General features: G+C 40.4%; 1 protein-coding gene across 7 annotated transcripts; it reads left to right on the top strand.

Annotated features, from left to right (window-relative positions):
• Positions 1-3,155: 3,155 nt before the first annotated feature.
• On the top strand, positions 3,156-47,991 carry GOSR1 (golgi SNAP receptor complex member 1). Of its 7 annotated transcripts, none has more exons than XM_511386.8 (9): positions 3,156-3,621; positions 7,309-7,429; positions 10,381-10,468; positions 10,825-10,932; positions 15,802-15,893; positions 18,362-18,436; positions 36,252-36,281; positions 45,319-45,401; positions 47,633-47,991. In XM_511386.8, the coding sequence occupies exons 1-9, from the start codon at positions 3,591-3,593 to the stop codon at positions 47,755-47,757; spliced, it is 753 nt and encodes a 250-aa protein (XP_511386.3). In that variant the 5' UTR covers positions 3,156-3,590; the 3' UTR covers positions 47,758-47,991. The 7 variants fall into 7 exon arrangements, with proteins under 7 accessions (XP_511386.3, XP_063655746.1, XP_009430740.1 ...); XM_009432465.4 differs by having other exon boundaries at positions 3,512-3,621; positions 7,309-7,423; XM_016932082.4 differs by having other exon boundaries at positions 3,584-4,150; positions 7,309-7,423.
• Positions 47,992-60,948: the final 12,957 nt, after the last annotated feature.

The following is a 60,948-nucleotide window of genomic DNA, read 5'->3' as shown; positions in this document are numbered from 1 at the left end:
TCTCAGTTATCAGAAATTTTTAAAGAATGATGATGGGCCGGGTGCGGTGGCTCACGCCTTTGTAATCCTAGCACTTTGGGAGGCCGAGGTGGGTGGATCATCTGAGGTTGGGAGTTTGAGACCAGTCTGGCCAACATGGAGAAACCTCATCTCTAATAAAAATACAAAATTAGCTGGGCGTGGTGGTGCATGCCTGTAATCCCAGCTACTCGGGAGGCTGAGGCAGGAGAATCACTTGAACTCAGGAGGCGGAGGTTGCAGTGAGCTGAGATCACGCCATTGCACTCCAGCCTGGGTGACAAGAGCGAAACTCCGTCTCAAAAAAAAAAAAAAAAAAAAAGCCGGGCGCAGTGTCTCACACCTGTAATCCCAGCACTTTTGGGAGGCTGAGGTGGGAGGATCACAAGGTCAGGAGTTCGAGACCAGCCCGGCTAATATGGTGAAAGCCCATCTCTACTAAAAATACAAAACTTAGCCAGTGTGGTGGCAGGCACCTGTAATCCCAGCTACTTGAGAGGCTGAGGCAGGAGAATCCTTGAACTCAGGAGGTGGAGGTTGCAGTGAGCCGAGATCGTGCCACTGCACTCCAGCCTGGGCGACAGAGCAAGACTCTGTCTCAAAAAAAAAAAAAAAAAAAAAAAAAAAAAAAAGAATGATGAATGAATTCAAGAAAGTAGAAGACAAGATGAAGAATTTTAGCAGGTTTTTTTTTTTTTTTTAAGACAGGGTCTTACTCTGTCACCCAGGCTGGAGTGCGGTGGTGTGGTGATGGCTCACTGCAGCCTTGACCTCCAGGGCTCAAGCAATCCTCCCACTTCAGCCTCCTGAGTAGCGGGACTATAGGGCGCATCACCACGCCTGGCTAATGTTTTAATTTTTTGTAGAGATGAGGTCCTACTATGTTGCCCAGGCTGGCCTCAAACTCCTGGACTCAAGCAATCCTACCACCTCAGCCTCCCAAAGTGCTGGGATTAGAGGCATGAACCACTACATCCAGCCCGATAATTAAAACATTTAAAAATTAAATCAACAATTTCACTTCTGGACAAAATGGATTAGCTGTATTTCTTTCTATTTTTCCCACTAAGCACAGCAAAAAAAAAAAATTATATATATATTTTTAAAAAGACTCAAAAAGGTGGAAAGAAGAAGGCAGACCAGCTAGGGACCTCAGAATGTAAAGAACATGAAGGTGAGTTCCCTGGGTTTCCTTTTTGTTTCGTATGTCCTATACTGGGTGCTGGAGAAACTGGCAACCTAGAAATGCCAAAGGGTGCAGACAAGAAAAGTCCAAAGGAAAATGGAAAGCCTTCTCTCTCCAGACAAGGGATGAGGAAACAGGTATCCTAACAAGACAGAATACTTTTGGACAATAATTTCACCACTCTGGACAAATGCCACAGAAAAAACTGAGGCCCATCTTCACTCCTTGCCATCAAAGGCTGAGTGAGGAGGCTAGGCTTCCACACTCACCTGGCCCTAATGAAGCACTCCACCCACCCCCCACTTGGACTTCTCGTCCATTGCACAGCAGCAATGAGGCTCCCTGCCATGGTGGCAGTGGGGACCACATGTGGAGCAGTAACAAGGCACCCCCTCCCTGGGGAATCAGTGAAGGCCAAGGGAGAGCCTGAACTTCCACTGCCACCTGGAAGTAGCAAGCATTTCCCTATGTCCCCCAGCAGCATAGTGTCAGAGGAAGTCTGCTTAAACAGAAGACATAAATAAGATCAGAATCTCATAACAAATACCTGAAACATCAGGATACAATTTATAAAAATTGTCATTCCAATAGCCCAGAGAACTTCGACTTGAGTGAAAAAAAGACAACAGACCCCAACATCAAGATGACACAGATGTTGGAATTATCTGATGAGGACTTTAAAGCAGCTCTAATAAAAATACTTTAGTGAGCAATTACAAACAAACTTAGAACAAATGATAAAACGAGTCTCAGCAAAGAAACAGATGATATAATGAGGAACTGAACAGAAGTTTTAGATATGAAAAATGCAGTAATTGACATGAACTCAACGAATAGGCTCAACAGCAGAATGGAGGGAACAGAGGAAAGACATACTTTCTGTCAGCAAATCTGAAGACAGAATAGTAGATAGTACCAAATCCGAATGATGGAAAATAGACTGAAAAAAAATTAGCATAACTTCAGAGCTATGTGGGACATTAACACAAGATCTAGCATTCACGTCATCAGACTCCCAGAAAAAGAAGAGAAACAGTATGAGACAGAAAAAGTACTGGAAGAAACAATGGTTGAGAATCCCCCAAATTTGGCAGAAGACATAAATGTCAGAATCAAGAAGCTGAGGATATCCCAAACAGGATAAATCCAAAGAAATCTACACCAAGGCACATCATAACTTCTGAAAACTAAAGAACAGTTCTTGAAAGCAGTGAGAGAGAAAATGTATTTTAGCTACAGTGGAAAAACAATTCCAATTTTAGCCAATTTCTTATCTGAAACTATGGAGGCCAGAAGGAATTGGCACATTTTTCAAGTGCTGAAGAAAGAAATTGTCAACTTCAGATTGTATATCTGGCAACAATATCCGATCCCCCAAAAATGAAGGGAAATCAAGACATTCTCAGATGAAGAAAAACTAATAGAATTTGTCACCAGCTGATCTACTCTTTAAAAAAAATGGCTGAGGGAAATTCTTGAAACAGAAAGGAAACGATTAGAAAAAGGAATCTTGGGACACTAGGAACGAAGAAGAGTAAAATATGCATAAATCAAGTAAGCTTTCCTCTTCTCTTGAATTCTCTAACTTATGCCTGACACTTGAAGCAAATATTGTAACACTGACGTGGTTCTCCTCAATGAATGCAGAGGAAATACTTAAAAACAACTATATTATAAATGAGTGGGGGAAAGAACTTTACAGGAATTAAGGTTTCTACACTTCAGTAGAATTAAGTCAGCACCGGTAGACTGTGATAATTTATGTATCTATAAAGTGTGGGTTTGGACAGCAGATTTTATCAGGTTGAGGGCTCAGGCCGAGAGCATGTAGAAGCAGTTAGCTCACTCTTTCTAGATGTGGCGGCTGACAAGGACAAAGAGGGCTGGGACTAGAACTGCTGTAGACAAGGATAGCAGCCAGTGGAGAAGAGCGCATACGCCAAAGAACGTGGATGATGGAGCACAGGCGGGGAGGTAGGATGAAGGAAATGGCTCTGGGAAGAAAGGGTCTCTATGTCTGAGAAAGGAAGAAATTGGCTGAAGATACAAATTAGAGACAAGGTGAGGGAAATTGAGGGAGTTGCCTGAGGATGATTCTCCTCCCAGTCAAGTAGGCACCTGCTGAGAGAAAGGATAAGCCGAGATGAGGGAGATGATGATGGTTTGGGGCGCAGAAAGCGGGAATGAAAGACAGGAGCTAAAGCCGAAGTTTTTTATCTCTCGCTACTTAAAAGCTGTAAGATAACGAATTGATCAGCAGGTGGCAGTGTCCGCGGAGGCTCGCATCCCGTCGGCCCTGGCTCTCAAGGCGGAAACACGCACCATGGTGACTTTCCGGCCTGCATCGCCTCCGCTCCCCTATCCCGGCTGACGTTGGACAACAAAGATGGCGGCAGGGAGCAGCAGTTACTGGGAAGGTGAGGGCGAGAAGGGCTCCGGGTGCGTCCTACGAGGATGAGAGGGGCTGAGTGAGGACAGATCTTGGGAGAAGCAGCAGAGGAAAGAACCAGACCCCCGGAGCGGCCGAGCTGAGCAGCGGGGCTTGTCTAAGTGGGATCCCCGGGGCCTTGGGGATACCGAACGGTCTGGGGCAGGGGTCTGGCCTGGCCGGGGCGTGTGAGCGGGACGTGGGGCAGGGGTTGGGCAGAGTGGACAGAGCGGGGATGTAGAGGAAGAGGGCTCTCAATCGCCTGGGTAGAATTGTGTTGAGGGAGTAATGGAACTCGGACGAAGGGGCTTGGGGTACGAACTCTGAGAGGAAACGAATGTTGAGGGAGAAGATCCAGAGCCCCGGAGACTGGAGGAGTCAGCGCATTGGAGCTGAGGTCACTATTGGAAAACTGAGTGGGAAAAGAGGAGGAGGAACTTGCATTCCGGTCCGTCGGAGGAAATATGAAGAGAATAGGAGACAGAATGTCTCTTATTGGGTCCCCATGACAACTACAGGTTGGGGACTTCCAGGACTGGGTGTTTGAAGGAGGAGAAAATAACTTACCCTTCTGCTCTAGAGTCTAGAATCGGTTTTATTGAAAAAGTTGAGAGAACCTGTGTGAATTGCAGTTACATTTGCTATACTTCTCCCACCAAAAAAACCTTCTCGTGATTTGACAAATGCATTTGTTTAATTCCTGAAAATATAGTCGGATAAAGTGAGCTTACATAAAACTCATTCCTGGATCATGATGATCAACAAGAGCAGAGAAAGCTCACCTTTTTCTCCCAACTGTCTCTTTGCTTTACAGCCGCATAGAAACTACTTTCCAAATTCCTTTGACCTGTTTTTATTGCTATACACTGAAGCCTCTAGAAACCACAGTATTGTCACTATCAGCCCCTTGGTCTAAGAAACTCAATTCTAAATTTATCCAGATTTGCCTATCATACTTTCAAAATGCTTTTACTTATGTTTCCTACTAGAGAAGACAATTATTCCAATCACAGAAAAGCGTGCTTATAGTTTAAAACATGTATTACAATGCCCATTTGAAATGTGTGTACCAGCTAGAAAACTTTTTTTTTTTTTTTGGAGACTCGCTATGTCGCCCAGGCTGGAGTGCAGTGGCGCTATCGATCTCGGCTCACTGCAGCCTCCGCCTCCTGCGTTCAAGCGATTCTCCTGTCTCAGCCTCCTGAGTAGCTGGGACTACAGATGCATGCCACCACGCCTGGCTAATTTTTGTATTTTTAGTAGAGACGGGGTTTCACCATGTTGGCCAGGATGTTCTTGATCTCCTGACCTCGTGATCCGCCTGCCTCTGCCTCCCAAAGTGCTGGGATTACAGGTGTGACCCACCGCGCCCGGCCGCTAGAAAACATTTTAAAATTATGTAGAAGAGGCTACTGATATCTTTATTACTAGTCATTAGCCTGTGGTTTTTTGAAGCAGCATGCTATAATATTACAGCGGCTCATTACTGACAACCTACTCTGTGCCAGCTGCTATAAGCATATGATTACCAATACATAAGCAAACCCTGAAGGTAGGGGTTTAAAAAACAAGAAGCTGAAGTTCATAGGTTAAGTAGATTGTTGATAAATCATAGAGTCAGTAAGTGGCTGTGCCGAGATTCGAACTGGCATTTGGTCTCTGGGCAAATATGCTCCACTATGTTAACTACGCTTTCTATTTCTGGTTGAAAAGCATATTGAAATAATGTTTTGTATTCTTTTTGAAAGAGAGATTCTTATACCATTACCTCTGGTACTTCTGCCCTTTTATTTTAACCTTCACTTCACCATGAATGAGAATACTCGTATCTGTGTGTGGGTGTCCAGACTGTGGCTTCTGTCACGCAACCCTTAGATGCCAGACTGCTAAACCAATTTCTCTACTTGCCTGTTTGCTTCTGCTATTAAAACTTATGTACTTATTTCTATCATACTCATATTCGACCTTGTTAGTAGCACATTGTTTATTGTTAGTTTTAGCCCTCCAAATTACTTTCAGTAAGTTTTTTTTTTTTTTTTAGATGGAGTCTCGCACTGTCGCCCAGGCTGGAGTGCAGTGGCTCAATCTCCACTCACTGCAAACTCTGCCTTCCAGTGCCTTCCAGGTTCACGCCATTCTCCTGCCTCAGCCTCTTGAGTAGCTGGGATTACAGGCGCCCACCACCACGCCTGGCTAATTTTTTGTATTTTTAGTAGAGACAGGGTTTCACCGTGTTAGCTAGGATGGTCTTGATCTCCTGACCTCATGATCCGCCTGCCTCGGCCTCCCAAAGTGCTGGGATTACAGGCGTGAGCCACTGCGCCTGGCCTCAGTAAGTTTTTTAAAGGCGGTTTTTGGCCAGGTGCGATGTCTCATGCCTGTAATTCTAGCACTTTGGGAGGCCCAGGCAGGAGGGTCACTGGAGCTTAGGAGTTCGAGAGCAGCCTGGGCAACATTGTGAGAAAAAACAGAAAAGAAAAAAAGAAAGAAAAAGGCAATTTTTGTGGTAACTTTTTTTCTTTATGTTCAATTGAGAAGTCATTTTGGTCCGGGCGTGGTGGCTCACACCTGTAATCCTAGCACTTTGGGAGGCCAAGGTGTGGGTGGATCACTTGAGGTCAGGAGTTAAAGACCACCCTGGCCAACATGGTGAAACCCCGTCTTTACTAAAAATACAAAAATTAGCCTGGCGTGGTGGTGTGTGCCTGTAGTCCCAGCTACTTGGGAGGTAGTTGAGGCATGAGAGTTGCTTGAACCCAGGAGGTGGAGTATGCAGTGAGCCAAGGTCATGCCACTGCACTCCAGCCTGGGTGACAGAACGAGACTCCATCTCAAAAAAAAAAAAAAAAAAAGATAAGTCATTTTGCTATTATGAAAAGAAGTTCATAAGCCTAATAAAGCTTTGGAACATAAAAAGCAAAATCCCTTTCAAAAGAATAATGGCTTCTTTCTTATAACATTAACTGGTAAGTTGATAATGCTGGTCATAAACCATATTTTTAGTTCCTTTGTGATTTGTATTATCTTCTTGTTTTTCTCTGAATTGCAGAATTTTAGTTATTGCTATACAAATAGTTTCAGGAAGGATAGAACAACATTTGTTTTCTAGCCATCTTTGGAGTAAAGCTGCGAAGTTGCATCTACCATTACTATTTCCCTTCTTGCCCCCTCTGAAGTTTATAAGTGACTAATCTGCTTTGCTGGGCAAGTCCTTGGTTTCCTTCTTTGAAGACTTTTATTTTCCTTTTTTTTTTTTTTTTTTTGAGACATAGTTTTGTTCTTGTTACCCAGGCTGGAGTACGATGGCGCAATCTTGGCTCACCGCAACCTCTCCCTCCTGCGTTCAAGCGATTCTCCTGCCTCAGCCTTCCGAGTAGCTGGGATTACAGGCGTGCGCCACCACACCTGGCTAATTTTCTATTTTTAGTAGAGATAGGGTTTCTCCATGTTGATCAGGCTGGTCTCAAACTCCCGACCTCAGGTGATCCGCCCACCTTGGCCTCCCAAAGTGGTGGGATTACAGGCGTGCGCCACCGTGCCCAGCCAACACTTTTCTTTATGGGGGTAACAAGATCAGTATATGATCATTTTCATAGTTTGTTTTCTTTAGAATGGTGCTGTGATTTTTGTGTCTACTTTTTATGTCTAATTATTTGTTGTTATAATTTTGTTAAAGATCTCAGGAAACAGGCTCGACAGCTGGAAAATGAACTTGACCTGAAACTAGTTTCCTTCAGCAAACTATGTACAAGTTACAGTCATAGCAGTACCCGAGATGGAAGACGCGACAGGTATAGGTACTACCAGATTCTGTCTCCTATGCCTTAACTGTGTTTTTAAAGCATTAAAAAATAAACTAAAATATATAACTTCTGTAAGTTGGTCTATTGGTGAATTTTTGGTGTTTTGTTTTGCCATTCATTGTTTTATTTTTTAGTGACTTATTAAAATTCTTCTGAATTCTCGAGACTAGCATTTATTTGGAATCCTTAGACAAAGATTGTTACAGTGTCAGAAGAAACCTGCTAGAACTTCAGAATAAGTTTGTATCAAAAATATAAGTGTCTAATTCAGCCAGTGTAGGGAAAAGGTGGCTGATTTGCCCGTGTGGCATGTATTTCTTGTGTTTTTCAATTGCTAAATGGACCTGTGGATCTACCCAGGTGCCAGGTATACATACTGCTTTTCTGGTGTTTATTGTATTAGAGGGTATCTAATGCACTGTGTATCCTTGTTATTAATTATCAAAGCTATCTTTAATTTTGGTACTTTTTTGAGAAACTAGTGTATTACCATATTAAATGTATGGAAAATATATTCTTATCTTTGAAGCTTATGCTCTCTGTAAGTCATCCACTTGTTTCAAGAAAATATTGGGAGTAGCCAGGCACAGTGGATCACGCGTGTAATCCCGGGACTTTAGGAGGTTGAGGCAGATGGATCACTTGAGCCCAGGAGTTCAAGACTAGCCTGGGCAACATGGTGAAACCCTGTCTCTAAAAAAAATAGAAATAAAAAAAATTTTTTTAATTAGGCAATATTTAAGACAGTTACAAAGAATAATATCATGAACCCCCATGACCCTATCTCCCATTTTTAAAAAATGATAATTACTCATTCCACTGAAGCCCCTTATGGCACCCCACTTTCTCCCACCCCATAATCAACATATATTCTTACTGCATGTTTATATTCCTGAGCAATTCATAGTATTCTATTATGTTATATAGTATATATATAATATAGTTATTCTACAACTTTTTCTTTAACATTTTTGAGATTCAGCTATGGATTCATGTAACTCTGGTATATTCATTTGTAATTCATATGTAGTATTTTATGACTGTATCACAGTTTAACCATTTGATGATGGCCATTGTTTCTAATTTTTGCTAATTAATAATAATTTTGATAGCTGACATAAGAGTGTTCATTATATGTTAGGTAAGAGCTTTCTATAAATGCTGCTGGGAACATTTTTACGCAGAATGTTTCTATATACCTAGCGGTGAAATTGCTGGTAGCAGAGTTGTTGTTAATCCACACTTATTTTACATACTTTTTCAAAGATTAGAAGTGAGTAGGATATTTGTCAGCTAATAAAAACAATGAAATCTGAGCTTGGATTTGAATCTAGGTCTATCTCCAGAGCCCACACTCTAAACCCTACTATAGTGTATACATTTGAACAAAAAGCTAATTTCAACACTATAGCCAAATTACTATTTCTTTTTCATAAGGACTCCTTGGTTGTAAAGGCAGCAAGGCCAACATTGACTCTAGGATCTAAAAATAAATTACTAACACATCAAATAGATTGCATTGCTTTGGGCTTGGCTTTATTTAGCAAGTAAAGAGAATGAAGAATGTTCTTTCTATGCATTTTCTATGTTCTGTGTGCTTCATGAACTAATACTTTTGTTATTCCTCTAAAGGAAAAACTATCTTGAAAACATTTCCCAAGAAATTCTACCACAAACTGAAACTGGCTTTGTAAAATTACTTCAGCCTAACTCCCCTTCTAAATAAAAACCTAAGGCCATGAGGATCAGGATTTGATGTCTATTCTAAAGTGTCTTGTTTGATGCCCAGGTTGGAAGCATGTCACTATGAGTCAACTAAGCAATAACTAGAATATTATTTATTCCAGGCATCTTTCTTTCTTTCTTTCTTTTTTTAACTTTCTGTATTTTGAGAACTTCAAGGTCTATGAATCATTACCCACCTATAAGATGAATTAAATTTAACTGAATCCCAGTATTGTGAAGAATTAGTTTTTGGCCATTTCCCTTTACTCTTACACTGTCCTGATGAATATATGAATACAATGAGCATAGAATAACCAGTAGTAGAGATTGCTCTCGTGTTCATTCATTTATTCAACAGAAGTTTAATGAGCATCTACTATGTGCCAGGCTGTATACTAGGTGCTAGGCATATATCTATGAATAAGACAGAGCAGTTTTTTCCTTCCTTCATGAAGCTTTAATTCTATTGGCATATTGTTCTTTTTCATATATCTGGTAGAGGAGGATTTATATTAGTAGTCTACAGAGCATTTATTTAATATTTTTCATTTGCCACACCCAGGCACTGTCACAGGGTAGCACAAAGTCTTCAGTAAGATTGGAGAGCATAGTCATTGCCTGGGCATTTATCTGTGTCCAGTATAACTCTGATCTGTATTGAGCTGCTCATCAGATGCTAATACATACCTAACCTGATGAAGGTTAGTGGTGTTTTGGAAAAGGCAAAAGAAACACTGAGGACAGGTGGGTTTAGAATTTGAATCTGTCAAACATAAGTTTCACTTGTAAAAAGATAGATTTTTGACTATTCAGATTTGAAAAGGCAATTTAACACAATTCTACAAAACAAAAGGATGATTGCATACTGTAAGTGAAAATGGAGAAGATTAGTACCAAAGCATGCAGGACATGGCTGTATATATTGGATTTAAAGCCAGTTCCTGAGTATTCGTTAGCTGGTTATCCAATCTGTGGATCATTTAAACCTCAATCTTATTTCCTCTTGGTAAGAGTCAAGGAAAGAAGAGAGAACGTAATGTTGAGGTTGAAGGAACCATAATTCCTTTGGGGTAAAAATGTAAAAGATCGTTTCTCACAGACCCTATATAACATAATCCGTAATTCATTTTATGGCTCCTATTAATTACCTTATTATTTTAAGTATGTTTTAAAGGACTGCATTTGAGTAATGGATCCTCTTTAACTGAACTTCTTTTTAGTTCTGATACAACACCCCTTTTAAATGGATCAAGCCAAGACAGAATGTTTGAGACAATGGCGATTGAGATTGAACAACTTTTGGCAAGGGTAAGTGCTTTCTGTTAAATGGCTATTTTGCAAATAACTGTATACTTGTTAGGTAGGATCCTGGATTATATTGAGACAGACATGTTTATTGAAATTATCCATTCCATTCAATATGTGTACCTCCCCACACCACTTGAATTTTGATGACAGCCATTCTCAGGTGATATGATGTTATTTTGGTCTTTATGGATTATGTGGGGGAATGCTGAATTCTTACTTGCTCTCTTGTTTGTTTTTTGTTTTGTTTTGTTTTGTTTTGCTGTCAACCAAAAGGGCATATAGGCAAATAATTTGCTTTTAGCTGTTTATAGTGCTTAGTAAAATATTTTGATTGTTTTTTTTTTCTTTATTTCTAGCTTACAGGGGTAAATGATAAAATGGCAGAATATACCAACAGTGCAGGTGTCCCCTCCTTGAATGCAGCCCTGATGCATACATTACAGCGGCATAGAGACATATTGCAGGTAATATATTGGGCTCGAGATGTTTTCATTATCACAGGAGTTTGGGTTTTTTTTTTTTAATCCCTGCATTGGATATGTGCACATATATTTAAAAGGACAAAGAGAAAAATCTGAGAAAATAAATGCCGTGCTAAAGGGACTTGTTTTACTTTTTTTTTGGGTCACCATTATAAAATTCTGAAAATATCTAATAGCTCTTGCTATTTCCTGGCGAAGTTGAGTAATATTCATCACTGGGTACATATACTTCCACTATGGGAGACCTAGCTAGCTAGCTGTAACAGTGAAATAGCCAATGGTCATGTATAGACAATAACATGGTGGGTAAGCGTGTACTTTCAGCTGGCTTTGAAGATAATATGGAGGGGGAATGATTTACTATACTTAGTATATTGTTTAAGAAAACAGTAAATGTGTATGCACCAATAAAACTAAATAAACTTTTAAAGATTTAAATGGAGGATATGTTAAAAATATGGTAGTACAAATAGGAAGGCAATTTTTTTTTTTTTTTTTTTTGAGATAGGGTTTCTCTGTCACTCAGGCTGGAGTGCAGTAGTACAATCACAGCTCACTGCAGCCTCAACCTCCCAAGCTCAAACAAGCCTCCTACCTCAAACAAGCCTCCTACCTCAGCGTCCTGAGCATCTGGGACCACAAGCACATGCCACCACGCCTGGCTAATTTTTTAAAAGCTTTTGCAGAGACAGGTCCTTGCCATGTTGCCCAGGCTGGTCTCTAACTCCTGTGTTCACGAGGTTTTGCTATATTGCCCAGGCTGGTCTCTTAACTCCTGTGTTCACAGGTTTTTGCTATGTTGCCCAGGCTGTTCTCTTAACTCCTGTGTATGGGCAATCCACCCCCTCAGCCTTCCAAAGTGCTAGAATTATAGGCATGAGCCGCTGTACCCAGCCACAAATATTTTTAATATTGAGAAAAGTCAGCAACTATTTCTAATTTTAAAAACTGTTTTTAAAAGTAGGAATAGATGGCCGGGCGCAGTGGCTCATGCCTGTAATCCCAGCACTTTGGGAGGCCGAGGCAGGTGGATCACCTGAGGTCAGGAGTTGGAGACCAGCCTGGCCAACATGGCGAAACCCTGTCTCTACTAAAAGTATAAAAATAAGCTGGGCATAGTGGTGGGCGCCTGTAATCCCAGCTACTTCTGAGGCTGAGGCAGGAGAAGCTTGAACCCAGGAGGTGGAGGTTGCAGTGAGCCGAGATTGCACCACTGCACCCAGCCTGGGCAACAGAGTGACTGTCTCAAAACAAAAAAAAAAGATGTAAATATTGGAAAAGAAGAGGCAAAATTTCTGTGAGGTAGCAGGATAAAATTATATGTCTAGTACACGCAAGAAAATTACCTGATAAAAAGTTAGAAACAATTAAATTCAGTAAGATGGTAGATCACAAAATGAATACATAAAAGCAAATAGTTTTCCTATTATGATAGGAAATAAATGATAACCTGTTAGAAAATACAATGGAAGAAACTATAAAGCATTTATATATGAATTAAATAAGAAATGTGTAGGACTTGTATGTGCAGAATTCTACTGAGGGACATAGAACAAGATTTAAGTAAAGGAAAGAATCATTCTGTTTTTGGATAGGAAGACTTTCGTCTAAATTGCATGACATCCCAGTGGAAACAGCAGGGTTGTATCGTTGTTTGTTTAATTAAAAACAAATGACATAATGACACCAAAGTTCATTTGGAATCATAGACATACAAGAACAACCAAGAAAAACAACCTGAAAATGAAGATAAGTGGTAGAGGGTTCCTAGTTCTACCAGATCTTAAAACCTGTTAAAAAGCTGGAATAGTTAAGACAGTTTGATACTAGAGAAAATAAATAAATAAATAAAAACAATTAAACAGAGTTTATATGTAGACCCAATTATGTTTGGAAATTTTTAGTTTCTGATAAAGATGTTGTTTAAAATCAGTGGGGCAAAGAGAAATTATAAAATAAATGGAACTATAACCATTGCCTAATTATTCAGAGATTTTAAAAAAACAATTCTATCTCAATCCTCACATCCAGAACAAATTCCAAATGGATCCAAGAAGTATAGAAAAAGAAACCATAAAGCAGAGGTGAAATTTGTAAACTTTGGAGCAGAAAGGACTTTCTAAATAAGACTTGATACTGGAAACCATAACGAATGGCTAATTTGCTTACTACACAGAGATATAATAGAAATAAGAAAAAGACAGTAGGAAAATGGACAAAGGATATAAAATTGCTTACAAAAAAATGAATGGCCAAAACTATAAAAACATTTTCAGCAGTATTTCCAAATAAAAATACAGAAATCTAAAAGAGGTGATTTTTCACATGTCAGATTAGCAAATGTTGAAACATTTGTAACCCATTATTGGCAAGAGTAAAAATTTAAAAAGGGCACTCATATATTGCTGGTGGGAACATAAATTGATGTAATGTTTATAGAAGGCAGTTTAGCACTACCAGAATTTAAATGAATGTAAGATTCTTTGATCCAGTTATTCTTTTTTTTTTTTTTTTGAGACGGAGTCTCACTCTGTTGTCCAGGCTGGAGTATTGGAGTGCAATGGTGCGATCTCGGCTCACTGCAGCCTCCACCTCCTGGGTTCAAGCGATTCTTCTGCCTCGGCCTCCCGAGTAGCAGGAACTACAGGCGTGCGCCACCACGCCCAGCTAATTTTTGTATTTTTAGTAGAGATGGGGTTTCATCATATTGATCAAGCTGGTCTTGAACTCCTGATGTCATGATCCACCCACCTCGGCCTCCCAAAGTGCTGGGATTACAGGCATGAGCCACCGTACCCAGCCCTGATCCAATTATTCTATTGCTAGGCATTTACTCCTTTTTTTTTTTAAGCTCTGTTGAACTTAATAGACATTTACTCTTTAAATATACTTTTTTTTTTTTTTTTGAGACAGAGTCTCACTCTGTCACCCAGGCTGGAGTGCAGTGGCGTGGTCTTGGCTCACTGCAACCTCTGCCTCCCGGGTTCACACCATTCTCCTGCCTCAGCCTCCCGAGTAGCTGGGACTCCAGGCACTCGCCACCATGCCCGGCTATTTTTTTGTATTTTTAGTAGAGATGGGGTTTCACCATGTTAGTCAGGATGGTCTCGATCTCCTGACCTCATGATCCGCCCGCCTTGGCCTCCCAAAGTGTTGGGATTACAGGCGTGAGCCACTGCGCCCAGCCTAAATATAGTTTTTTTAAAATAAAAGAGTTCAGTTAAAAAAATATATGTAAGAATGTTTATTGGCAGTATTTTTTTTTTTTTTTTTTTGAAACAGAGTCTCGCTCTGTTGCCTAGGCTGGAGTGCTGTGGTATGATCTCAACTCACTGTAACCTCTGCCTCCCAAGTTCAAGTGATTCTCCTGCCTCAAACTCCTGAGCAAAGTAGCTGGGACTACAGGTGCGTTCCACCACACTGGCTAAGTTTTGTGTTTTTAGTAGAGACGGGGTTTCGCCATGTTGGCCAGGCTGGTCTCGAACTCCTGACCTCTAGTGATCCGCCCACCTCAGCCTCCCAAAGTGCTGGGATTACAGGCATGAGCCACCCTGCCTAGTCTGGCAGTATTTTTAATAGCAAACAAAATGAAAACAACTAATGTGTTTATCAGTAGGGAATTTATTAAATTGTGATAGTCATAAGATAATATTCTATGCAGCTATTAAAAAGAATGATGTAGATTTCTTTTTCCTAATATGGAAAGATTGCTTGATACTTTATGAAGTACAAAAAGCAAGGTGTACATCAGAATGTATATTATGACTTACTTGGCAAAGTGAAAGAAATAATAGATAAGCTTGTATATGTAAAAACATATTTCCTGGCCAGGTGCAGTGGCTCACGCCTGTAATCCCAGCATTTTGGGAGGCCAGTGTGGGTGGAACTGTTGAGGTCATGAGTTCAAGACCAGCCTGGCCAACATGGTGAAACTCCATCTCTACTAAAAATACAAAAATTAGCTGGATGTAGTGGCACGCTCCTATAGTCCCAGTACTAGGGAGGCCAAGGCACTAGAATCGCTTGAACCCAGGAAGTGGAGTTTGCAGTGAGCTGAGATGGCACCACTATACTCCAGCCTGAGCGACAGAGCAAGACTCTTGTCTCCAAAAAAAAAGAAAATAATAATTTCCTGGAAGAAAATACAAAATGATGGTAACAGTTATGAGGTATGGAGCAGAATGTTTTGTTTTCCTTTGTTTCACCTTTATTTCTTTTGGTGCTCTTTTAATATTCTCCTCCATGTTTATGTGTTACTTTTGTTTTTTAAAAGGTCAACAGGGACTCTGTGGGAGACAAGATTTTGATTTTCTTCTTTATCTACATCTCTGAATTTATGAAAAGTAATGAAATACTTTTAACAGTGGTACGAAAATAGTAGAAAATGTTTAAAGATTATTTTGTTCCTTATAATTCTCTTGATTCTGTTCTTTTTTGTTTAGGAATTAAATTTTTTGTGAGAGCTCCAAAATGATGAAATTTGAAAATAAGCTCTATTAAGTATACTACTAAGTAAAAAGAGCCTCTCAAGTTTTCTCCTAGACTATTTGAAGTTATTTTATCTCAGAATTTTTTTCTTCTTAATTCTGCCTCGTAAGACAAAGTACTAGGAGGTACAAAGGATAGTGATTTAATGTCACTGTTTCCCTAGCACTGAATTATTTTCACTTGAAAGAAGTTGGTCACTCTTCAGGAAAGTAATTTTAAAGTTATTTTTACCTTTGGTTAATTTGATTTCTTAAATAGCAGTTTTCTTGACAAATTTACAGTGTGATGATGATACATAACTGGTTCAGTGAGATGAAAATCCATAATTAGCTTCTGTTGAGACTGGATGTTGATTTATTACAGGATTATACACATGAATTCCATAAAACCAAAGCAAACTTTATGGCAATACGGGAAAGGGAGAATCTCATGGGATCAGTACGAAAAGATATTGAGTAAGTTACTTTTTATATTATTTTGTAGAATATTTATTCAGATTTGGCTTTAGGATATGTTCACGGTTAATTGCAAATTGAGTGGCAGAACCGTGGTTGAGATTTTAGGGTTTCCAATTCCCATTTCACTGTCTTTTTAACATTGCTGCTACAATGTCATCCTAATCTACTTTTCCATTTTTATCTCATGCTTCCTCTTACTTTATCATTGGCTCCTGCCAACCTTGACTTTCCTGTCTTAATTCAAAGTCCAGCTTAGGTGGTTCTTCATGGTTCTCTGATCTCTTACCTCCCACCCTAAGAATTGTAATGTTACTTTTATGATCCTCTGCAGATGTGTCAAAGAAAAAAAAATTCTTTAATTGTAACATTATCGGTAACTGAAGCTCCCCATGTTTCTCTTCCTGATTATCACCTATCCCCTGGCCCTCTCCCTTGTCCCAACAGTTACATATTACAAACAGTAATATGTACAAACTCACTCATAGCCTTATGTTAAATTATTTAAGGACTCCCAACATTCTCATACTGATCTCAATCTATAATTTTAAATATTTGGTTTTTTCTTCTGTCCCTTCACCTCACCTTTAATGATCTATTCTACCATTTCATATGCATTTTTGGAAATTTTTTTACAACTGAACACTACTGACAAAGTTAAGTCCCATGGGCGTCTCATTGAAGCTGAAGATGTTCCAATTTGGAGCCATCTAATGATACCTGTCATCATCTCATTTGTGATAAATGTGATAAATTATGTGATACATTTTATAAACTATGATACACATTTATGGTAAACTGTATATTATGTGTACTCTCGAAAACACTTTCCTAGAGATCCTTTATTTTATTGTAACAGTTTCAACAGTAAGATTGTTGTAATATTTTTAGTCCTTCAGGACATTTAAGTCTTTTGTTTAATTGCCATGTAGTCCATTTATATATATGTTTTGAGGAATGCATTGGGAACCCATATAGGGGATGGTCTTTAATGTATAGACACTGAGCCCCCCCCATAATTTGTGGGAATCACTAGAATGCAACCCATTGTAATAACTTGCTTTTTGAAAAATGGCCATAAAAGATATGTTCATCTATTCATTAAACTGTCTCCTGAGTATCAACTCTGAGTTAGTCACAGCAGAAGGTAGAAATGAAAAGACCGGCCAGGCGTGGTGGCTCCCGCCTGTAATCCCAGCACTTTGGGAGGCTGAGGCAGGCGGATCACTTGGGGCCAGGAGTTCAAGACCAGCCTGGCCAACATGGTGAAACCCCGTCTCTACTAAAAATAAAAAAATTAGCTGGGCGTAGTTGTAGGCATCTGTAATCCCAGCCACTCGGGAGGCTGAGGCAGGAGAATTGGTTTAACCTGGGATGTGGAGGTTGCAGTGAGCTGTGATCATGCCACTGCACTCTAGCCTGGGTGACAGAGCAAGACTCTGTCTAAAAAAAAAAAAAAAGGAAAAGACCAATGTGGCCCTGTAGGAGTTTAGAATCTAAGTGCTAGAGGAAAGTATATGTAGTAGTTTACACAGTATTTTTTAATGTATTATATTTTTTGGCCTCATAGCAATCTTTTGGTTAAGATAGAAATGATCAGTCTCATTTTACAAAACTAGGTATTGAGACACTTGTCTGAGGTGAAGTGGCTATGAAATGATTCAGTATAGATTTAAATCCAAGTCATCAGTCTCCTGAGTCCAATGTGTTCTTGGTTATATTATTCTGCTTTCCTTGGTGGTGGTTTCTCCTGTAGCACTGCCTTTCAGCCAGTATTTCAGTTTTAACAGCATGTTGGCTGCAGTGAGCCAACATTGTGCCACTGCATGCCAGTCTGGGTAACAAAGTAAGACTCTGTCTCCAAAAAAAAAAATTGTTCCTGATACTTTATTATTAGTGGAAAACAGAAAAATTAAATTTTTGATAGTAGTGATAAGAGTAATTTTTTTGTCAACTTGAATACACTAAAGACCAAAATGGTTATCCTTAAGTGTGCCAAAATGAGCAAATCTTTAGCTTGATTTCAGTGTTCCTTAGGCTTCAGTTGGTGGACCGCATATATTATTGTGAAAGAAAACATTTCATTTCAACAGCTTTCCCACCCTGTGTGCTGTGTACTAAATCAGTCCTAAGTTTTACTTCTACTTGGAGAAAAATGAAGATATCAAAGATAGGAGGTAAAGGAAAAGTAAGATTGTTTTGGTTGTTTGTTTCAGAATGTTGAGTTATTTTGGTGAAAAACAGTAAACTGTTGGGCCTAAATTAGAGATGCAGAGGCATTAATATTTATCTACCTAAAATAGATAACATTTTTCAGAGGGAAATGCAAAGGATTATGTACTTTCATTGTTCATTCAAAACTCTGGAGAGGCTCAATTTTTCTACTTACAAGATCACTAGGGTCAGTCACTTAATCTGATTTTGTATTCTCTGCCAAAAATGTTTTTAAATTTTCTCTTTTGTCCCAGGTCATATAAAAGTGGGTCTGGAGTAAACAACAGAAGAACTGAGCTATTTTTGAAAGAACATGACCACCTTCGAAAGTAGGTATTGAATGTATGTGCATTATGTGGTTTTCCACATTTATTAATTCATTTACTTATGTAACCAACATTTTATGATGTTTATTATACTGAGTGCCTTGTCCATGCTAATTCATTTTATTCTCCTAATGACTCTTTTCAATAGAAAAGGAATTGCAACTGTTCCAACCATAATTAGGAAAGATCCTATGCTGTTGAATATTTCACATCACTTAATTGTTACCTTAATATGGTTGTTTTTTTTTTTTTTTTTTTTTTTTTTTGAGATGGAGTCTCGCTCTGTCACCCAGGCTAGTGCAGTGACTCAATCTCAGCTCACTGCAGCCGCTTGCCTCCCGGGTTCAAGCGATTCTCCTGCCTCAGCCTCCCAAGTAGCTGGGACTACAGGCGTGTGCCACCATGCCTGGCTAATTTTTTTGTATTTTTGGTAAAGATGGAGTTTCACCAAGTAGCCAGGATGGTCTCCATCTCCTGACCTCGTGATCCACCCACCTTGGCCTCCCAAATTGCTGGGATTACAGGCGTGAGCCACCACCGCACCCGGCCAGTGCATGTGCTAATTCTCTACAGAGTGAGACTGAGACAGGATGAAACTGAATGGAATAAGAGCTCCTGATGAATTAGATGAGTCGTAGAGACTGAAAAGATGGGCTTAGTCATTGCCCTCAGTATGATAATACAAGCTTCTAAATACTTCTCTTAAATCAATTTTTTTTTGTAATTACAAATACTTGCTAGGTAGTAAAATAACATTAAAATTATCAGTAAAATATGTTTACAAAATAATGTGAAAAACTTTAGTTTTTCAGTGTTTTTGTATTTCATTTGCCAAGTGCTTTGAGGAAGAAGTGGCAAGATTTTTTTGAAATAACTTTAAATAACAAAAGCTATAAATGCCTTTCATAGTGCTCATTTTAGAAAGTATGGATAGTTCAACAACACAAAAAGAAAATTGAAATGACACATTACTACAAATTCTGTAACATTTTTTACTCTTCAGTAGATTGCAAGCTTTTTCCCATATAATTTGATTGTTTTTTTAAAATAAATGGTGCATATATTCCATAATAAAGATAAACCATAAATTATGTAACCATTTCCCTAATGTTGGCCTTTTGGGTTATGTTCTGTTTTTACTGTTATACACAGTAAAGCCTTTGTGTGTATCCGTCATGATTTCCTCATTCTAAATTCCTAAATCAGAATTGCAGGATTAAAGAACACACTCATTTGCAAAGTTTTTCTATAATATTGGCAAATTTCCAAGTTTGATATTTTGCAGTAGGGTCAGACCTTTTATGGCTAGAACTATGTTTAAGCTTTTGCTTCTTCATAAATATTGTTTTTTAATGTTAATGTAATTTTTTACTTGCTCCAAAAGCACATATTTTTGCCTGGAAAAAGAGTAAATCAGTTTTTGTAAATGAATGCCAGACTTAACACACACACACACACACACACACACACACACACACACACAACTTTGTAATGAATTGTTTTTACCAGCTCTCCTTAATACTCTTTTTATCTAAAAATAAATGCTGTTAGGTTTTAGCAATTTGTGTTATGGATGACAAATTTCTTTTGCTATATGGTGGATAAAGTAACTTTCATTTTTGGCTTCTCTTTCCCTGAGTCTGTCAGTCAGAAGAAAATACTGACTTTGAATTAGTGTCAAGCTTGTAACTACTTGTTTTTTGCTGGACTGTTGATACATTCTCATAGGGTTTTTAGTTGCTATTTAGATAATTTCTCTTTCTTTATGTAATTGTTCTTTTTCAGTACTCCCTGATATTTTTCTTCTTGAAAAAGTATCTAGTTAATTTTGTATAGTTCTTCTCCCCACCCCAAGAATTTCTGCCTTTATAATCTTTTCTTTCTTTTTTCTTTAAGACAGAGTCTCACTCTGTTGCCCAGGCTGGAGTGTCACGGTGTGATTTCAGCTCACTGTGCCCTCTGCCTCCTGGGTTCCAGCAGTTCTCCTGCCTCAGCCTCCTAGGTAGCTGGGACTACAGGCACCTGCCACTACACCCAGCTAACTTTTGTATTTTTAGTAGAGATGGGGTTTCACTATGTTGGCCAGGCTGATCTTGAACTCCTGACTTCAAGAGATCCACCCACCTCAGCCTCTGAAAGTGCTGGGATTACAGGCGTGAGGCAATGTGCCCAGACTTTTTTTTTTTTTTGACTTGAGGGTCTCACTCTGTCACCCATTGTTTCTCTCTTTGTATTTATTTTATATAAGATATATGGCTTTTTCTGGCCAACATGGTGAAAACCCATCTCTACTAAAAATACAAAAATTAGCCGGGTGGTGGGCACCTATAATCCCAACTACTTGGGAGGCTGAGGCAGGAGAATTGCTTGAACCTGGGAGGCGGAGGTTGCAGTGAGCCAAGATCACGCTACTGCACTTCAGCCTGTGTGACAGAGCGAGACTCCAGCTCAAAAAAAAAAAAAAAAAAGACATATGGCTGATTATATTCTTGCTGTCTTTATAGATGGAGAATTAAGGAGTAGAGACAGACAGACTATATTACCTCAAACATTGAAATGCCATAATTTATCCAGAATCATACATTCATTACTTGACCAGGCATATGATGCTTTTTCTCTAGAAGCATTTTGTCATTTTGAATAAAATACGTCTTCTGTATTTACCTTAATGAAGTTGACAACTTTCAGAGGTTTTCAGTGGTGAAGATAAACTTGAATAAGGAGATAACTTACACAAGCAGAAAAAGCCTCGTCTCTTCTGGATTCCTTTAATGCCAGTGGTCATCACCAGGTGTAGATCAGTCACCTTTTACCCAGGCTGGGACCGCCACCTTCTCAGGTGTGTCACCTTAGCAATCTTCTGCATCTCACTGTCAGCCAACACATTTTCTCCTTCCAAGCCTCTGCAGTCTCATGAGTTTGTCTGTATTTTTCTTCTTATAACCTACCTTGCTACCTTAGCCAGCCTGGATCTCATAGGAGATTAACTGAAATACTCCCAATGTTGGGCCTTTCCTGTGCCCCTGTCTTCCTGCTGTACCCTGGCAAAATGCCAGCCCAATCCACAGTCTGTTGTTCTACTTCTGTATGAGAGGGCTAAAGAAAAAGCAACTAGTCATACAGATTAACTCTGTTTTAAATTAACTATTAAATATTTTCAACCTCATCTGAGTACTCTGCCTTGCCTGATGCCTTTTGCTTGCCTAGCCCTGTTTAGTTCTCATTCTTTTCAAGAACTTTACCAAATCTTCTCCTTCCCCCTCTTGACCTTCCTGTCTCTTCACCTAATACAGAGGTTCTTAGCTTCCACTTCATTGAGATTTTTAAGGTTTTGATCTTTTCTATAAATTGACCTATAGGAGTATCCCTCTTTGCCCCTTTCCTATAGTTGTTAGGGGATGGAATATTTGTCCTGAGAAGGCCAATACGTGCATTGGACACTTGTCTCTATCCCCATTTGCTGTGTAAGTATTTGACTCTTCAGCCATCCGGTACACTGTCTGTCTCTGGTTTACACCTGCTGTCTCTGTGTCAGCACTCATTCCCGCTTTAGCCCATTGACTTCTTCCCTCACAACACTACTGAACTTGCTGTCAATAGGCACATCAGTGATCTCCTGCATGCCAAGTCTCATGGACATTTTTCTTCATGTTGTTTGGCTGCTGCTCTGCCTGACTTGATATTATAGTCTCCTTTCCTTGAAACCCTAGGCTACTGTGGCACTACACTTTACTGATTCTCCACTTACCTTTCTTACTTCTCTTTTGTTTTTTTCCTGAGTCCCTCCAGATGTGGCCTAGGAATCCTTTTAAACACAGCGCTCCAGGCAGAAATTAGTTGGAGTTAGTTCACAAGATGCAATTTATTTGCCATCCACCCTTGCATTTCAGCTCCATTATTTGTCCTTGACATGCTTGTCTATAAAAACACTTTCTCCTTCCCAGAGATGGCAGCTAACAATACCTAGCAAAGAGAAATGGGAATTTCATTCACAATGTCATAGGGAAAGCAATTGGTAAAATTATTTTACTGCCAAGGATAATAAGATTAGAGAGTTGAAGAAAGAGGCATGAATTCTGAAATTGTATAGAACCATCTAAAAGGTAAAGCTGAGGAGATTTATCCATACTTACAGGCTGTGACTGTTTTCATAGAAGTACTCTCTGATTTATGGGCATGTCATTGATTACAACTAGAATTGCAGATTGTGCACATTAAACACATCAGCTTAAAAATCCTTGACATTTTAAAAATACCTTTGGCAGAGTTTTAGAGTAGTCATGATATTTAAAATATTATCCTAATTTGTTGGTTTCCTAGAGTATATTTTCATTTAATCATATGTATGATAAGAACATACAGACTTCTTGCTGGGGGCATTGGCTCATGCCTGTAAAGCCTGTAATCTCCGCTACTCAGGAGGCTGAGTTGGGAGGATTGCTTGAGGCCAAGACTTTGAGATTGGCCTGGGCAACATAGCAAGACTCTGTCTCTGAAATAATAATAATAATAAAAATACTAAGTATATTTCTTGGTTTCTAGGGTTAATTTTTTTTCATCTTCCTCTCATTAATTTACCACTTTTATCTGACTAAGATACCTTAAGTTTCTTTATTCCTTGGATTGGTAGTATAGTGAAATGATTAGGGCAGGGTTTTGAAGCCAGAGAGTCCTGGGTTCAAATCCTGGTGTGGACTCTATCTTTTTGGGGTAAGGACCTTTTTCTCTGACTTTCCAGTGTCTTTTAAATGGGTGAAATAACCCTTACTTTATGGAATGTTGCAAAGATGAGAGAGGATGTATGTAAAATGTTAACCTATTACAGAGCTTGATATGGAGTAGACGAATTCTAAAATTACATTGAGCCATTTTGCCTATAGTGGTGTTAGAATAGAAAAGTATACTCATACATTAGAATTGTGCACCTAGAGCTAAGTGATTCCAGCCCTGTGGAACCCGTCAATGCCAGAATGGCATGTAGGACTAGATAGATGAATGTCACCTCACCCTGATTGTCTATTAAAACTCAATGTATGGCCAGATGCAGTGGCTCACGCCTGTACTTCCCGCGCTTTAGGAGGCCGAGGCAGGCGGATCACTTGAAGTCAGGAGTTCAAGACCACCTGGCCAACATGGTGAAACCCCATCTCTACCAAAAATACAAAAATAAGCCAGGTGTGGTGGCAGGCGCCTATAATCCCAGCTACACAGGAGGCTGAGGCAGGAGAATTGCTTGAACCTGGCAGGCAGAAGTTGCAGTGAGCTGAGATCGCGTTACTCCATGCCAGCATGGGTGACAGAGCAATACTCCATCTCCAAAAAAAAAAAAATCAATTTATTTTTAAATTACTCTTATTAGTCATTAGTCTTATTATATATCAGTATAATGAACATTTTATTTATTCAAATCCTTTTTTTTTTTAGATGGAGATAATAAAATTTCAGTTGCATTCCACCTGTTTCTTCATGTGCATATCCGGATGCACATGTAATTTGTTGGTACCAGTTTTGGTTGTTTTAACGAGCATTTGTTGAGCATCTATGATGTGGAAAGTATTGTGCTGGGTGCTGGAGATAGAGAAGTTGAGTAAAGCATAGTGGCATCATCCCTGTCCTCGGTGAGCTCAGCCAGGTGGGGTGGGGAGCAGAAAAGAAATGTGAATCGGTAGTTCCAGTGCAAAGTAATAAGTGCTTTATTATGATATGCAAAGGTTTGTGCGTACCCTAGAGGAGCACATGAAAGGGAGTCATTACTCTGCTGAAGCTTCTGAAAGGGCTTTAGAGAAGTCGAACATATGATCTGGTTCTTGAGGAATGAGTAGGTGTTCTCCAAGTAGAGATAGAAAAAGATTGAAAAGTTGAAACTCAGACCTCATGACCATGCCATTGTCTTCTCTTCTTAAATCCGTATCATTCCTCATACATTATTAAATGGATCTATTTTGAAACGTCACGCATTTACTCATAGTCCAAACCCTCTCCCAGGTTATAGGCCTCACTCTGGCACCTGAAGAGGACACACTGGGCAAAAGAAAGTGAGCAGTGGGGGGGCTCTGAGGGTCACCGGGGTCAGCCGAGGCTGCCATTCTTTTTCCTCATAAATCAGATTTACTGAGGTAGAATTTACTTACAGTAAAAATGTATCCATTTTAAGTTTACAGTTTGGTACGTTTTAACAAATATATAGACTCTTTTAACCGCCACCACAGTAAGACAGAGAACATTTCTATCACCCCAAAAAAGTTCCTTATGCCCCTTTGGAGTCCGTCCCCGTCCCTCAGTCCCGGGCAGCTGCTTACTGGCTTTCTGTCACTATAGATTAGTTTTACCTTTTCCAGAATTTTATACAAATGAATTCATACAGTCTGCACTTATTTCACCTAGCATAGTGTTTCTGAGACTTAATTCTTTTTCTTAAATGTCAGTAATTGATTTCTTTCAATAGCGGGATAACTTCCATTGTATGATATACCATGATTTCTTTATCCATTCAACCATTGTTGCACAGTTGGGTTATTTTCAGTTTTTGGCTATTAAAAACAAAATTATTATGAACATTCATAAACAAAACTTTGTGTGGTCACATGTTCTCATTCCTCTTTTTTTTTTTTTTTTTGAGACGGAGTCTCATTCTGTTACCCAGGCTGGAGTGCAGTGGCGCAATCTAGGCTCACTGCAACCTCCACCTCCTGGGTTCATGACATTCTCCTGCCTCAGCCTCCCAAGTAGCTGGGACTACAGGCGCATGCCACCACGCCCAGCTAATTTTTTGTATTTTTAGTACAGACGGGGTTTCACCGTGTTAGCCAGGATGGTCTTGATCTCCTGACCTCGTGATCCACCCGCCTTGGCCTCCCAAAGTGCTGCGATTACAGGCGTGAGCCACTGTACCCGGCCGTTCTCATTCCTCTTGAGTAAATACTAGGAGTTGTATTGTTGAGTTGTATGGTAAGGATGTGTTCCAATTTATAAGAAAGTGTCAAACTTTTCCAAAGTGGTTATACCATTTTTGCATTCCTGTCAGTGCTGTGTGAGAGTTCAAATTGCTTTAAGCCCTTGCCAACACGCCTTTCTATTGTAACCATTTTAGTAGAAGTGTAATGGTTTTTATTGTGGTTTTGATTTGTATTTCTCTAAGGACTGGTGATGTTAAGCCTTCCTTCAAATGCTTATTAACCATTCACGTATCTTCTTTTTTATTATTCACAACTCACAGGTTATTGTGACATTTGTATATCTTCTTTAGTAAGAGGGTCTGTTCAAGTCTTTTTGCCTTTTGTTTTGGGCTTTTTTCTATTGTGTTATAAGGGTTCTTTGTGTACTCTGGATGTAAGTCGTTTGTCAGATAAAGGTTTTGCAAGTATTTTCTCTCAGCCTGTGACTTCCTTTTCTTTTCATCTGGTGACTTTCAAAAGAGCTGAGGTTTTTAATTTTGATGAAATCTGGTTGATCAGTTTTTTCTTTCTGATTCATGTATTTTGGGCCTATTTAAGAAATCTTGGCTGTCCTAAGGTTACAGATTTTTTTCTTTTGTTTTCTTTCAGGAGTTTTAGTTTTAGCTTTTTTGTTTGTTTGTTTGTTTTTAAACCTGCAGCCAGCATCACACAGTTTTAGCTTTAACATTAGGTTTATAATCCACTTTGGCTTCACTTTTGTGTGTGGTGTAAGTTAAGGGTCAGGATTCATTTTTTTTTAAACACATGTATATTCCATTGTTTCAGTACCATTTGTTGAAAAGACTCTTTTCCTCTGTTTAATCTTTTCAAAGATGTTGACATCTTTCTAGAGAATTAATTGGACACTTGCTAGTTTATTTCTGAACTTTGTTCTGTTCTGTTGACCTACAGATCCATCCTTAGGCTAGTTGTACTCTGGTTACTGTAGCTTCATAAGTTTTGAAATGAGGTGGTGTGTAAGTCTCCTAACTTTATCATGTATCTTCAAAGTTATTTTGACTCCTCTGGGTCCTATGCACTTCCATATAAATTTTAATATCAGATTGTTTAAAAGCCTGCTGAAATTTCAAATAAGATTATATTGAATCTAGAGATCCATTTGGAGAGAATTGACATCTTAACAACTGTAAATCTTCCAATCCAGGAACAAGGTCTTATATGAAAATATACAAAGAACTCTTAAAATTCAACAATTTTAAAGTGGAAAAAAGATCTGAACAGGCATCTTAACCAAGGAAGATATACAGACAATAAATTAAGCATGTGAAAAGATACTTAATGTAATTAAGTATCATTAGGGTACTGCAAAGTAAAACAACAGTAAGATACCACTGCACAACTGTTAGAATGGCTAAAATCCAAAACACTGACAACATTAGAAGGAACACTGAAGGAAGTGGAGTAACAGGAACTCTCACTCATTGCTGGTGTGAATGCAAAATGGTACAGCAACATTGGAAGACACTTAGGCAGTTTTGTTTTCTTTTTCTTTTTTTTTTTCCGAGACAGAGTCTAGCTGTGTCACCCAGGCTGGAGTGCGGTGGCGCGATCTCGGCTCACTGCATCCTCCGCCTCCCGGGTTTAAGCAGTTTTCTGCCTCAGCCTCCCAAGTAGCTGGGATTACAGGTGCGTGCCACCACACCCGACTAATTTTTGTATTTTTAGTAGAGACGGGGTTTCACCATCTTGGCCAGGCTGGTCTTGAACTCCTGACCTCATGATCCACCCGCCTTGGCCTCCCAAAGTTCTGGGATTATAGGCATGAGCCACCATGCCGAGCCTGGCAGTTTTCTTAAAAAGCTAAATATGGTCTTACCATACATTCTAGCAGTCATGCTCCTAGTGATTTACCTAAATGAGTTGAAAACTTACATTTACACAAAAACCTGTGCATGAATGTTTTACAGCAGCTTTATTCATAATTGCCAAAAAGTTGGAAGCAGTCAAGATGTCCTTAAATAAGTGAATGGATAAACAAATGGTGGTACATCCATGCAATGGAATATTATTCAGTCATACAAAGTAATAAGCCTTTAAGCCTGGAAAAGACATGGGGGAACTTTAAATGCATAAAAGCAGCCAGTCTGTGAAGGCTACATACTGTATAATTTTAACTATATAACATTTTGGACAAAGAAAACTATAGAGACAGTAAAAAGATCAGCAATTCTCAGGGGTTGAGGATGGGAAATGGAGGAAAAATGAATAGGTGAAGCACAGGATACTTAGGGCAGTAAAACTCTTCTGTATGATACTGCAAGGATGGATCCATGACAAAACCCCTACCACCGTGCAATGCAAAGAGTCAACTCTAAAGCATGGTGTTTAGTTAGTAATTTATCAGTACTGGGTGATCAGTTGTAACACATGTGGCACACTAAGGCAAGAGGTAATCACAGGTGGAGGAGAACGGGTGTATAGTGTGTACTTTCTACTGAATATTTCTATATGTCTAAAATTGTTCTAGCAATAATTCTATTCATTTTTTAAAAAGGAAAAAGTGATTTTCTAGGATCTCACTGCTAATGACTCAGCTTTTATTTTTTTATTTTCTCCTTGAACTGAGCAGGAATCTGTCAGGTGCTTCACTTTCTGTCTCCCGGTAACTTGCTGTGATTATGAAAATGTTTGTGCTAAACAACCCATGAACAAAGCAAATAAAGATATTCCTTCATCTACCCAGACTGAAAGGAATTATGCCACCATATCAGTGTTAATGGAAGAGAGGTTACAGCTGGTTTCCACTTTCATCTTTGTTTTCCTGTATTTTCCAAATGTGCTCTGTAAAATAAAAAGCTCTTAGCACTGAAACAGTATATATGTATTCTACTGCAGCTTAATTGTATTCAGTTAACATAATTGAAGAGATTAAATAAGAAATGTAGAAATAATTAAGACGTAGATCTTAAGGATCTCTCTGGTTAACTGTAAGTGAAAGACTATCTCACCACAATGCTTAATGTAAATGGTCTGATTGGTTAGTGACAACCTCATCAATTATTGCAGCATGCAAAGGGATTGATTTTTAAATTTTTATTTATTATTCATTATTTAGTATGTACTTGCTTATTTGCTTTCTCATTTAGTTGCTTATTTATTTGCTTATTACTTTCCTACCATTTTAAAAGAGGAAGAAGATACTATCTAAGTGATTTTGCCAAGTTCTTACATTTTGTTGGTTTATATTGCTTTAAGATACATGCTTGAAATCACATGTTTGCTCTTGAAATGTGTGCCTTTTGTAGTGTGTGTGTTGGGGGAAATAAGTTATTTTTTAAAAAGAGAATTATTTAAATATGGCTTTAGTGATTCCTCAGCACGATAACTGGTGATGAAATGTAGCTTATTGTTTTCAGCTAGTTTAAATTGGTCTTGAGACAAATGGAAATTTGTTTCTTAATTACAGGCTCTAGATGACTTTATAGAACATCTCTGGGCTATTATCAAGTGCTTGCTTAAGAAGGACAATTCCACTTGAATTATATATTTTATACCCCAAAGGAAAATAAGTTTAAATTTAATTTTAACCAGATGATGCCATCTGCATGGAGTCACTCTGTTGTTGTGTCCACACGTCCAGGATATGTTTAATGAATGGTGTTTGGTTACTTTATTTGGTCTTAGCCAAATGAGTAAAGACCTGGAGACTGGGCAATTTGAGAAGACATTTAGGAATCACTGGCTTTTCTCTGTTGATGCCACCATATAAGCTAAGGATGACAGTGGGTAGGGAATGTGTGTGGAATTCCTGTGTGATTCACTGTAACTGTGGTGTGCTAAATGCATGGTTAAGCTAGTGTCAGCATCGTCTTCCTGTAAGTTAAAGATCCCTTCTGTGAGCAGGACTCCTGCGTACTCATGTATATTTTGAAATATGCTTTACAGGATATTTTAGGACTTAATAAAAGAAAGATGACTGATGTGTAAGGGGACTTAAAAGGAAGAAAAACCCCTTCTTCTGTAGGGTAGCATATTTGGGATTATAATTTTCGTTTTCTTTAGGTTGGTTTCATTTAACTTTTTTTTTTTTTTTTTGAGTCGGGGTCGTGCTCTGTCGCCCAGGCTGGAGTGCAATGGCACGATCTCGGCTCACTGCAACTTCCGCCTCCCGGGTTCAAGGAATTCTCCTGCCTCGGCCTCCTGAGTAGCTGGGATTACAGGCGCCCGCCACCACGCCCGTCTAATTTTTGTATTTTTAGTAGGGACAAGGTTTCACTATGTTGGCCAGGTTGGTCTCGAGCTCCTGACCTCAGGTGATCCACCTGCCTCAACCTCGCAAAGTGCGAGCCACCACACCTGGCCAGTTGGTTTCATTTTCAAGTGAATCCAGCAAACACTCTTTTTCTTTGACTTGTAGTTCCAGTATTGCTGTAAAATTACTGTAATTTGAGGATAGTTGTCAATCTCAAATATATAAAATGACCAATTTCAGTGACCATTTATCCTTTTACGAAAACCTATTCTATGAAAATACAATTTTGTGCAAAAAGTGGGAAATAAGTGGGGGGCGTAAGTGTTTGCTTTATGAGACTTTATTTGATTCATGTAAATAGAAAATGGTTTCATTACATGTAAAATGTGATTTAAATTGGTCAAAATGTCATTTTCGGAAAGTATACCTAAGATGTATGTACTCATTACGTAATGGGTACTAAAATTGGGTCTTATTACACAGAACAAGGATTCTATCTGTGTGCCACAAACAACTTCAAAGAATTTTCTTTATATGTAATGACACAGAAAGTTGTTCCTTAGCGTCCATTTCAACTCCAGTTCCTCAGGAACATTGAATACAAATTATAATGAGTTTATTTTCCAACTAAAGTGTAGTAGTTAGGCTAGTTTATTAGCTAGTTTAGTTCTGACCTCTATGGTTGAGAACAGATACAAGAGAATTATAGAAAGCAGATAGTGGAAATGATAAAGTGTACCTGGCTGGCTTTCTGACGATTTGTGTGAAGTGCTTGGCTTTGTAATTTTATATTTCTTTCTAGGCTGATACATTGAGTTTATTTAGTTAGAAGTGTATTTCCACAGACTGATTATCTGTTTTTTTAAATGCTTCTTCACAGTTGTATACCACTTAAGGTATGTAGCTTTGTAGCCAATCTAAATTGGAATTGGGTTTTTGTTATTGTCGTTTGGTACATTGGTCACTTTATAAATGTTTAACTTTTTGTTTTGAGTTAATTATAGATTTGCATGCAGTTTTAAGAAATAATAGAGAGAGGCCGGGTGTGGTGGCTTATGCCTGTGATTCCAGTTACTTGGGAGGCTGAGGCAGGAGGATTGCTTGAAGCCCAGAGTTCAAAGATGTAGTGAGCTGTGATGGTGCCACGGCACTCCAGCCTGGGTGACAGTGAGACCCCATCTCTACAAAGAAAAATAATAATAATAATACAAAGAAATCTCATGTACAGGCCTACCAAATTTTGTGTTTTGCTTTATTGCACTTTGCAGATACTATTTTTTACAAACTGAAGGTTGGTGGCAACCCTGTGTCGAGGAAGTCTTGCAGTGCCGTTTTTCTAACAGCATATGCTCACTTCGTGTCTCTGTGTTACATTTCGGTAACAGTATTTTAGATGTTTTCATTATTATCATATCTGTTATAGCGATCAGTGATCTTTGATGTTACTCTTGTAATTGCTTACAACCTCACTGATAGAAGAGGGTGAACTTAATAAATGTTGTGTATGTGTGGGGGTTTTTTTGTTTTGTTTTGAGACAGGGTCTTTCTCAGTTGCCCCCAGGCTGGAGTGCCGTGGCATGATCCCAGCCCACTGCAACCTCCACCTTGTGGGCTCAAGCAATCCTTCTACCTCAGCCTCCTGAGTAGATGGGACTACAGGTGCACACCACTGTACTCGGATATCTTAAAATTGTTTGTATAGACGAGGTCTCATTATATTGGCCAAGCTAGTCTCAAACACCTGGGGACTCAAGTAATCCTCCCACCTCGGCCTCCCAAAATGCTAGGATTACAGGCATGAGCCACCGTGCCGGCCAGTTGTGTGTGTTCTGACTGTGTCATCCACCATCCATTCCCAACTCACTCCTTCTCCTCAGGCCCCTCTCTATTACCTGACACAGAACAGTATTGAAATTAGGCTAATTAATGACTTTGCAGTGGCTTGTAAATATTCAAGTGAAAGGAAGAGTTGCACAACTCTTTCAATCAGAAGGCAGAAACCACTACCTTTAGTGAAGAAAGCATACCGAAAGCCAATCTAAGCTGAAAACTAGGCCTCTTGTGCCCGTTAGCCAAGTTGTGAAAGCAAAGGAAAAGTTCTTGAAGGAAATTAAAAGTGCCACTCCAGTGAATACACAAATGATAAGAAAGCAAAACAGCCCTATTGCTGATATGGAGAAAATTTTAATGGTCTGGTTAGAAGATCAAACCACCCACAACATTCCCTTAGCCTAAGCCTAATCCAGAGCAAGGCTCTCTTCAGCTTTATGAAGGTTGAGAGAGGTGAGGAAGCTGCTGAAGAAAGGTTTGAAGTTAACAGAGGTTGGTTCATGGGGTTTAAGGAAAGAAGCCATCTCTATAATATAGAAGTGCAAGGTTGAAGCAGGAAGTGCTGGTGTAGAAGCCGCAGCAAGTTACCCAGAAGATCTAGCTAAGATCATTGATAAAGGTGGCTCCACTAAGCAACAGATGTTTAGTGTAGAATAAACGGCCTTTTGTTAGAAGAAGATGCCATTTAGGACTTTCCTCCTAGAGACGAGAAGTCAGTGCCTGGCTTCAAAGCTTCAAAGGACAGCTGACTGTCTTTTTAGGTGCTGATACAGCTGGTGACTTTAAATTGAAGCCATTGTGTATTTACCATTCCAGAAATTCTAGAGCCCTTAACAGTTATGCTCAATCTACCCTGCCTGTGCTCTCTAAATTGAATAACAAAGCCTGGAAGACAGCACATCTGTTTACCACATGGTTTGCTGACTATTTTAAGCCCACTCTGGAGACCTACTGCTCAGAAAAAAAAGAATTATTTCAAAATATTACTACTCTTTGACAGTGCACCTCTGATGGAGATGTACAAGGAGAGGAGTGCTGTTTTCATGCCAGCCGACACAGCATTCATTCTGAAGCCTGTGGTTCAAGGAGTGATTTTGACTTTTAAGTCTTATTATTTAAGAAATACATTTTGCAAGGCTAAAGCTGCCATAGATAGTTATTCTTCTGATGGATCTGTGCAAAGTAAATTGAAAGCCTTCTGGAAAGGAGTCACCATTCTAGATGCCATTAAGAACATTCATGAGGAGGTCAAAATATCAACATTAACAGGAATTTGGAAGAAATTGATTTCAACCGTCATGAATAACTTTGAGGGGTTCAAGCCTTCAGTGGAGAAAATAACTGCAGATGTGGCAGAACTAGCAAGAGAACTAGAATTAGAAGTGGAGCCTGAGCCGGGCGTGGTGGCTCATGCCTGTAATCCTGTAATCCCAGCGCTTTGGAAAGCCAAGAGGAGCGGATCACCCGAGATGAGGAGTTTGAGACCAGCCCGGCCAACATAGTGAAACCCCAACTCTACTAAAAATACAAAAATTAGCTGGGTGTGGTGGTGCACACTTGTAATCCCCGCTACTCGGGAGGTTGAGGCAGAAGAATCACTTGAACCCAGGAGGCGAAGGCTGCAGTGAGCCAAGATTGTGCCATTGCACTCCAGCCAGGGCGACACAGCAAGACTCTGTCTCAAAAAAAAAAAAAAAAAAAAAGTTAGAAAGCGGAGCCTGAAGATGTGACTGAATTGTACGGCAATCTTATCTCATGATAAAACGTAAACAGGTGAGGAGTTGATTTTAACAGATAAGCAAAAGAAGTGGTTTCTTGAGATGGATTCTACTGGTGAAGACGCTGTAAACATTGTTGAAATGACAACAAAGGATTCAGAAGAGTGTATAAACTTAGTTGATAAAGCAGCAGAGGGGTTTGAGAGGATTGACTCCAATTTTGAAACAAGCTCTACTGGGGGCAAAATGCTACCAAACAGCATCTTATGGTACAGAGAAATCTCTCAAGGCCCCAGTTTTTCCTAAGTGAAGAGAATTTTAGAATCAATCTCATAGATTTGTTGGGAGGATGAAGTTGTGTTTTAACTTACTTGTTTAGTAAGACATTTAGGATAGGACGTGGCTCATAGTAAGCTCTCTGTGAGTATTAGCTATCATTATTCTTAACAAAATTAGTAAATTAATAGATTGTTTGCTCTTTTTTACTTTATTTAGTAGTTTATTTCATTTATTTTATCTTCATTAAGGCTGTTGGCACAAAACTAGTTTGTTGATTTGGGCAATATAAATCTTCATATTATACTTCCTAGATTTTGGAATATCTTATGTTTATGCTCTCTAATGTGCTAAGTGGCCCTGATGAAGACAGTCAGCCAAACCATTATATTGAAGAAGGAGGTATTAACCCAAGTTAACCCCCTTTTTTGTGACCTTGTGGCCACTTCACCAGATGCCTTTTGGCATGTGTCTTGTCTATCTCCATTGTAAGATCTTGGCAGGTTAGTGCCATATCTTTGTAGCCACTTTCTGACCCAGTGCCCTTCAGGGGTGCTTCTATACATGTTTGTTAGAAGAGTAAGTGCATAGTTAATAATCAGATTTCATCAGAATAGTGAGTTTATCTGGAAATTTATATCAATTTTCTGTTTAGATTTACAATGTGTAGTTATTGAGAAACTAATAGCAAAAAATACTTGACACTTACTGTGTGCCAGGTACTGATCCAATCACTATACAAACCCCTTTATTTGAACAAGTAGGTTTTATTATCCTTGCTAGTCTACAGATGAGAAAACTGGGGCATGGAGAAACTTGCCCTGTGTCAAATAACTAATAAGTGGTAGATTCAGCATTCAAATAGCCACAGTCTGTCTTTCACTACCGTCTTTGTAATTTTTGAAATTTTTAATAACAGGATTTATACATGGTATTTATGACTTTTTTTTTTTCCTGAGACGGAGTCTAGCTTGTCGCCCAGGCTGGAGTGCAGTGGCGCAATCTCGGCTCCCTGCAACCTCCACCTCCTGGGTTCAAGCGATTCTCCTGCCTCAGCCTCCCGAGTAGCTGGGATTACAGGTGCCCGCCACCGTGCCCAGCTAATTTTTGTATTTTTTAGAAGAGATGGGGTTTCACTGTGTTGGGCAGGCTGGTCAAGAACTCCTGACCTCATGATCCACCTGCCTTGGCCTCCCAAAGTGCTGGGATTACAGGTGTGAGCCACCGTGCCCAGCTAAATTTTGTATTTTTTAGTAGAGATGGGGTTTCACTGTATTGGCCAGGCTGGTCAAGAACTTCTGACCTCATGATCCACCTGCCTTGGCCTCCCAAAGTGCTGGGATTACAGGCATGAGCCACAGCACCCGGCCGGTATTTATGACTTTTTAAAGCTCATTTGTTCCCTAATATATGCAATAACTTAGATTACCTAGTCCACTAATTTATAATGAAACCTTGACTTCGTAGCATGAACTTAGAAATTCTTTTGGAAATAAGTAGTTGGAAAAATACATGCAGATATTTATTTGAGTGCCTACTGTGTACTTTACTCTATGCCAAGTGGATACAGATGTCTAGAAGTTTGTTTTCCTACTTCTGCTGTAAAGCTGGCCCTTTTCCAAACTTTACCTATTCATTTCTCCCTAAAATGGCTTTGTTTGTTTCTTTCTTTCCAATGTGTGCTGCATAAAGGCAGACAATTTACAGATAAAAGGTGTATTTGGTTTCTTAAGATTCTTGAATTCTAAAGTTTAGTAAGCTGAAATTTTAGTTAAAAAAAAGCCTGTTTCCCAAAAAAGAAATAAACATTAAGATGTAAATATTTACTACTTATAGACATCAGAATTATATTTGCCTATCCTGTCTCAACAAGTTGGTTCTGATTCTTAAGTTCTGAATAGATGATAGTGACAACTTTGAGCTATTTAAAGAGAAAGTTCATTTCTTTATGCTGTCATTAAAACTGTTCTGACTCTAATTGTCAGGTATCTCTGTGGAAAAAATAGATTTAAGCTAACGAAAGTGAGATAGAAATTATTTGTTTGCAGTTTTTTTGAGACAGAGTCTTGCTCTATGGCCCAGGCTGGAGTGCAGTGGCACAATGATTTCGGCTCACTGCAACCTATGCCTCCCGGGTTCAAGCAGTTCTCGTGCCTCAGCCTGCCGAGTAGCTGGGACAACAGGCACACATTAGCATACCCAGCTAATTTTTGTATTTTTGCTAGAGACAGAGTTTCGCCATGTTGGCCAGGCTGGTCTCGAACTCCTGGCCTCAAGTGATCTGCCTGCGTTGGCCTCCCAAAGTGCTGGGATTACCGGCGTGAGCCACCGTGCCTGGTCGTAAGATGGAAATTATATATATTGTATGCGAATGAAATTAAATTTATTTCGAAGTCCAGGCCAGCCACAGTGGCTCACATCTGTAATCTCAGAGCTTTTGGAGGCCGAGGTGGGCAGATTACCTGAGGTCAGGAGTTCGAGACCACCCTGGCCAACATGGCAAAACCTCATCTCTAGTAAAAATACAAAAATTAGCCAGGCATGGTGGCGGGTGCGTGTATTCGCAGCTATTTGGGAAGCTGAGGCAGGAGAATAGCTTGAACCTAGGAGGCGGAGGCTGCAGTGAGTTGAGATTACACTACTGCACTCCAGCCCAGGTGACAGAGCGAGACTCTGTCTTAAAAAAGAAAAAAATTAGAGTCCAGAATTTTCTCCAGATGCTTTCAAAAAGCTAGACATTCTGTATACATAAATGACTAAAAAGTTTATAGATGTAGAAAAATTAATACAGGTTTTACATGTGCATTTAGTAAATTCAGAATTTGAATTTTTCTTTTTATTTGCAGCTCAGATCGTCTGATAGAAGAGACAATAAGGTAGGAATAAGTTTTTGTTTTGCTTTGTTGGTTTTTGTTTGTTTGCATGTAAATTTAATGAACAGTGTTACAGCTGTTTTAGAAGAAAAAACATTTAATGAACAGATCAAAGTTCGTTTATCCTCCTTAAAGATGAAATTTTTACTATGTCCTTCCCTTACAAGAGACGTTTGACACCCAAAGTAACATTTCCATAGTTACTTTAATTAAGCTGTTTTACTTAGGTTAATTTTTCCACTTAATTTATACTTAGTATTTTCAATCTCAGTCTTTTTATTCCCACTTTTTAAAGCAAAGTGATTTAAAGCATAATTTGATAAATAACTTTATGCCATTCATACAGACTTTGCTGTTATAGCACCTGCAGAAAATCTACTGCAGTAATAGTTCATAGTATCTATAATAACATTGAACTAGTTTCTTGCTTAAGTTAAGGGACATTTATTGCTTGTTTTGAACTGCTTAGCTTTCTAGGTTTGATGAATTTTAAAGTATCTATTTTATGACAGTAAAAAAGTACATTAACTAGGTCTCTGTGCTCTAGAATTCACCAATGTGTAAAGCATTGGTTTTCAGGAAAGGTAAATCAAAGTACATGACAATAACAAACATTCGTTTTTTTTTTTTTTTAGATGGAGTTTCACTCTTGTTGCCCAGGCTAGAGTGCAGTGGTGCCATCTCGGCTCACTGCAACCTCCGCCTCCTGGGTTCAAGTGATTCTCCTGCCTCAGGCTCCTGAGTAGCTGGGATTTCAGGTGTGTCCCACCATGCCTGGCTAATTTTTTGTAATTTTAGTAGTGACAGGGTTTCATCATGTTGGCCAGTCTGGTCCCGAACTCCTGACCTCAGGTGATCTGCCCACCTTGGCATCCTAAAGTGCAGAGATTACAGGTGTGAGCCACTGCGCCCAGCCACATTTGTGTTCTTACCGTGGATATTGGACCTGTGCTAAAAGTACTTTGCATGCATTATTTTATTTGATTTTCTCAATAACCCATTAGATAGACACAAATCATTAGGAACTATCTCCAAAACAAAACAGAAATTAAGTAATTTGCCTGTGGTCACATGACTAGTAAATAGTATTAAGGATTCAGATCCTGATTCAGTCTTAGTCCAACTCTAGAAACAGAGCTCTATTTAAACCACTGCTATATTTACCACATTGCAGAAAGAATACAAGGTTTTGGGTCTGATTTGGTTTGGAACCTGCCTGTGCTGTTTATTAGATCTTAGATTTCTGTTCTTTAGATAATTAACTTCTTGGAACTTTCATTTTCTTATCTGTTTAAAAATATAGTATTGAAGATAATACTTATCTGTAAGACTGTTAAGGATAATGTGAGGAAAATGCCTGATCTAATACTAGGTAATCTGTAAATGGTAGCTATATTATTAATACCAATCCTTTCTTTTTTAGCTTTTTATTTGGATATCATTTCAGATTTCAGAAAAATTTCAGTAGTGAAAAGAAGTCCTATATACCCTTTACCCAACTTCTACAAAGTTTAACATACATTGATGCTCTTTACTCCTAAATATTTCAGTGTTCGTTTCCTAAATATCTGTTTCTTTTGTATGGCTTCATGGATTCTTTATTCAATGGATTGGAATATTTTCCATCATTAATCATCTTAATACATTTTAATCTTTTATAACAGTAAGCCATGATTGTGTCTTGAATTTTTGTTTAAATTGTATGTGCTGAGCCTTCCACCTGAAGAAAGTTCTCACAGAATTTCCTAATGTTGACTGAAGTTTCTTCCTTGTAACTTTTTCCTTTTCATCAGCACATGAGATCTGATCACATTTTGCCAGGAATTCTTTACTTAAAGTTTCCCAATCATCCTTTTTCTTTTTTCCTTTATTTCCCTTTCTTTCTGCCTGCTCTTCTAGGGCCAGGCTGCCTTAATTAAGCTTTCACTTCAGAACTGGCCTACTTAAGGGCTGGTAATATGAGTATAAAAACTTGGGGTACCTCATAGGGCAAAAAAGAAATTAAAAGGAACAATTGAGAACCATTGAATTGTTACTATTATTTTGCCAGTTAGAAAACATGTTATTAGGTCTTTTATTTCAGTATTTTCCCTTGTTTCAAAATATGATAGGCATTACAAGAAAAGTTTCACTGAGTATAAAGCTAGTTATGATTTCTTATGAAGAATATAAAGTTTGTGTCAAATAGTATTTTTGCATATTCCATATGGAAAAATTTACCTTTTCCTTTTAGAGATACATTTTAAAACTATGTGAGCAACTGAATATAGACTTTGACATCAACTTATTGAAAAGAACTAGCATTTTTAATATTTATAAATTCATTTCTAACCTTTAAATGTATGACTTGTATTATCTGTTGTTGAAAAAAAGGTGACTGAGTTCAGTTCACAGAGCAGGTAACAGGTAAGAAAGTTGAAGTTCCTGTAAGCATATCAATGATTTATCATTTTAAAAGCATTATATATTATTTAGAGCTTATATTTTGCTTCTAAATATTTGACCCTTGAAATAACAGCCTAGATTTCATTCTGCTTGACTCTGAGTCATGAAATGAGATGAGAAACTATGTCTAGATATACTTTGTGGTACTGGAAATCATGCATCTTCAACAAGTTAACATAATGTATGATGATGATATCTATTCCCCAAGGAATACAAAGTGCTTTGCAGAAATTATTTTTTAACCTCTGTCCACTTGTGAGTCAAAGTCTACAGGAAATGGTGATAGTTCCAGTTTGAAAAACAGAAGCAGGCCCAGCATGGTGGCTCACACCTATGATCCTAACACTTTGGGAGGCTGAGGCGGGAGGACTGCTTGAGGCCAGAAACTCGAGTCAGCCAGAGCAACATAGTGAGACCCCATCTTTACAAAATTGTTTCTAAAAAGCTAGGCATGGTGGTGCACATCTGTAAGCCAACCACTTGGAAGGCTGAGGCAGGAGGAGCACTTGCACCCATGAGGTCAAGGCTGCCATGATGGTGCTACTGCAGCCGCGCCTGCATGGCATAGTGAGGCCCTGTCTCAAAAAAATAATAATATATCATTCAAAGATTGATATATGGGCCAGCATAGGTTTGAAAGCTGTTACTTTATACAAGACCATAGTATCTACTTGCAATACCTTGTAAACTTTTCTACAAAACAACCACATTTTCAATGTATCATATTTTGTCATAATCTCTCAAACTGAAAAATTAAGAATAAGAACTAAATGATGCAAAGGAAGTTGTTTGTTACGCTCTTCTTGTGTTCCTTTCATTTGGGGATCAAAAATTCAGTGTATTGTGTGGTTGACATCGCTCCCTCCTTCTGCTCTAATCTTGACTGGTGATTCTCTACACCTCCAACATTGTTCTGGTCCTAGATGTCCTTCCTCCATTATCCTAAAATAATTTCCTCTATTGGATTACCTACTTCTTGGGATTAGTGCCTTCCACTTTCTTACTTTATTCCCTTATTATGCTGAACCATGTCCTTAGTAACTTCCTGAGAAAGAACAGGAGGTAAATTGTTTTGGACTGCCCACATCCAAAAAGTCTTTATTCTGCTCGTATTCTTGATTCATTATTTAACTTAGCCAAGATAGAATTCTGAGTTGGAAATAATTTTGAAATTTTTAAAGGCATTGTTTCCAGTATTGCTTCTAAAGTCCAGGCTGGCATGCTTCTAAAGTCCACAGTGGCATGCGTCTTTTCCAGTCCAATGCTCTGGGCATTGAGTGAACTCTTACAATCTGGAAACTCATCTTCAGTTCTTGGAAATTATCTTAACGTTCTTTATCATTTTCTTCCCTCTTCTTTCTCTGTTGTTTCATGCAAAAAAATATTAAAAAGGTTATGTGTTGGGCCTTCTGAATTGATCCTTTCTTACCTTCTCTCTGTTTCTGTTGATCTTTTTGTTTAACATTCTGGGAGATTTACTGATTTTCTCCTTCCAATTCTTCTATTACATTTTTATATCAGCTCTTCATTTAATTTACATGAGCTCTTTCGTGAGGACAGATACACACATTTATGTGTATGTTTTGTGGATGTAATAATCTTTTATCTCCCTGAAAACATTAAATGTAATTTTATTTTAGAGTTTCTTGAGCTTCCTTTATTGCCCTGTTTGCTCAGCCTCACTTTTCTGTTTGCTGGGTGGTTTATTTGAACTCTGCCTTTCATGTTACCTCCTCACACATCTAGTGATTATTGGCTGTTCCTTCATATTTAAGGGTGTGACTCCAAAAGAGGATGAGCTTCCAATCACTCATTGCTGTTACCCAGGCTGGAGTGCAGTGACATGATCATGGCTTACTGCAGCCTTGACCTTCTGGGCTCAAGCAATCTTCCCACCTCAGCATTCTGAATAGCTGGTACTACTGGCACACACCACCATGCCCAGCTTTTTTTTTTTTTTTTTTGTATTTTTCTGTAGACATGCTGTTTCTCCATGTTGTGAAAAGAATGTGTGTTGGGAAACTCATCCTGTGAGCATAGGGTGGTGACACTTGTTGAGTGTTAGGCCTCACCATGCGTGATCAGGCGGACCTGGCTGTTTCACCGGGGACTTCAAATTGCCAGACCTCTATGTCTCTTCTCCTGAGCTAGGTCTTCTACTGGACTAGGGGCAGCCACCTAGCTGTATGCGTTAGGAAGGGCAATTTTGGGGTATGGCAACTCCTTGTACAAATTTCTACAAATCTCCATTTTTAACCCTACTCCACAGTTCTGTCCTCAGAGAGAGTGATCCCTTCCATTCTTGAGCATTTCTGAGATCTGTGGAAAACTTTTTAAAATCATTGCTTGACTCATAATTTTATTGAGGTGCATCACAGTGGTGGATTTGGAGCTGCTAATGTGTTTTTTTGTTTGTTTTAGTTTTACCCAGTTACATTTCTTTATTCTGAAATGTCATTTCAAAAGACCAGACCATAATATCTCCACATGAACAGATATTTTTCTAGAATAGGCCTAAAAGTATTGGGAAGATGGGATTGTCAGCATTAAAACACATAGGAAATCAGGACCCTGGAAGAACTGTAATATTCTCTAGGACTTTTCATTTTCTAAATTTGCAGATACTGCCTGTGATTTCAGTTGAAAGTGATCCAAATCCTAGTATGTCCATGTTAATTGTGTGTGTAGCTTCAAATGTTATTTAACGTTTCTTAATCAAGTGGAATTTTTCTAATGTTTTCATTTTTCTTTTATTAGACACTTGTATATTGTATATTATACAAGTACAGTGTTCTTATTGTAACAACTTAAATAATACTAAAATGGATAAAGAAAAAGTCAGCCGGGCGTGGTGGCTCACGCCTGTAATCCCAGCACTTTGGGAGGCTGAGGCGGGCGGATCACGAGGGCAGGAGATCGAGACCATCCTGGCTAACACGGTGAAACCCCGTCTCTACTAAAAATACAAAAAATTAGCTGGGCGTGGTGGCGGGCGCCTGTAGTCCCAGCTACTCAGGAGGCTGAGGCAGGAGAATGGCATGAACCTGGGAGGCGGAAGTTGCAGTGAGCCAAGATCGCGCCACTGCACTCCAGCCTGGGTGACAGAGCAAGACTCCGTCTCAAACAAAAAAAAAAAAAGAAAAAGAAAAAGTCAGTCTCCTGGTAGTACCCCTCCATTTTTAACCCCTGAAGCGACTTGTGTTAACTGACAGTTGTGTATCCTTCTGATACCTTTTTCACTGTCATACAGACATCCCCAAAGATGTTTGTTTCTGTAATTATTAGAGGATTCATATTCTATACATTCTGTGGCTTGCTTTAATCACTCAATATGTTATAAACATCCCTTCAAGTTAATAGAAATACTAACTTTATTTTGTTTTGTTTGAGACCGCGTCTTGTGTTGTCACCCAAGCTGGAGTGCAGTGGCGCGATCTCAGCTCACTGCAACCTCTGTCTCCTGGGCTTCAAGTGATTCTTCACCCTCAGCCTCCCAGTAGCTGGGATTACAGGTGCTCACCACCACGCCTGGCTAATTTTTGTATTTTTAGTAGAGAAGAGGTTTCACCATTTTGGCCAGGCTGGTCTTGAACTCCTTGGCCTCAAGTGATCCACCTGCCTTGGCTTCCCAAAGTGCTGGGATTACAGGCATGAGTCACCGTGCCTAGCCCTAACTCATTTCTTTAAATACCCAAATACTGTGTAATCACTGCCTGTGATTTCAGTTGAAAGTGATCTAAATCCTAGCATGTCCATGTTAATTTTGTGTGTGTGTGTAGCTTCAGATGTTATTAACATTTCTTAATCATTCAGGTGGGATTTTTCTAATGTTCTTTTCATTTTTCTTTATTAGATATTTATATATTATCGAAGTACATTTGTATATTATCAAAATGTTCTTATTGTAACAACTTAACTAATACTAAAATGGATAAAGGAAAAGTCAATCTCCTGGTAGTACCCCTCCATTCTTAACCTCTGAAGTAACTTGTGTTAAGTGACAATTGTGTATCTTACTGATATACAACTTTTTCACTGTCATACAAACATCCCCAAGGATGTTTGTTTCTGAAAATATTACAGCATTGATATTCTGCACATTCCGTAGCTTGCTTTAATCACTCAATTATGTTATAAACATCCCTTCATGTTAATAGAAATAATACTAACTCATCCTTTTTAATAACCAAAGTATGGTTATATCATAATCTATTATACCATTCAAATGTTACTTCCAGTTTTGGGGGATTTTTTTTTTTTTTTGGTCTTTTTGCTGTTGTTGTTCATTTTTTACTATTCCAAAAATGCTTCAACAAATATTCTTTTACAGATTGAATGTTGCTTATCCAAAATACTTGGGACCAGAAGTCTTGGGGATTTCTGATTTTCAGATTAGGGATGTTCAACCTGTATATACCTCCTTACACACTTTTGTTTCTCTTTTGCCATCTCAAATCTTGAAATTCAAGTTTTGATTCATGTGTCATTTGTTTAGAATACTCCTTCTAGCATTTCCCTTCAATAAGATACATGGTGGTTTACTCTGTGAGACCTTACCTGGCCAAAAATGTGTTCACTCAGCTCCCAGATAGATCCAGCTATGAGAGCCTCTTAAGCAATGGCATATCAGGCAGTGATGCATCCATCACTGGGCTCTTCCCTTAGGGGCTGGGCATCACACCAGCTACAAGACTATCGGCTCTCTGCTTGTCATCTTTCTGGCTGCATGTAGCAGTCCTTTCCCAGCTTCAGTGCCTGGGAGCAATTTCACTGCAACCCCTGTGTATGCAGATCCATAGTCTTCCACTGTCTGGGTTCCTCAGGAAGCAAGGAAGCCCTAGGTCTTTGCCTCAAGCTTGAAGAAAAATCTAAGCTTCCCTGCTGTCAGTTCCCTGGTTCTCTCTTCACTTCAGAGAGTATAGCCCTCTACCTGGCTTTCTTCTCTGGAGATCTCAAGGGAACTTGGGGCCTCAGATGGACCCTCCTTAGTGTGTCTGCTTTTATTCTTGTGCTCCTCCATGGAGGAAATGGACCAAAGGTCAAGTCAGGAATTTATCCTCTCACCATCATCTTCCCCAAATCTCAATCTCTTGATTTTTTTTTAAAAAAAAAGATATTTTCAAAATTGCTCAACAGCATTTCATTTTCTGTTGCTATTTATAATGTCAACATGCAAAGCACTCCTCTGAGTGTTACATATCAAAGTGGATACTGACCCTGCCCTCTAGGGCTCTAATGTCCAGAGAGATAAGACTATGGGAAATGAATAATCCTGGAAGTGATAGCAAAATGATACTAACTTAGGGCCAAGCTTGGTGGCTCACACCTATAACTCCAGCACTTTGGGAGGCGGAGGTAGGAGGATGGCTTGAGCCCAGGAGTTTGAGACCAGCCTGGGCAACATAGGGAGACCCCATCTCTAGAAATAATTTAAAAATTAGAAAAAAAAAATTAGTCAGGCATGATGGCACATGCCTGTAGTCCCAGCTACTCAGGAGGCTGAGGTGGGAGGATTGCTTGAGCCCAGGAAGTCAAGGCTGCAATAGCCACAGTCACACCACTGGGCTCCAGCCTGGGTGACGGAGCAGGACCCTGTCCCCCAACCCCCAACCCCCCCAAAAAGAGGATATTAACTCAAGAGATCTTTTAAACAGGATATCAAGGTAGTCACAGGGAAGAGATTGTGTTCGACAAAAAGTGACTTTCTCTTTTCTCTTTAATCTTTTCTTTTTTTTGAGACAGGGTCTCGCTCCATTATTCAGGCTAGAGTGCAGTGGCTCCATCACAGCTCGCTGTAGCCTCCCCCTCCTGGGCTCAATTGATCCTCTCACCTCAGCCTCCCGAGTAGCTGGGACTACAGGCACACATGTCTAGCTAATTTTTTATTTTGGTAGAGTTGGGATTTCACCACATTGCCCAGGATGGTCTTGAACTTTTGGGCTCAAGTGATCCTCCCACCTCGGTCTTCCAAATTCGGTGCTGGGATTACAGACGTGAGCCACCACACCCAGCTGTTTTAGCCACGTTTAATGAGTCTGTGACCTTTGTCAGCCATCGTGGAAACCCAGCATAATGTTGCATGCATGTCTAGTTGGTTCTCAAGTAGAATTTTGGAACATAATCTCTTCATAAATTAAGGGCTGGTTGTGTATTCACATTTTATGATATTTTATATTTCTTTTCTATTTTTATAATTATAATTCCCTTTCAACAGTTTTTCCTGATTAAAGATATTTTAGTAGCTGGCTTCTTTTTAAACTCTTTTTAAACTTTTTAAAGTTTTTAAACTTTAAATTTTAAGAAGCTTTTGTAATATGTGATTTGTCTGTTTATGCCTTATTTTGTTTGTTATTTTGAAGCAAACATAGGAAGTGGCTTACTGCCTTGTATAAAAAGATATCAGAGAACAGTGGAGTCATTTGGAAAAAGCACAGTGGTAAAGTGGCTTCGGAAGTGATTTTTTCCCCTTATTTTCTGGCACAGTGCTTTCTAAGATGATGTTGCTCACTGTAGTTTTCTTTCACTTTTAAAGGCATGATGGTTCCAGGCAGAATAATCTTAAATGGTGATTTGTCATCTCTTTTTCCCCTTGCAGCATTGCTATGGCAACAAAAGAAAATATGACTTCACAGAGAGGAATGTTGAAGTCAATTCACAGCAAAATGAACACTTTGGCCAGTATCCTTTTTGAATGTTCGCAGTCTGTGTTTTGAGGGTAGAGGGGAGAAGTGTCTGTGTGTGCTTTTATAGGGGGCAGGTTGCCATCATCAGTAGCAGTAGAGCCCATCAGTAATTGCATAATATGAATATACTGTGCATTCCTACTTTGTGAAAGTTTATGCTCTTTAGTACCATTCCTAAAAGACTGCACCTCAGAAGTTTCTTACTACTAGATGTAGAAGAAAAAAATTATAAATGTGAATTTAAAAATTATTCACCAATTTCTTCTACATTTTAGAAAGCTTTTAAATTCATGTTAGAACTCCACACTATACATTATTCTTACCTAAACATGATAAATTATATGCCTTTGTTGTTTTTCCCATTTAGAGATAAGTCAGTGGCAGATGCTTGGAAGGGGGAAGGAAGGAGACAGCCACCCGTGCAGATGAGCTATAGCTACTGATGGAGTTTGTAACTCTATGCACAGGCTGAATTCTGGGATACATTCTCCACTTGTTTGTTGTAACCTCTACTTTAAAATGTTTCAGTTTTCTGTTTTAAATTAGGATTATTAATACTTCCCAGAAACCCACTAGGGAACCAGAAAAGCCTGGCACTCTGAGTCATTTCATTCAGCGAACCTCTGAAAAGACAAGCCTTCTAGGCAAAAAGCTTTCCTCCCCAACTGCCAAAGGGGGAGGAACCTAGAATTTTCAAAAGCTGAGTATCTTGTAGTCCTAGATAATTTGAGTTCACTTTTAGTTTGATATGTCTTTGCCTAAGGAAAAGACTCTCCTGATGTGTGCTGTTATTCTCCAGTCCACTGTGAATTTTGTTCTTGCCTTGTCACCCTAAGTATAAAACCACATGTCTAAAATCACATTTTAGATAGGGCTATAAAATTTACAGAGTGCTGTTATATACATTATCTCATTTTAGTAAACTGTGAACTCAATTGCTAGCCAGAAAAGCTGATTAGTGAATTTAAGAGTTTGTATTTAGTGAAACTTTTGAAACTTTGAAATAGAAGTGTGAGTCAGATAGCTGATGATTTAAAACACTAAAGCCTTTCTCAATTGTTCATTAGAATTTACCACCACTCTTCTTTGTGACCTCTTCTCTACTGCTCTGTAAGCATCTCTCCCATAAGTTCTCTCTCTCTTTTTTTTTTTTTTTTTTTTTTAAGACAGAGTCTCACCCTGTTACCATCCAGGCTGGAGTACAGTGGCACGATCTCAGCTCACTGCAACCTCCAACCTCTCAGGTTCATGCAGTCCTCCCACCTCAGCCTTCTGAGTAGCTGGGACTACAGACACGTGCCACCATGCCCGGCTAATTTTTGTATATTTTGTAGAGACAGGGTTTCACCATGTTGCCCAGGCGAGTCTCAAACTCCTAGGCTCAAGCAGTCCTTCAGCCTTGGCCTCCCAAAGTGCTGGGATTATAGGTGTGAGCCACCCTGCCCAGCCCAACACTAAGTTCCCTTAAGGCAAAGTAGTATACTGAAACCTAGCATAGTGCCTCATACAAATAAGTCACATGGGAATTTTACAATTACTCCAAAAGAATGTGTTCAAAAAAAAAAATAAATAAAAAAAATGGGTGTGGGTCAGGGCTAAAGTTTAGTCCACTTTCCTCCTGTATCTGCCTTCTGCTGCGAAGTAACTTTGAAAATATTAATAATTCACCAGTGTCTGATTATATAGACCTTAGAGTTGGTTCCCATGAATTGCCTGAATCTAAGGCGGGAAAAGATCAGGTATTTCTTCAAACTCTCAGGCAGAACTCCCCAGTCTCCTGAGAGAAGAGGAAAAGAGAGAGAAGGAAAATGAGGAAAGGGAGGGAAATGGGTGGTGGTGGAGATGGGAGCTGGCTATGCCTGTGCCTCCCTGCCAGAGTTCCTCCATTCCTGGCCACGCTGGCTCCCACCCTGACCTGAAGCCTGGCAGTAAGCCCTCAGTGCTTGGGAACTGTCATCGTCCTTTTCTTCTCCCTCTCTCTCTCTATTACTATTCTTATTTGTGTTACACACAAGACTGGGAGATGTGTATTGGTTAGGGGCCTTGAGCTGCAGCGCGTTCCCGGTTTGGGCAAGTGCATCTGCTAAAGATTCCCTTGGTGTGAGTTTCTTCCCCATGCCTTTCATCACTGTTTCTAGACACCACTGATCTCTATTTTTGTGATTCCTACGACTTTTCGCCAGAGAGGCTTCTTCCAAATATGACCTTAATAAAGATTTCCCAAAGATCGTTTTCCTGCTGTAAACAGCCTGATCCAGAGGATCAACCTGAGGAAGCGGCGGGACTCGCTCATCCTAGGGGGTGTTATTGGGATCTGTACCATCCTGTTGCTGCTGTATGCGTTCCATTGATGGGACATCTTCAGGGACTCTTGACAACCACCGCTTTCACACCCTGGTCTGGAATAAGGAAACGTCGGAGGGAGAAGTTGACTGTCTTGATAATTAGCCTGACCAGCAGGATGAATGCAAGACTGACAGTGATGGACTCTGTGACATGGTCAGGTTGAGCTGAAGCCACAGTTTCTCTGTGCTGTGTTTTCTAACACATTTTTCTGTTTTTAATTAAAAAAAAAACAAAAAGGTTTTCAGTTGCTTTTGTCTCCCTAGGAGGCAGGTAAACCAATCAAAAACAGAGTTTTCTGTGTTTCCATGATAGTGTTGAAGCCTAATGACAAGCCAGGTCTTACAGCTGGGCTCTTCAGAAAACCAGGTTTCTACATCCAAAGACTGCTTTTCTTTTAGCTGCCAGATTGGATTGTGAATAAAAATAATTCTTCCCTCTCCCTCTCCCTCTCCCCACGGTCTCCCTCTTTCCACGGTCTCCCTCTGATGCCGAGCCGAGGCTGGACTGTACTGCTGCCATCTCGGCTCACTGCAACCTCCCTGCCTGATTCTCCTGCCTCAGCCTGCCGAGTGCCTGCAATTGCAGGCGCACGCCGCCACGCCTGACTGCCTCGGCCTCCCGAGGTGCCGGGATTGCAGACGGAGTCTCGTTCACTCAGTGCTCAATGGTGCCCAGGCTGGAGTGCAGTGGCGTGATCTCGGCTCGCTACAACCTCCACCTCCCAGCCGCCTGCCTTGGCCTCCCAAAGTGCCGAGATTGCAGCCTCTGCCCGGCCGCCACCCCGTCTGGGAAGTGAAGAGCGTCTCTGCCCGGCCGCCCATCGTCTGGGATGTGAGGAGCCCCTCTGCCTGGCTGCCCAGTCTGGAAAGTGAGGAGCATCTCTGCCTGGCCGCCATCCCATCTAGGAAGTGAGGAGCGCCTCTTCCCGGCCGCCATCCCATCTAGGAAGTGAGGAGCGTCTCTGCCCGGCTGCCCATCGTCTGAGATGTGGGGAGCGCCTCTGCCCCGCCGCCCCGTCTGGGATGTGAGGAGCGCCTCTGCCCGGCCGTGACCCCGTCTGGGAGGTGAGGAGCGTCTCTGCCCGGCCGCCCCGTCTGAGAAGTGAGGAGCCCCTCTGCCCGGCAGCCACCCCGTCTGGGAAGTGAGGAGCGTCTACACCCGGCAGCCACCCCGTCCGGGAGGGAGGTGGGGGAGTCAGCACCCCGCCTGGCCAGCCGCCCCGTCCGGGAGGGAGGTGTGGGGTGTCAGCCCCCCGCCCGGCCAGCCGCCCCGTCCGGGAGGGAGGTGGGGGGGTCAGCCCCCCGCCCGGCCAGCCGCCCCGTCCGGGAGGTGGGGGGCACCTCTGCCCGGCCGCCCCTACTGGGAAGTGAGGAGCCCCTCTGCCCTGCCACCACCCCGTCTGGGAGGTGTGCCCAGCAGCTCATTGAGAACGGACCATGATGACAATGGCGGTTTTGTGGAATAGAAAAGGGGGAAAAGTGGGGAAAAGATTGAGAAATCGGATGGTTGCTGTGTCTATGTAGAAAGAAGTAGACATGGGAGACTTTTAATTTTGTTCTGTACTAAGAAAAATTCTTCTGCCTTGGGATCCTGTGCTCTCTGAAACATGTGCTGTGTCCACTCAGGGTTAAATGGATTAAGGGCGGTGCAAGATGTGCTTTGTTAAACAGATGCTTGAAGGCAGCATGCTCGTTAAGAGTCATCACCACTCCCTAATCTCAAGTACCCAGGGACACAAACACTGCGGAAGGCCGCAGGGTCCTCTGCCTAGGAAAACCAGAGACCTTTCTTTGTTCACTTGTTTATCTGCTGACCTTCCCTCCACTATTGTCCTATGACCCTGCCAAATCCCCCTCTGCGAGAAACACCCAAGAATGATCAATTAAAAAAAAAAAAAAGACGAGAAAAAAATAAAAATAATTCTTGTCCTCTTATTTTACACTCATAATGAGAAATCCCAAGTTCTTTCTTGATGATCTGTGCTATAGATTTCTACTCTGTCTCCTCAACTCTGTTGATATTTGGGGAAAATTCTGTTTTTCATAGATTCTTTGAGATGCTGATGGACCAGCTTCAGCATGTTTGAGGTTGTCTGAAATGGAGATCACTGTAAAACTGTCTTTTTCTTTTAAATTACAAGTACACTGGGGTTAACTGTATTGCTGGAAAAACATCAAGAATGGCAGTCTTATATTTAAGGCACCAGTCATTGTTTCCATTTTTTTTTTAATTCTTCCCTTGGATTAATATTTTCTACTGAAAAGAAGTGAAATCTCAGTTCCACTATGATAAAAGAAACGAATCGCCAGTGTCTGTCAGTGCCCCCACTGCACCTCCTCATACCAGCATTGACACTGGTAGCTGAGGAAGGGGACTGCTCAATTTCTAATGTGATCTATCAAGAAGCCACATATAAAAAGGCATTGAGGGCTCACTGTCCAGAGAATTGCATTTGTAAATGCTCCACAACGTATGGGCAAAAGTTTAAGGACTACTGCCTGATGTACCAGGAATCCTGAGTTCTGTGAAAATCTGTTCATTCCAAATCTGTTAAGCATTTCCAAACATCCAGAGAATGGTTTCACTGTTGAGGGTGCATGTGGCAGAATCTGTCTCTCTCTGCACCTGTCTTCTGTTACCATCCCTGGACAGTGACAGATTTTAAGCTAGCCACCAGAATTCTTTTCGAGTTAACCATTTCTTAGTTTCTGTAAATTCATGACTTGTCTTACTGAACTACAGCCTGGTTTGTAGACTTCCAACATCTACACTGCTGCTCTTCACCATTGGAATTCACTGTGGTATTTATAGTATTGGCTTCAGTCCGAGCCACAGGCAATAAAAGCATATCAGCTGTAGTTCTCAGCTACATCATGGTGTATAGATGCTGTTATTCAGGCGAACTTGCTCATGGGTGGACTAACACCTGGTTTGGTACAGAGACTGAGAAGTTTTTCATTCTGGTGTCAAAGTTTTGTTACATTATGGGTGTGAAGGGCATTTGATATATTTTTCTTAACTATGGGGTTTATTTTTCTAAATGTGGGTTGATTGACTGTTCATTGATTCAGGGTACCCTTAAAAGTTTTCCCATTGTGAACCTTAAATGATCAGAGAAGTAAGTTCATTGATTAAATTCTCTGTTGGGAGAACAAAACTTTTCTCCCTTGACACTTTATTATCTTTGATTTTTCAAAGGGCCTTGATTGGTGGTTGTGTCTCGGTTAAAATTTATGGGACTTTGCTATGTAGTTGGCATTTATAAAATCTGAAGTATCATAAATAAAGTTATTTATTTAATTATACTACCAGTCTTTTTTACTGGTCTGATTCTTTGGTGCATTCATTAAAGCTGATTGTGTGAGAGTGAACTGGGACACAAGCTAGTCTAGCTCACTGCAGCCAAGCAAACCCTGTTGATGGCTGATGGGCCTTTCCATTAGGGTTTTGCTTATGTGAAGTAATGGAATTATGTTGGTTATTTTCTTTATGAAAATAAACCAGTTCTTCCAAGGAAGTTAAAAGGCTTGGTGTAGATGTTGGTGTCAGATAGGTCTGACTAACCTCTCCGTGCTGCAGCCCATACTAAGGTGACCCAGGGCCACATGTAGACAGCTAGGCCAGTGCTTTTTCCTCTTAGGGTTTCTTTGCAGAAAGAAACCTCCAGCAAGGGAAGAGAGGTGTGTGTCCACAGGAAGGGGCTCCATGGGGATCCCATGAAGGGATTTGAGCTCTTTCAGCTCCATGTCATTGAACTTTTTTGTTTAACCACCTTGGCTTTCTCTCCTTTTTTGCTGTCCTCCTTACGGACCAGTTACCAGATTCAGAGGCTAACAGTTAGTCACTTGTTAATGCTAGTCACAGCCAGGAGGTCAGAAGGAATTTTCTACTTCTGGATCCAAATGTTACCTCTTAGGGGAAGTTATGCCCCCTCAACTATTGTCTTATTATAATGAATCTTTCCTTTTTGGTCCTTTTAAGTAACCACTCAAAACTTTTCATTTCACTGAAAAAATATGAAAAACCATGACAATAGGGCTGGGTGCAGTGGCTCACGCCTGTAATCTTAGCACTTTGGGAGACCAAGGCAGGCGGATCGTTTGAGGCCAGGAGTTTGAGACCAGCCTGGGCAATGTAGCAAGACTCTGTCTCTACAAAAAAAAATTAAAAGATTAGCCTGGCATGATGGTGAGTGCCTGTGGTCCTAGCTCACAGCTACTGAGGCCGAGGCCAGAGGATCACTTGAGCCCGGGAGTTCAAGCCTTCAGTGAGCCATGATTGCACCACTGCACGCCAGCCTGGATGACAGAGTGAGACCCTGTTTCAAAAAAAAAAAAAAGAAGAAACATGGCAACGAAAAGGCAGGAAATTCCAAAAGACATATTTCTGACATTTTGTTTTAATGTGTACTGATGACTTTAGTAAAAATGTGTAATAAATTCACCACTCAAGTTCAAACTCAGATCCAAGTGCTTTCGCTTATCTATCCTGGCAATCTCTACATTCTTGTCAATTCCTATTAATGATGCTGGAGGACTCCCTGTAATCTGCATTTGTTCACCTTTTCTTTCCCTCATCTTACAAAGGGGCTTTCCTTCTCTATGATTCTGCTGTCTTTTTCCATACTGCCTGGTACTCGGATCAGGCATGAAAGAAAACACATGAGAATGGAGACAGGTGATGAGAGGAGATACTATGAGAGCAATCCTTATACGTGGAACCAAATAATACTTTAGCTCTTTCATACTGGGTGTGAATACATCTGAATAGAAAAAGATACTTACTGAGCCTTTTGATGCAGTGGCTCTTGGCCTCTATGGAATTCAGGCACCTTGGGTTTGCCTTCCCACTATTAATTTTCTGTTTCAGTGTTAGTGATCTCAACCTGATGAAAATGACTTTAAAGAACTGGACTAGCTTTTTGGTTTCTGATAGCTCATTTGATCATCAGGTATGATTTTTGGAAATTGACATGAGTCTTCTAACTTGGAAGATTAAGTTGTTGCGGATAAATGGCCATGTCTAGTGTTACACTGAATTTTCTGGCAAATGTAAGTAAAGAACAAATGGATTCTGCTCAGAAAGTTAGAATCATTGTGTTCCACTCTCCTGTTAGGTTAAGGGTTGTTTACCCTGGTCTCCAAAAAGATGCAGAACTTTTCATCGCAGTCTTAATAAACTAATCTTGTTTATTCCTTTATAAACCTGCATACTCTTTAAGTTTTGTAGGCAAAAAGAACATGAGGGAGGAACAAGTGAATTTTGAGGAGTTTAGCGGATAAGAAGCTTAAAGCTGAGCCATGCATGGTCTTGAGGGATCTTTCTCGTTTTCTCTGTACCTGAGAGCTCACTTTAATATCAAGGTATTTGCATCCATTCCCACCCTGTTAGCTCTTAAGGGAGGAGGGAAATCAATTCCAACCAGACTTTCCTGTGATGGAAGATGTTTCCTCTTGAAAAAAATGCCAATACAGATTTTTAAAACCTATTGTTTTCCAAATGCACTTTGTAAGTTTTTGCTTTTAAAATAGCTTCTTGGAACCAATTTTATTGTATTTGTACTTAATTTTTGTTCTCATCTAAATGTGCATTTTCTGACTGTATAGAAGCAGCTTTGGTATGTAATTTAATAATAAATTAGAAATCTAAATGATTGCATTTGTAATTGTTTATATTGAAACAGTAACCATCAAGGTAGTTTGGGGATAGAGATTATGGTATCTTTGGTGTTGATAAGTGTTTCTCATGATGTCCTGAAACCCAGGATGAAATAATACAGGTGCTGAAAAGCTGTCACGTGTCATTCAGAAACCATCATATGAACAGTCCACTAGTATTTTAGCCCTAGAAGTGAAGGGGAATCTCTTAACATGAAACTTCAGGAGGCATAATGGGAATCTACAATTGTAGAATTGGCTGGGTGCAGTGGCTAACACCTGTAATCCCAGCAGTTCGAGAGGCCTAGGCAGGAGGATTGCTTGAGACCAGGGATTTGAGACCAGTCTGGGCAACACAGCAAAGACCTTGTCTCTACAAAAACTAAAATTAGCCATTCATGATGGTGTGCACCTATAGTCCCAGCTACTCGGAAGGCTGAGGTGGGAGGATCATGAGCCCAGGAGGTCAAGGCTGCAGTAAGCAATGATTGTGCCACTGTACTCCAGCCTGGGTGACAGAGACCCTGTCTCAAAAATAAATGTTTAAAAAATCGTGTACTGTTGGGTTAGTACATTAGTTGTGCAGCCAGCCCCACTGTCTAATTTTAGAGCTTTGCAATTAATCCAGCCAGTGATCAATTCCTCCTCTATAAAATGGTGATAAGGATGGCTACCATAATTGTGCCCTGATTATATTGTCAGGGTTATGTGAGGAAATGCTCATAAGCATCTCAGCAAAGCCAGGGGTGCAGGGCTCACCTGACATAAGAGATATCCTTGGGTTTGTCCTAATAGCGAGAAACCGGGCCTCTTTTGCCTCTTTTGTTCCCTCTTGCTGATGTGGGAGAGGAGAGAACATTCAAGAGGTGATCAGCAGACATCCTTAATTTTGATAAAGGCAGCTGAGCGGGGAAATGTAAGGTCGGTTCTGTGTAGATAGACAGGTGGAACCCAGCAGTCAGTTTAACCAGCCTCCAAGCAGTTCTGATGCATGCCAGAGGTGGAGAACCACTACTCTAGAGTGTCACGCTCTATAAGTACACACATTCTATTTAGTCATTCCATTCTAGACCGATAGCTTTTATTTTTAGTTTGGAACTATTACAAATTGTGCTGCTCTGGACATTCTCGAACATGGGTTTTGGGCCACACATGTACACTTTTCTGTTGCTTATACCTAGGAATAAGATTGTTGGATTATAGGTGATGCACATACTCAGTTTTAAGATATGTTGTCAGACAGTTTTCCAAAGCAATTGTGCCAATGCCCATGCCTACCAGTAATGTGTGAATATTCCATTTCCTTCACATCTTCAGCAACACTTAATGATGCCAGTCAGAATTTGCATTTCCCTGATAGCTAACGAGGTTGGGCATTTTTACATGCTTGCTAGCTGTTAGGATATCTTTCTTTATGTAATATCCCTTCAGATGTTTGCATATTGATTAATCCGACTGTCTTTTTCCAGTTAATTTTTCCTTTGTTGAATAAATATGTTGCAAATATACCCTCCCATTCTGTGACTTGTCGTTTATTTTCTTTCCTCTTTTTTTTTTTTTTTTTGAGACGGAGTCTCACTCTATCATCCAGGCTGGAGTGCAGTGGTGTGATCTCGGCTCACTGCACCCTCCGCCTCCCTGCAACCTCCACCTCCCAGATTCAAGCAATTTTCCTGCTTCAGCCTCCCCAGTAGCTGGGGTTACAGTCATGTGCCACCACGCCCAGCTAATTTTTGTGTATTTTTAGTAGAGATGGGGTTTCACCATGTTGTTCAGGCTGGTCTCGAACTCCTCCACCCACCTCGGCCTCCTAAAGTGTTAGGATTACAAGTGTGAGCCACTGCACCCAGCCATACTTTCTTTTTTCTTTTTCTTTTTTTTTGAGATGGAGTCTTGCTCTGTCACCCAGGCTGGAGTGCAGTGGTGTGATCTCAGCTCACTGCAACCTCCATCTCCTGGGTTCAAGCGATTCTCATGCCTCAGCCTCCCAAGTAGCTGGAATTACAGGTGCAGGCCACCACACCTGGCTAATTTTTGTATTTTTGGTATTTCACCACGTTGGTGAAATAATTTTCATGTATTTCACCATGTTGGTCAGGCTGGTCCCGCCCACCTCGGCTTTCCAAAGTGCTGGGATTACAGGCATGAGCCACCATGCCTGGCCTTGTTCTCCTTTCTTAATGGTGGTTTTGATGAAGTTCTTAATTTTAATGTAATTCAATTTATCTATTTTTTTCCTTTGTGGTTAGTGTTTTTGTATCCTGTTAAGGAATCTTTGCCTACCTCCAATGCCATGAAGATATTCTCCCATTTTTTTTTTCTAAAAGCTGTATTATTTTGCTTTTCAATTTAGAACTATAAATATTGTGCAACTAATTACTATGTATGATTTGAGGCAGGGGTCAAGATTCATTTTTCCATATGGATATGCAATCGATCCAGCACCATTTGACAAGGTCATCCTTCCTTCACTGCACTGGAGCACCAGCTTTGCCATGAGTGAAGCAATTGTCTAGGTGGGAGTCTTTTTCTGGATGTTTCATTCTTTTCCATTGGTCTGTTTTTCTACCCTTGAGAAAATACCACTCTATCTTAATTACTGTAATTTTACAATAAGTCCTGATATCTGGTAGTACAGGTCCTGCCCATTTGTTCTGTTTCCTCAAGGTTGTCTTGGCTATTCTTGGTCTTTTGCATTTTTATATAAATTACAGAATCACTTTATCAGCTTCCAAGAAAAACGTGCTGGATTTTGATTGGTATTATACTAAATATATAGGTCAATTGGAGGAGAATGAACATCGTTACAGTATTGACTCCTTCGGTTCATATCATGATATTTCCCTCCACTTATTTCAATCCTGTTAATGTTTCAGTACTGCTCCACCTGTCTGCCCTCCAGGCTGGTGCTGGCCTCTGGGATGGAGGAGCTTCAGGTATACTTGGAGAAAGAACCCCAGGTGTCTCCTCCGACCCTTCATGTTCTCTCCTTGACTGTGGCAAGGAGAGGTGGTGAAGGGAAGAGACCAAATAGGAGTCAGAGGAAAGGAGGCTGCAGTAACCCACTGCACCTTGGTACAGGGTCCTGTGCTGGAGAAATCTAGAGATGATAAAGTATGTAAGGAAAAAAACACAAGGCTGGTTACAATCATACTGGGTAGCAGACAATGGGATGTAAAGGAGAAAGAGGCCTGGACACTTGGGCAAGAAGAGAGCTTAGTATGCATGGATTGGACAGGACTGGTCCTAAAACTACCTTCATCACAAAAAAGCTGCATGTCCCTGGAAAAGACTCCCCTCATTGGGCCTCTTTCCTCACCGTGAAATGAGAGGACTTGGACCTGATGCTCCGGATGCTTCCTTCAGCTCTGCCACTAGGACACTGGTACTGATGGAGGATGATGGCAAGAAGCTAGGTTGAATGTAAGTGACTTGCCCTTTGCCCTGTCCCTCCAGGTGTAGTCTTTGAACTCTAACCATCCATGCACTCTTCCTTTCCACAGAACAGGCCCCTGTTTCAGGCTGACTTCATCCCACTGGATGGAATTCCAGCCAATGTGATCCAAAGAGGGAAGCAGTACCAGGCTGCAGCCCTCGTCATGCTGAAGATGGAGCCTCCTGGGAAGCTGCTACCCATGGTCATCCAGGTGAGGGCCCTGGACCTCCCTGCCTACACTGTGCTCTGTTCATTTTAACCTCTGCTCCCAGGGACCCAGCCTCCTGGCTTTTGGCTCCCAAAGCTACCCCCACTCAGCAGGTCCAGTCCTTGTGTTCAGTCACCCAGTGACTGCTTGCTGTCTTGTCCTTCCTCACCTGGAACTACCTTCTGAGAGTCATAACGGCATCTCTTGGTTCTCATCCTGAGGCTACTCAACCTCTTTGTGACCTTTGAATCTATTGAACATTCCCTCTTTCTTAAACATGTTTTCTCCTTTTGGTTTTAATGATTTTTTTTTCACTCCTATTGTTCACACAGTGAGTGGACAGGGATTGTCAGTTATCTCATACATCCAGCTTCTCCTTCTCATTCCACTATCCTGACTCAGACCCTCACGACATTTCTCCCAAAGCACTGTTAGCCTTACTTGGCTTCCTTCTACCATTATCTCCTGCACTTAACCTATCATTGTATTCACAGGGCACCACAGATAGTGAGAGGCAGGGTGGAGGGGTCTTCATTCTTCATACTACCTGGAAGGCAATAATCTTACATTAGCCATATGTTCCCCCCAGAACACTCAGCATAGCATCATCCATATGGGGAGAGGTGAATAAATGCTTAATTCTTCCTCCTTCTGGCTTCACCCTCCCAGCTTCAGCTCTCCCACCCCAGTACTGTTCCTGCCCTCAAATCCTTTGCTCGCCTGGCTCCTGGCTAAATCCTGGATCTGAAACTCAGATTCCAACTGCACAAGCTCCGATACTATTTGCTGAACACTCATCTGGTAGCTGAAGTCATTGCTATTGTCACCATAATGTGCCTCCCACGTTTGCGCCCTGTCTTCAAGGTACAAGTTCCACCACTCTCCATGTCCCAAAGCAACAACCCAACAGCTGCCTAGTTTTAAAGAAATCTGAGGCACCTGGGACAACATGTAAACAGAGCTGCTTGAAATTTCACAAACATCCATATGATATTACAGCAGAGAATCTTCACGGCAATTTGTAAATGGAGGCGAGAGGAGATGGATGATTGAGCCAGGGCCTTCAGCCTTGTGATTGTACTTTTAATATCTAAATTAATTTAATGTAAGCTAATTATAGACTCACAGGCAGTTGTTAGAAATACTAAAGAGATCCCATCTATCCCATTAAGTCAAGTCACTTAGCATTTATCCAGTACATACTGTAGGGTGGTTCTCTGAAATTCTCTAGCAGTGGGTCTTGAGTAGAGTAGGAATACAAATATATTAAGCAAAAGTGTTGCATCTGCATTGGGAGATTTATCATTTATCATGAAAGACAGGCAGTACATATGAGAAAAAAACAAAACAGTATCTGTGATATGGTTTGGATGTTTTCCCTCCACTTCTCATGTTGAAGTGTAATCCCCAGTGTTGGACGCAGGGCCTGGTGGAAGGTGTTTGGGTCATGGCTTCATGCTGTCCTCCTGATAATGAGTGAGTTCTCACTCTGAATTCACACGAGATCTGGTTGTTTAAAAGAGATCTTGCTCTTGCTCTTGCTCTCCTGCTCCCTCTCTCCATGTGACGTGCCTGCTCTGCTCCCCCTTCACCCTCCACCATGATTGAAAGCTTCCTGAAGCCTCACTAGAAGCTACGCGATGCCAACATGCTTCCTGTACAGTCTGCAGAACCATGAGCCACTTAAACCTCTTTTCTTAGTAAATTTTCCCGTCTCAGATCATCCCTCATAGCAATGCAAAACAGACTACCACAATCTAGAAACAGAGTTTGAGATGAAGAGAAATAGCTGTAATCACTATAGTATCTATGGAGAATGTTCCACCACAAGTGGGGAGTCTTTAGGTAGAAGACCAAAGGGCAAGGCGAGCAGCCCAGCGGGTTTCTCATACCTGACTAAGGAGAGAGGTAGATAAAGACATTAGCATGGCAGTGACAGGAGGATGGAAGAGAAAAATCAAATACCTGGTGATGGGGGAAGAGTAGCTGCAGCATGCCTGTGTCCAAGATGGAATGGAGAACGTTGGAGATGTAAGCTTCCTCAACACCTAGGAGCCTACGGGGGGCATGTTGTACTTCCCCAGAAATACTAACATTTTACAAAACAGTGAGTCTACTATCTATTGCTAGGCAGAAAGCAGCAAAGTAAAACTTGTGCTTGCTTAAACATGTTTTCAAAATCTTTATGACATTTTATATATAGAAAAAGGGAGCAAAATGATATAAGCTTATGAACCAGAGCAGTTGTCAGAAACAGTAAAGTCAGGAGAAGGAGGCAGTTTCGGGGACAAAGATGAGGTGTTCTGTTTTAGATGCATGGAGTTCGAAGAGTTGGCAAGATAGGCAAGTGAGCGCCTGGCAGGCAGGACAGCTGGATTGTGTTTCTGCTGCTGGTCACCACCTCCACCCCCAAATCTGGCTATTACTAGTTGTGGTCCCTCTGGGTCTGAGAGAACATAGATAAGGTAGGCATTAATATACTTTATGGAATCTTAGATTTGATTGCGTTCATGCTGCCTTTGCCTCACCACCTGGTGCCCAGGTTGAATAGGTTAAGCCCACTCTCACATCTCAGAATCCCCCTTCACTAGTTCAGCCCTCTGTTCCCTCATCTCCCTCGCATAACCACTTCCTCCCATGGCAAACAGCTGAGTTGTTGTCAAGACACAGAGGAGGGCTAAGCCCGCAAATATCATAAAAGTGACCTGTGCAGGCTCTGGACTCAGACTGTTGGAGTCTGAGTCCTCAGTACTTAACAGGTGTGTGTTTCAGGGTCCTCATCTCTGAATGGAGATAACAGAATTTCCACTGTGAGGTTGTTAAGGGATTAAACGACAGGACAGACAGTGTGACTCAGGATAAATAGGAGCGATAGGCGAGTCTTTCCTATTACTATGTAGCAATATGTTATTATTGTTAGTTGTTTATCCTTGGGTATGTTGTTATTATTTTTTATTCTTTTTTTTACCTTCAGCCAACTCACTCCATGTTGTTGTTATTGGTTGCTTATCCTTGGGTATCTACCCACGTCATCTGGACTTTGGGTTTTCTATGACATTCACCATCTTTCCATGGAGTTTTCCAGGTTCAAGCCAACGTGAGCTGCTTTGATATCTTTGCCTCGAGAGTATTCTTTGGGCCGGTCCCGTGTGTCCGGCATTAAAGACCTTAGATAGATACCAATGGCATAAATCCTGCATATGAACCAGTTGAAAATGAAAACAAAATAGTTCTTTTTTTGTTTTTTTAGAGACAGGGTATTGCTCTGTCACGTAGGCTGGAATGCAGTGGCACAATCACAGCTCACTGCAGCTTCAGCTTCCTGGGCTCAAGAGATCCTCCTGCCTCAGTCTCCTGAGTAGCTTAGTCTAGGCATACACCACTACACCTGTGTACCTGGCTAATTTTTAACTTTAATTAGGGACAGAGGCTTGCTGTGTTGCCTAGGCTGGTCTCGAACTTCTGGCCTCAAGTGATCCTCTGCCCTGGCCTCCCAAAGTACTGGGATTATAGGTGTGAGCCACCATGTTTGACCCCAAATAGGTTAAGAATAAAAAAATGAATGTGAGAATCAGGGACCCCTTTTTTAAGAGTCAAAGAAAAGCAGGAAAGAGGAAACCTAATAGTATCTAACTGGGGGCCAGGGAAGATTTGATGAGAATAGCTTGGCTTTGCTCCATGAATTCTGACTGAAGCCACCGTACTCAACACCACTTCAATATAAACAATAAGAGTAAGATGATCAGAGATTGGAGGAACAGCTGTGAAAATAAGCAGAGGCTAGTTTAAGCTATAAGGATGTGAATGATAGAGGAGGTATATAAAAAATCAAACGTTAAGGGGCTGATTCTTAAAGGGCAGCTGTACTCAAGGTGGAAATAATAGAGGTAATGAT

Source organism: Pan troglodytes, chromosome 19 (assembly GCF_028858775.2).
Source record: "Pan troglodytes isolate AG18354 chromosome 19, NHGRI_mPanTro3-v2.0_pri, whole genome shotgun sequence".
NCBI classification, from domain to species: Eukaryota; Metazoa; Chordata; class Mammalia; order Primates; family Hominidae; genus Pan; species Pan troglodytes.
Note: the sequence above shows the minus strand (reverse complement) of the source record. Positions and strands in the feature narration are given on the sequence as shown.

Excerpts from the sequence above, each read along its gene's own strand:
- GOSR1 (XM_016932081.4), top strand. The coding sequence starts at position 3,970 with ATGTTGAGGGAGAAGATCCAGAGCCCCGGAGACTGGAGGAGTCAGCGC. Across the intron at positions 10,469-10,824 it reads TTGAACAACTTTTGGCAAGG|CTTACAGGGGTAAATGATAA; the intron begins GTAAGTGCTTTC and ends CTTTATTTCTAG. Across the intron at positions 18,437-36,251 it reads GAACATGACCACCTTCGAAA|CTCAGATCGTCTGATAGAAG; the intron begins GTAGGTATTGAA and ends TTTTATTTGCAG.